The 72089-nt window shown below is 43.9% G+C and overlaps 1 long non-coding RNA gene across 2 annotated transcripts; it reads left to right on the top strand.

The window, feature by feature from the left end:
* Positions 1-25007: 25007 nt before the first annotated feature.
* LOC137561353 (uncharacterized) lies at positions 25008-62165 on the top strand. Of its 2 annotated transcripts, none has more exons than XR_011029978.1 (4): positions 25008-25103; positions 60326-60430; positions 61305-61412; positions 61675-62165. It is a non-coding gene; the product is annotated as an uncharacterized lncRNA (long non-coding RNA). The 2 variants fall into 2 exon arrangements; XR_011029977.1 differs by having other exon boundaries at positions 60326-60446.
* Positions 62166-72089: the final 9924 nt, after the last annotated feature.

The raw sequence follows: 72089 nt of genomic DNA, 5'->3' as shown, positions 1-72089 counted from the left end.
GGCTGTGTCAGTGTGTCAGCCAGGTGAGGTCCAGAGGGTCCAGAGAGTCCAGCCCCGCTGCCGCTGTCCTGTCCGTGTGTCGGTGGCGTGTCTGTGTCAGTGTGACACACAGTGACAGGCAGCGTGACTAGCCCGGCCACCCCGCAGAGAGAGTCTGTCTGTGACGCAGACACTTTTATAACGCGGCGCCGCTATACTACGCGGCGCCGGCGAGTTGCCACCCACCACGACGTTACCCCTGGGGCGGGCCGCGCTCTGCATGACTCACTCAGCTGAGCCTGCGCCCGGCCCGGCCCAGGACAGATGTCGGCCGGCCGGCCGGCCAGCCAGGGTGGGTGGGTCCGTGGGATCGCTGCTGGGGTGGGTGCCAGCCCAAGCTCTTGCCCAGTCGCCCTCCTCCCAGACTTCAGGCAGCCCTCGCTCACTGCAGTGCAGCTGAGCCAGGTCGGGTCGGACACAGCCGGCGGCGGCGGGGGGGCTTTGAGGGGGGCTAATGAGCTGCCAGCTGGGGCTTAAGCCTGGGTAAGCCCCAGCGTGGCGCCGCCACTGCAGCAGAGGCTTTACATCATCCGCCAACTGAAGAAGTTCGGCATGTCACAGAAACTCCTAACGAACTTCTATACCGCAACCGTCGAATCCGTCCTCTGCTCTTCCATTCTTGTCTGGTATGCTGGCTCCACAGAAGGCGACAGACGCAAACTACAGAGGGTCATCAGGTCAGTGGAAAGGATCATTGGGAACACACTCCCTGCCAGTGGTGTACCTAGGGCATTTGACACCCGGTGCTGGGTATTATATGACACCCTCCCCCCCCCCCCCAAAAGTAAAGGGGCAAAAAATGGGTGGCACTATAACATGCGGCAGCAAAAAAATGGGCGTGGCCATGACCGGATGAGGGTGGAGCTAACTGTAATTTAACGTGAACCCGGGTGAGAGTGATATGGAGGCTGCTATATTTATCTCCTTTTAAACAATACTAGTTGCCCTGCTGATCTATTTGGCTGCAGTAGCGAACTGAATCACACCAGAAACAAGCATGCTTGTTCAGGGTCTATGGTTGAAAGAATTAGAGGCAGAGGACCAGCACGGCAGCCAGGCAACTGATATTGCTTAAAAGGAGATAAATATGGCAGCCTCAATATTATTCTCACCTCGGTTTTCCTTTAAAAGTGCAACGCAAAGACAGTGGACCCAAGTTTTGGTGACCCTTTCCCCAGAAAATTCACATACTTGTGCAGGTTTTCTCAAGAAAATAAACGTAATATGTGCAGATTTGCCCAGAGAATATGTTCAATCATGTCGGCAGATTTGCCCAGAGAATAAGTTCAATCATGTCGGCAGATTTGCCCAGAAAATACATGGAATCATGTCGGCAGATTTGCCCAGAAAATACATGCAATCATGTCGGCAGATTTGCCCAGAAAATACATGCAATCATGTCGGTAGATTTGCCCAGAAAATACATGCAATCATGTCGGCAGATTTGCCCAGAAAATACATGGAATCATGTCGGCAGATTTGCCCAGAAAATACATGCAATCATGTCGGCAGATTTGCCCAGAAAATACATGAAATCATGTCGGCAGATTTGACCAGAAAATACATGCAATCATGTAGCAGATTTGACCAGAAAATACATGCAAACGTGTGGCAGACCAGTCCAGAAAACACTTCAGTCGTGTAGCAGACCTGGCCAGAACATAAACGCTACACCTGGCTGCTAATATAAAGTAAAAAAAAAAAAACACATTTACTCACCTGCAGCAGAGCTCCTGTTCCGGCCTCCGTCCGGTGCGCAGCTCCCACGATCCTCTGCAGCCAGCAACTGAAACTCCCAAAGTCTCCAGAGCAGGGCTTCAGACATTTTACTATAGCCCTGCTCTGCCACTGTGGTGAACTGACACGGCATCTATTAGATGCCGAAAGTCAGTTCACGCTGGGGGGTGCTTGGAGAATTTTAGGGGGTGCTTCAGCACCCAAAGCACCCCCCCCCCCCCCCGGTGCCGCCACTGCCCCCAGTATAGGTAGTTAGCAGTTGTCCCCAGTATAGGTAGCTAGTTGCCCCCAGTGAAGGTAGTATAGTTGCCCCAATATAGCTAGTATAGTTGCCCCCAGGATAGGCAGCATAGCTGCTGCCCCTAATGTAGGTAGTGTTGCTGCCCCCAGTGTAGCTAGTATAGTGGCCCCCGTACAGCTGCCCTCCAGTATAGCTAGTATAGTGACCCCCAGGCCCAGTGTAGCTAGTATAGTGGCCCCCCGTTTAGCTTCCCCCAGTATAGTGGCCCCAGTATAGCTAGTATAGTGGCCCCAAGTTTAGGTAGTATAGTGGCCCCCAGTTTAGGTAGTATAGTGGCCCCCAGTTTACGTAGTATAGTGGCCTCCAGTTTAGGTAGTATAGTGGCCCCAGTTTAGGTAGTATAGTGGCCCCCCGTTTAGCTGCCCCCAGTATAGTGGCCCCAGTTTAGGTAGTATAGTGGCCCCCAATATAGTGGCCCCCAGTTTAGGTAGTATAGTGGCCCCCCGTTTAGCTGCCCTCAGTATAGTGGCCCCCGTTTAGGTAGTATAGTGGCCCCCCCATTTAGCTGCCCCCAGTTTAGGTAGTATTAGTATAGTGGCCCACAGTTTAGCTGCCCCCAGTATAGTGGCCCCCAGTTTAGGTAGTATAGTGGCCCCCAGTTTAGCTGCCCCCAGTATAGTGGCCCCCAGTTTAGGTAGTATAGTACCCCCCCCCCGTGTAGCTAGAAGGAGGGGTGACAGCAGGGATAGCGGTGGGGAGGGGGGGACATATCTCCCCCCTCCCTCACCTGGGTCCCCTCCTTCTGCCTCTTCCCCCCCCCCCCAAATGTGGACAGCGGGCAGCAAACAGGGCGAGCAGGCAGGCGCGGAGAATACTCACGTTACTTCCGTGTATCAGCCTGGAACATGCGTCGCCGTCACGTGCCTCTACTGCGCCTCTAATGATTGGAGGCGCAGAAGAGGCACGTGACGGCAACGGAGCGTTCCAGGCTAATACGCGGAAGTAAAGTGAGTATTCTCCGTGCTCGCTGACCACTGCCCCCAGCCCGCATTTTGAGGGGGGAGAAGAGAGGCAGAAGGAGGGGACCCAGGTGAGGGAGAGGGGGGATATGTCCCCCCTCCCCACCGCTATCCCTGCTGTCACACCTCCTCCTAGCGCTGCTCTTCCCCTCCTGAGTCCGGCATCTATGGGGGGTCGTGGCGACACCCCCTGGCTGTCTGGCACCCGGTGCGCCACGCCCCCCTGCGCCCTGTGGTAGAAACGCCACTGCTCCCTGCCCTAGACTTCCTCTATAATGCCAAGCTACGCTCCAGAGCACTGAAGATTGCCAAGGATCCCTCCCACCCTGGCCACCAATTTTTCAATCAGCTCTCCCTGGGGCGGAGGTATCTGAGGTACCGGTCCATCTCCGCAAAGACCAAGAAACACAAAAACAGCTTCTTCCCCTCAGCTGTAACTTCGCTGAACTCTATAAACTCTATCCATACTCTACCCCGTAGGCTGCCCCCCCCCCCCCCCCCCCTCCAATGTTGACTTTCTGCCGGTAAACCACATGGCAGCTGTGGTTGGAAATGTGTTATGTATATGTTTTGTGATGAAGTGATGTCTATGTTCTATGCTCTGTTGCCTCTTATGTTTCTATGTGTATGCCCTGTATTCATGTGCCAAGCCCAATTCCGGGCACGACCCCTGTCGTGCTTGGCGAAATAAAAGCGATTCAGATTCCGATTCCGATATGGTTCCATTACTGATGATCTGCATTGGATTCATTTGAAATTAATAGTCAGGTTTTGAAGCAATACACTTCCTTATGAGAATTCACTCATACTGATATTTAATGGATAATAACTAATGTTATAATATATGCTGATTGTTACCTTTATAGCAATTAGGCATAACATTTATTCCATTTTTCAGAACGAATACTATATATCTACTGTATATCATTTTAATGTGACAATGATTAGCATTATAGAAATTAAATTATTGTCATTCTGGCTATACTCCTCCTTGAGACCTGGTTAGTGTTTAAGAAAGTAGTAAACATTGCTTCATTGAAACTTCACTTTTATCCAGCTTGCCCTGCACATAGCAAACTTGGTAAACATTTGGTTTACATGCGCAAACACTAGCTATTCAACCCAAAATTTCAAGTATTTGTACTGAGTCTTCTTTTTTTTTTTTTTTTCAAACTCAGCACACAGACCCAAATTCATGAGTAATCAGTTACATGTGGCATTAGCAATATTATTTTATTGCCGTACCCCTGAACTGAATTGTGTGATCATCATGGTTTGGTAGAAGCTACATACACGCATTTTCGGTCTTTTTCACACCCTACCTCATTAGACGACTGTTGCTAAGCCTGGTATTTGGCTATCTTTCTCAAAAACACAACCTTCACCCATGCAACCACACCCTCTTACACATGCCCTTTTCTCCCATGCCCTTCTCCCCTCCCCAGCCACTCCCCTTCAGATGACCTAACTAAGGTTAGATGTGAGGCTTCTCCACACTTCTTCACATCTGGCTGCATGTCCCCGCCCCTCATTCATACATAATTCATCCATCCCAACAAACCATTCCCTTGTATCCAAAGTGGCCAGATTTTTCCAATTATTAACAATAATGCTTTTAGCCACTATTGTGCCATATTCTTTGATCAGTAGGCATCCGGGGCTTTCTTTTTTTTTTCCATATCTGTATAACTAAAGATTGCTTCTTTTGGTGTAAGCTCAAATTTTTCTTTTAGCAGTCTCCCAGCCAGGAGGCAAACATCATCCCAGAATTTTTTGACAATCGGGCACCCCCACCACATGTGCAGAGTATCTCCATCCCTCTGTCCACATCTCCAGCACATCACCCTGCGCCTTGCAAACTTGCTAACACATAGTGGTGTCATATACCATCTACCAATTGTTTTAAATTGTATCAATTGTAACCTTGAGTCCTGAGTTTTAAAATTATTTGCCCATATTTGTGGCCAAGATCCTTCCAGACTGACCCCCAGCTCTCTTTCCCATTTCTTACAGTATGCCGGGAGGTCCCGGCCATAATCTGCAGCACAGATATCTGAGTATAAACTAGAAATTGATTTGTTCATTTTTTTCCCCAGATAAAGATGTTTCTCAAACTTATTCAGTTCCACCCTCTGGACAAACCGTGAAATCCATTTTTGAGTAAAACTGTGTATCTGAGAAGAACCCCATAAGCTAACCTCATTATTACTTTCAAAAATCGACTTAATTCCCAGAACACGGCTACCTCTAACATCAATGAAGCGAGTTTCCCGACTTATATTATGTTTGCCAAACCAAGCTGGGTCAAGACCTGGGGGAAAGTCTGGGTTATCTCGTAAAGTTGTCAAGGGAGAGAGCCCCGTTTTCTCCTGCCATTTTTTAATTATCCCGAGCAATGATTTTAGGGTTGGTTTGATCAATGGATGGGACGATAAATTGTAAACCCTATTAATATTTTTAGGAATCCAAGTAAAAACAAGGTCCAAATCGGATTCCTCCTCCTCCAGCCGTGGCCATATCTTGTCATTTATATCTGTGGTGGTCTCTATTTTCCAATCTAGGATTCTTGTCAGGTGTACACTTTTATAATAGTTATATAAATTTGGGGCGGCCAGTCCGCCCTGATCTTTTCTTTTCATGGTCAGTTTGTACTTAATTCTACGCTTAGTATTGCTCCAAATAAAATTCTGAAATATCTTGTGCCAGTTCTGGAACCATGCAGTAGGGATGGCTATCGGTAAACTCTGAAACAAAAAAATAAGTTTGGGGAGGATCAGCATTTTAATGATGCCGATCCTGCCGATTAAATTGAAACACGGGCGGTCCCAAGCTCTCAGTTTTTTTTTGCATTCGTCCATTATTTTTAAAAAATTACTTTTAAAGAGTAAATCCAGGTTATTGGTGAGATTAATGCCTAAATATTTAATCGAATGGTTATTACATCTAAATTCACTAGTTTGTTTTATCTCTTCTATGAGTTTCATAGAGCAACCTATATTTAAGATCTCATTTTTTTCTTTATTCAATTTAAAATTTGAATATTTTGCAAAAAGATTAAACCTATCTCGACATTTTATAGTCGAGCAAAGTGGATCCGTCAAGGTCAAGAGTAGATCATCGGCATAGGCCAATATCTTCACTTCGCCTTGATTCGTTTTTATACCTCTAATTTCACTATCTTGTTGGATGGTTTGAATAAATGTTTCAATGCCAAGATTAAATAATATTGGGGACAGGGGACATCCCTGTCTAACCCCATTGGAGATAGAAAATGTATGGTCGGTCTGATTATTTACTTTAACACCTGCACTTTGATTTCTATATAACTTTCTTATATTCCCGATAAATATTGGTCCCAGTCCAAACTCTGCCAGGACTGCAAAGATAAAACCCCTTGAAATGCGATCGAATGCCTTTTCGGCATCCACTGCAATCACCACTGCACCTTTCCCTCTTACTCTACACTTTTGAATCAAATCAATTGCAGTATATATATTATCCTTGGTTTGTTTGTTTTTAATGAAGCCTGATTGTTGATTCCCCAGGAGATTACCAATTATTTTGTTTAATCTATTTGATAATATTTTTAGCGTATATTTTTACATCACAGTTTATAAGGGAGATAGGCCTAAATTGCGCACAGCTTGAATTCTGTTTGTCCCCTTTCAGGATCCCCTTTCGGGATTAATATGATAGTTGCTCGATTTGATTCATTGGAAAAAACTGTAGAATTTTCATTGTTATTTACAAGCTTACAAAATAGAGGAGCTAAGATGTCCGTGAATGATTGATAGAACTCGGCGCTGAAGCCATCAGGGCCTGGACATTTTTTTGGAGGTAATTCCCTTACAGTCCCGCAGAATTCGGCCAGGGAAATCGGGGATTCCAATTCTATTCTATCTTTCAAGCTTACCTTTGGGAGTTTTATTTTGTCTAGAAAGTCTTTGGGATTTAACAGCTTTGACTCATCCATGTTATATAGTTCGTTGTAGAAACTAGAAAATTCTCTTAAAATCTGTTTGGTGTCATGAATTATTGTGCCATTTTTATCAATTATGTGGTGGATAAAATTAGATCTTCCTTTATCTTTCAGGAGGTCAGCTAAAACTTTCCCCGATTTATTTTTCCCCAGCACATATTGTTTTTTTAGTTTTTTGTGTTCTAATGAACATTTGCTGTCCAAAAGGCCATTAAGTTCTGTTCTAATTTCGATCACTGTTGATAAAGTTTTAAGGGTTGCACATTTTTTATGTTCACTTGCACACTGTGTACTGAGTCTTCTAATCTGGTTAGTACACAGGACTAGTGTTGGGCGAACAGTGTTCGCCACTGTTCGGGTTCTGCAGAACATCACCCTGTTCGGGTGATGTTCGAGTTCGGCCGAACACCTGACGGTGCTCGGCCAAACCGTTCGGCCACATGGCCGAACTAAGAGCGCATGGCCGAACGTTCCCCGAACGTTCGGCTAGCGCTGTGATTGGCCGAACGGGTCACGTGGTTCGGGCCCGAACGCGCTCTGATTGGCCGAACGGTCACGTGGTTCGGGTAAATAAATACCCGAACCACGTCATATCTCCGCCATTTGTCTGTGGGTTTAGCTTTGGGTAGGCAGGCAGGGTAGTTCGCTCTCCAGCCACGCTAGCCAGGGTCCCCCCCAGTCATTGTGTGTCGCTGCTGGGAACAGTAGTACACCGCTCGCTCAGCCACACTATATATAGCATTGTTTACTGCCACTGTGTACCTCGCTCAGCCACGCTATATATATAGCATTGTGTTTTCTGACACTCTGTGTACACGGCTTAGCCTGACTAATATAGCATTGTGTGTACTGCCACTGTGCACCTCGCTCAGCCACGCTATATATAGCATTGTGTGTACTGCCACTGTGCACCTCGCTCAGCCACGCTATATATAGCATTGTGTGTACTGCCACTGTGCACCTCGCTCAGCCACGCTATATATATAGCATTGTGTTTTCTGACACTCTGTGTACACGGCTTAGCCTGACTAATATAGCATTGTGTGTACTGCCACTGTGCACCTCGCTCAGCCACGCTATATATAGCATTGTGTGTACTGCCACTGTGCACCTCGCTCAGCCACGCTATATATAGCATTGTGTGTACTGCCACTGTGCACCTCGCTCAGCCACGCTATATATAGCATTGTGTGTACTGCCACTGTGCACCTCGCTCAGCCACGCTATATATATAGCATTGTGTTTTCTGACACTCTGTGTACACGGCTTAGCCTGACTAATATAGCATTGTGTGTACTGCCACTGTGCACCTCGCTCAGCCACGCTATATATAGCATTGTGTGTACTGCCACTGTGCACCTCGCTCAGCCACGCTATATATAGCATTGTGTGTACTGCCACTGTGCACCTCGCTCAGCCACGCTATATATATAGCATTGTGTGTACTGCCACTGTGCACCTCGCTCAGCCACGCTATATATATAGCATTGTGTTTTCTGACACTCTGTGTACACGGCTTAGCCTGACTAATATAGCATTGTGTGTACTGCCACTGTGCACCTCGCTCAGCCACGCTATATATAGCATTGTGTGTACTGCCACTGTGCACCTCGCTCAGCCACGCTGTATATAGCATTGTGTGTACTGCCACTGTGCACCTCGCTCAGCCACGCTATATATAGCATTGTGTTTTCTGACACTCTGTGTACACGGCTTAGCCTGACTAATATAGCATTGTGTGTACTGCCACTGTGCACCTCGCTCAGCCACGCTATATATAGCATTGTGTTTACTGCCACTCTGTGTACACCGCTCAGCCAGACTATATACCGTTGTTTACTGACACTCTGTGTACACCGCTCAGCCAGACTATATACCATTGTTTACTGACACTCTGTGTACACGGCTCAGCCTGACTATAAAGCATTGTGTGTACTGCCACTGTGCACCTCGCTCAGCCACGCTATATATAGCATTGTGTTTTCTGACACTCTGTGTACACGGCTTAGCCTGACTATATAGCATTGTGTGTACTGCCACTGTGCACCTCGCTCAGCCACGCTATATATAGCATTGTGTTTACTGCCACTCTGTGTACACCGCTCAGCCAGACTATATACCGTTGTTTACTGACACTCTGTGTACACCGCTCAGCCAGACTATATACCATTGTTTACTGACACTCTGTGTACACGGCTCAGCCTGACTATAAAGCATTGTGTGTACTGCCACTGTGCACCTCGCTCAGCCACGCTATATATAGCATTGTGTTTTCTGACACTCTGTGTACACGGCTTAGCCTGACTATATAGCATTGTGTGTACTGCCACTGTGCACCTCGCTCAGCCACGCTATATGTAGCATTGTGCTTTCTGACACTCTGTGTACACGGCTTAGCCTGACTAATATAGCATTGTGTGTACTGCCACTGTGCACCTCGCTCAGCCACGCTATATATAGCATTGTGTTTTCTGACACTCTGTGTACACGGCTTAGCCAGACTATATAGCATTGTGTGTACTGCCACTCTGTGTACACCGCTCAGCCAGACTATATAGCATTGTGTTTACTTCCACTCTGTGTCTGCTGGGCCTGGGAACAGTAGTACACCGCTCACCCGCCACTGTATAGCATTGTGCTCTGTGTCGCTGCTGGGAATAGTGGTACTGTATAGCATTTCTGTACTGCCACTGTACTGCTGCCAGTCAGCGTGTACTGTAAGGATAAGTGAAATGAGGAAGAAATCCGGTGAAAGAGGAAGGGGCAAGGGAAGAGGTGTTTCCCCTGACGGTTCACGTACAGGCCACAGGGGAGCACCCAAGAAAACCCACTCAATACCGCCCATGTTGTCCAGGACAACAACCCTCACAAATCCAAAAGAACAGGACCAGATAATTACTTGGATGACCTCTCAAGCGTCCAGCAGTGGGTTAAGCAGCACCAGCACATCACGCACGAGGTCCGAGTCCTCAGCCAGTTACAAGGAGCCAGTGGGCACAAAGCTGACACAACCGGCAGCGACACCACGCACACAACTGCCAGATAACCAGTCCTATGAATTACCTCAGGACACAATGGAGTATTCGCAGGAGCTATTCCCAGCCCAACAAACTTCCACCTATGAAAGGTCAATGGAGGAACAGCCAGAAATGTTGTGCCCGGATTCACAACCATTAACTGTGGGAAATGCACCGCGCACTGAAATACAAGGCGAGTCCGAGGAGGACTCGGAAACCCAAATCCCAGAGCAAGTTGGGCAGGAGGGGTTGCAATTGCAGGAGGTCGGCCGACAAGATCTGGAAGACGACGTTGGAGTGAGCTGCGCAGAGGTTGTTCTGGGGAGCTCTACTCCACGGCGGCGGCCCCCCACAATGACATATGACGAGTTTGAGGAGATGGAAGAGGAGGGTATGGACAATGTGGACAGAGACCCAGATTTTATTTGTGAACGAGAACATCGCCGTCGTAGCAGCAGCACAGATGAGTCTGTTGAAGAACCCACTGCTGCACGAGTTCGCCTTGTGCCACAAGGTAGGCGGCGCGCAATTTCAGGCACCACAAGCGTGGAAGTTAGAGTGAGAGGCAAAAGAGGAGGAAACAGAAATCGCCAGCAAGGAGGCAGGTGCTCCAAAGTCTGGGCTTTCTTTGAAGACTGCACTGAGGATGTTACCATGGCGATTTGCAAGGTGTGCAAGACTCGCCTGAGCAGGGGGAAAAGTATTAACAACCTCTCCACCACCAGCATGAGCCGCCACATGCTATCCAAACATCCCACTCTGTGGGCAAACGCGGCAGGACAGGGTACCAGCAACACTGCCTCCCTTGGGTTCACCAGACTCACCACCAGACCCGCCTCAGCAGCAGCAGTAGCCCAGCCATTGCGTGGTTCACAACATTCACAAACATCAGACGACGCTGACACTGTCACTTTCCGGAGTAGTGCTCTTGAGGTCTCCCAGTGTTCATCAAACACAACAACCAACAGCCCTTCCGTGTGCAGCGCTACGGTTCAGTTGTCTGTGTCGGAGATGTTTGAGCGCAAGAGGAAATTGCCAGCAAATGACCCCCGGGCCGTGGCAGTAACAGCCAGCATAGCCAAGCTTCTGGCCTGCGAAATGCTGCCATATCGAGTGGTGGAGACAAACAGCTTCAAGGGCATGATGTCAGTGGCCATCCCACGTTACGTGGTTCCCAGCCGCTACCACCTTGCGCGCTCTGCAGTGCCTGAGTTGCATGAGCACGTGGTCAGCAAAATAACCCGAAGCTTGAAGAATGCCGTTGCCTGCAAGGTTCACCTCACCACTGACACCTGGACGAGTGCGTTCGGCCAGGGTCGATACATCTCCCTTACCGCGCACTGGGTGAACCTTGTGGAGCCTGGCAGCGATTCCTCACCTGCTACGGCGCGGGTGTTGCCCACGCCGCAAACAGCTGCACCGCCGTCCCTCCCACTGGATAACAACAGCAGCACCTACCTCTCTGACTCCTTCTCCTCCAACGCATCTCAAAGCTGTACCTCTTTCGGAAACGCTAACCCAGCAGCAGTAGGATCGTGGAAGCAGTGCAGCACAGCTGTTGGCATGCGTCAGCAAGCGTTGCTGAAGCTGATCTGCCTTGGGGATAAGCAGCACACAGGGGAGGAAATTTGGAGGGGAATAAAGGAACAGACGGATTTGTGGCTGGCACCGCTGGACCTGAAACCGGGCATGGTTGTGTGTGATAATGGGAGTAATCTCATTCGCGCTTTAAGGTTGGCTAAGCTGACACACATCCCTTGCCTGGCGCACGTGATGAACCTAGTAGTTCAGCGGTTCCTGAGGACATACCCAGGCGTGGCCGATCTTCTGTTGAAGGTGCGTCGAGTGGCCAAACATTGTAGAAATTCCAGTACTGCTTCGGGGGCACTCGCCAAGATGCAGGAGCGCTTCAATCTCCCCCACCATCGCTTGCTGTGTGATGTCCCTACGCGCTGGAATTCTACGCTGCACATGCTAGCACGCTTTTGTGAGCAGAAGAGTGCAGTGGTCCAGTACATGACGGCGCAGTACCGAGGCGCATCCGGACAGCTGCCAAGCTTCTGTGGATCCGATTGGGCCAACATGTTGGACCTCTGCCAAGTCCTCCAAAATTTTGAGCAATCCACGTTGCTTGTGAGCAGTGACAACTCTTCAGTCAGCATTACCATACCACTGCTGTGTTTACTGAAGAGGTCGATGTTAAAAATCAAGGAAACAGCTGTCATGATGCAACTGGGGGAATCTGAAGGAGAAAACGATCAGCGTGATGGTACCAACATCAGGCCATCCGCCTCAGGGAACGCTGGCCCCAGCAGCTATGACGAAGAAGAGGAGGAGGAACAGCTGGAGTTGGAGCAGGAATTTCATGCCACCACTGACGAGGGCCAGAGCGGTGCACGTTGGACTTCCACAATTCAATGCGAATGGTCAGCAGAAGCAGACCAGGAGGAAGGTGACGACTATGATGCATCACAACAACTATCACAACGCTCACAAGAGGATGATGAGGATTCTGGTAGGACTCTGGCACACATGGCTCAATTCATGCTAGACTGCATTGAACGTGACCCACGCATTGTGCGCATTCTGGACAACACCAATTACTGGGTTTATACCCTTCTGGATCCACGGTACAAACACAATGTTCCAAAACTGCTTGAAGAAAGAGTCAGACAGGTCAAAATGGAAGAATACCAGCAGGCCCTTGTGGAGACTTTAGAGAGGAGATTGACATCCTCCCCCTCCTCTAGCCAGTTGTACGCAGACAGACTGACTTCCGCAAACCCAGGACGACCAGGAGGGCAGCAAACAACGCAAGCCGCAGCTAGTACCCAAAAGGGAACGGTATCGGCAGTGTCCTTGGAGTGGGAAAATTTTCTGACACCCATGCAGCAGCAGCCCACTGAACAGCAAGCGTGCAGATCCACCTCCAACACCGATCGCCTGGAGAAGATGGTCAAGGACTACATGTCAGATGACGTAGCTGTGTCGAACAATCCATCTGCACCCTTCAACTATTGGGTATCAAAGCTAGACACCTGGCACGAACTGGCAATGTACGCAATAGAGGTGCTGGCTTGCCCGGCAGCCAGCGTTATGTCGGAACGCTGTTTCAGTGCTGCCGGAGGCATCGTCACAGATCGGCGTATCCGCCTCTCTACAGAAAATGCAGACCGTCTGACTCAAATTAAAATGAATCAATCCTGGATTGGAAATGACTACGCAACACTCCAGGACCCCAACCAAGTAACATGACCAATGAACATCTGGGATGGTGTAGCGTTTCCGGTCCCTGTTTATTGAACCTCTCATCTGTATTACATTTATGACTGCATGGCGGCAAAAAGCATTGCTGCTATATCCGCACGCTTTTTGTCCTCATGCAAGGCCTGGGTTGTTGTGTCTCAAAAACCGTGGCCTTCTCCTCCTGCGCCTGCTCCTGTTCCATCACGTCTGCTGCTGCTGGGTTAGCGTTGCCGCGTGGTCCCTGTTTATTGAACCACTTATCTTTATTACATTTATGACTGCATGGCGGTACAAAGCATGCTATCCGCACGCTTCTTGCCCTCATGCAAGGCCTGGGTTGTTGTGTCTCACAAAGCGTGGCCTTCTCCTCCTGCGCCTCCTCCTGTTCCATCACGTCTGCTGCTGCTGGGTTAGCGTTGCCGCGTGGTCCCTGTTTATTGAACCACTTATCTTTATTACATTTATGACTGCATGGCGGTACAAAGCATGCTATCCGCACGCTTCTTGCCCTCATGCAAGGCCTGGGTTGTTGTGTCTCACAAAGCGTGGCCTTCTCCTCCTGCGCCTCCTCCTGTTCCATCACGTCTGCTGCTGCTGGGTTAGCGTTGCCGCGTGGTCCCTGTTTATTGAACCACTTATCTTTATTACATTTATGACTGCATGGCGGTACAAAGCATGCTATCCGCACGCTTCTTGCCCTCATGCAAGGCCTGGGTTGTTGTGTCTCACAAAGCGTGGCCTTCTCCTCCTGCGCCTCCTCCTGTTCCATCACGTCTGCTGCTGCTGGGTTAGCGTTGCCGCGTGGTCCCTGTTTATTGAACCACTTATCTTTATTACATTTATGACTGCATGGCGGTACAAAGCATGCTATCCGCACGCTTCTTGCCCTCATGCAAGGCCTGGGTTGTTGTGTCTCACAAAGCGTGGCCTTCTCCTCCTGCGCCTCCTCCTGTTCCATCACGTCTGCTGCTGCTGGGTTAGCGTTGCCGCGTGGTCCCTGTTTATTGAACCACTTATCTTTATTACATTTATGACTGCATGGCGGTACAAAGCATGCTATCCGCACGCTTCTTGCCCTCATGCAAGGCCTGGGTTGTTGTGTCTCACAAAGCGTGGCCTTCTCCTCCTGCGCCTCCTCCTGTTCCATCACGTCTGCTGCTGCTGGGTTAGCGTTGCCGCGTGGTCCCTGTTTATTGAACCACTTATCTTTATTACATTTATGACTGCATGGCGGTACAAAGCATGCTATCCGCACGCTTCTTGCCCTCATGCAAGGCCTGGGTTGTTGTGTCTCACAAAGCGTGGCCTTCTCCTCCTGCGCCTCCTCCTGTTCCATCACGTCTGCTGCTGCTGGGTTAGCGTTGCCGCGTGGTCCCTGTTTATTGAACCACTTATCTTTATTACATTTATGACTGCATGGCGGTAAAAAGCATGCTATCCGCACGCTTTTTGTCCTCATGCAAGGCCTGGGTTGTTGTGTCTCACAAAGCGTGGCCTTCTCCTCCTGCGCCTCCTCCTGTTCCATCACGTGTGCTGCTGCTGCTGCTGCTGGGTTAGCGTTGCCGGTCCTTGTTTATGGAACCTCTTATCTTTATTACATTTATGACTGCATGGCGGTACAAAGCATGCTATCCGCACGCTTCTTGCCCTCATGCAAGGCCGGGGTTGTTGTGTCTCACAAAGCGTGGCCTTCTCCTCCTGCGCCTCCTCCTGTTCCATCACGTGTGCTGCTGCTGGGTTAGCGTTACCGATCCCTTTTCCTGGAACCTCTTATATGTATTACATTTATGACTGCATGCCGACAAAAAACATGTTACCTGTGCAAAGAAAACAGACATTTCCCGCATTTAAAAGACAGTTTTCCCTTTGAAACTTTAAAATCGATTTTCTCAAAAACTATAAGCTCTTTTTGCTAAATTTTTTTTCCTCTTGTACCCACTCCCAAGGTGCACATACCCTGTAAATTTGGGGTATGTAGCATGTAAGGAGGCTTTACAAACCACAAAAGTTCGGGTCCCCATTGACTTCCATTATGTTCGGAGTTCGGGTCGAACACCCGAACATCGCGGCCATGTTCGGCCTGTTCGGCCCGAACCCGAACATCTAGATGTTCGCCCAACACTACACAGGACCAGGCTGACTGTTTGGCCTTCATCTTGCCTAAGCAAATTGTCTGTCCAGCGTCTAGGCTGAAAACATCTTATTCTGCTATAATGGGTATTTTAATACCTATAATTAATATACTTCTATTAAACCATAAATCATATATTTGGATCATCGTCTTCTGTACCTAAGGGAAGGAAAGATTTATGCTTATCTTTAATCAATTATATAAACAATTCAATTAATCGATAAATCGATAATTCGCCATATTGGAAATCCCGACAATGTTCCAGTATCATTTGGGTGAAAGCCAAGCTTTACCACATAACAACAAAAATATTCTTAAAAATCCAGTTCAGATTTGCTGCATAATTTATTATGATTCCATCAATAATGTTTGGAAAGCATTTGTACCTTAGCAAATCAGGCCGAAGGGCTTATACATAAGGCAGCACTAACGAGCAACAAAAGAGAACGTTTAGAGCTTATTTAAGCAGAACAGCAGGTATGATGACCTCCTTCTCAGGAATTCATGGTAAGACATTTCTTTCAAATAAAGGCCTTTGCACAAGTAGTTTAGCTTCAGTACCAGACATTAAAACATGCTTTATGACAGAAATTGTTTGTGAAAATTTCACAAGAAAAATATATTAGCCAAATTGCCACAACTTTCACCTTTGGTAAACACGTTGGAAGAGACGTCGTTGCTCGTTGGCTGAGTAGTAGCCTTTAAAACACACATTTTGACAGGTAGAATTGTTTGAAATTTGTATTATAAAAAAGTTTTCAAAAGAACACATTTCCAGATTATTTTGCATAACAGCCATTTTCCAGGACACTTATATGAAGGAATTACCTTCAAATGACAGTCTTGACATGCAGACTAGGTGAAGTAACACATTAAAACATGGCTCTTGACAGGAAATTTTGTCAAAATGTAAAACACAGAAATGTTTTTACGAAGAAATGTATCATAAATTGCATCTGTCTTTTCAGGCAATCGTTCTGTAGGAATTGCCTTTAGAAGACAAGTTTAAAGGAAGCACTGCAGGATGAAAATCATCCAAGCAAGCCATGCTTTCATATAACCCTTTTATGGCCCTTGCATCACAGTACAACACCACAGAAATACCACAGTCCAGTAGCCTACTAAAATATATCTTTATTAAAAAAACTAGTAGAACTAAGCCCGTTTAAAAACGGGCTCTAGGTCTCTCTCACCGCTGCCTCTGCCGCATGTAAGCGCGTGCACCCGCCACGCACGCACCTGTCCGCCCGGGTCTTCTGGCCCCATCCTCCTCCGGTTCCAATGGCTACAAATGCGCAGTAACCAAAACACACAGGGCACAGGGACAGGATGATGACACAGGGACAGTCAGGGTTTTATTATATAGGATTGTGGTCTAGAAAATTATGTATGCATAACCTCCCTCTCTCCCTCATCTGTCTCTTCTGCCCCCACCAGCTGCTCCTTCACTCCCGAGTCCCAGGCGCTTGTGTGACGTAGCTTCAAGGGTCAAACACTAGGGGCACTGCGGCATGTGCCTTCTGTGACCACTAAAGGCCTTTAGTATTTGGCCTCTAGGATTTGTGACATCATACAGGTGTCCGGAGACACAGGAGAGAAAAGAGAAACCAGCAGGGAGAGAAGAGACCAGGACCGCGCTTTGGCCAGGTGATGTCTTTGATGGTCATTGAACTGAATGTGCTCCTAATCTGTCGCTGATCAACCAAAAAGTTCTGCCCTGCATGATTGACCAATTTGACTGATCGATCAGGAATCATTTGCAACAACGATTTTTAGTGGATTTATTTAACCTCCTGAGCGGTATGGACGAGCTCAGCTCGTCCATCACCGCCGGAGGCTGCCGCTCAGGCCCTGCTGGGCCGATTTTCCTCAAATAAAAAGCAGCACACGCAGCCGGCACTTTGCCAGCCGCGTGTGCTGCCTGATCGCCGCCGCTCTGCGGCGATCCGCCGCGAGCAGCGGCGAAAGAGGGTCCCCCCAGCCGCCCGAGCCCTGCGCAGCCGGACCAATCAGTTCCGGCCAGCGCTAAGGGCTGGATCGGAGGCGGCTGACGTCAGGACGTCAGCTGACGTCCATGACGTCACTCCGCTCGTCGCCATGATGACGAGGAAAGCCAAACAAGGAAGGCTGCTCATTGCAGCCTTCCTTGTTACTTATGCTTGCTGGAGGCGATCAGAAGAACGCCTCCGGAGCGCCCTCTAGTGGGCTTTCATGCAGCCAACTTTCAGTTGGCTGCATGAAATAGATTTTTTTTTATTAAAAAAAAACCCTCCCGCAGCCTCCCTGGCGATCTCAATAGAACACCGGGGAGGTTAAATGATCAGATTGGCCGGATATCAATGAACAAAATCGATAAGTGTATAGTCACCTTTAGCCATATTCATTCATGAGATGCACAGTAAAGAGGCATCATTTACCCAGAAAGACAGAGTATAGTGCTTACTCTCCTTACCTTGCCTACATCCTTTGTATCAAGAGACTTCATAAGTGTCTGAAATATGTATAAATTCCTGCACTGCATAAGTGTGCATAGCCGAAATACTTAGTGATAATAAAAATGCAATCCTGGAGGACATCATGGAAATATACATTACCACTCTGTCCTTGTGATACTCAATTTTAAATATAACCTTTATAAAATTCTTACAGTTTATTTATGAAGCCCTAAGCCTGCCATTTATCATTAGAATAGAGATCTTGTTATGCTAATATTTTCATTCCTCCGACATTTTATACTGTCCAATACAACTCGCAGTTCTTGGTTATGATAACCTGTAATTCATTTTGCATGCTGCATTTTAGGCTCAGAAGAGAAGTGGAATTAGTACTTTTTATCCACTTAACAGGGACTTTTTAAGTTTGTGCATATGGTAAATGCATAGTGTTCTGCTGTTTCATGTTTGTTTATTATGAACTGTAGAAGTACTTCAAGACAAATCACCAGAAAATAAAGGTACCGAACAGTACAATTTTTTTGTGACCAGACAGATCACATTGTATGAAAACAGAGAAACAAGTGGGCCCAACTGATCATGCGCAGTGGGGATCTTGCGCCGGGGCTGCGGTGAGGGCACAGAACGGCTAGCAGGGGCTGGAGGAAGCCCCTGGTAAGTGGATTTTTTTATTTTCCTTGTGCCCGGATGTGTCCTTTAAAGAAATAGTCGATCTGCATGCCGGTTTTTACAGATAATATTGCACCTGGTCTAGAGAAGACTAGCAGATTGGTGCCCCGTTGGGCACAGGAATTCAAAGGAGAAAGTTTGTAAACACATTGAAAAAGAGTAGTAGTAGTAGTAGTAGTAGTAGAGAAAATGTGCGTGGGTGTGTGTGTGTGTCAGTGTGTATGTACTGTATATGTAAATATATGTGTGAAAGTATACAGTATCTATAGTAAATACCACTTTTAAGGTGCGTATACACCTCTTGACTTTGTGTCGCACATTCTGTTGCTATGTGGGGATGGCAGAGGGATGACGGAGTGTCACATGTGTGACGACAGGAGTAGAAGCAGTGCAGACTATGCAAAAGGCCATTGCAGGTGTGAGTTGATCCACCGCGCAGATCGCTCGCAGGTTGGGGGTCGGCGGCCACTGTACACATGCCTGACTGTCAGCTCAGGTGGTCGTTATCAGCAAGGAGGTGGATCTTGAATGTCAGAATCATGTGGTTCTGTTGTACATAGGGAGTGCTGGGAGTTGCAGTTTTACCTTGCTACCTAGCTAAAGGAAGACCTACGGCTTATGTTTTGTTGCTGAACTGGAAATCCCAGCATTCCTCCAGGCACTAGAGAAGCTGAAAAGATGTCTTCTGTTTTTTTGTTTTTTTTTTATTATTTACTATTGCGCAGGTGTGCATTGTTGTCATAATTGTGTGCACCAGCATGGCGGCAGATTTGTAGAAAGGAAATATGGCGGCAGGATGATCATGATTGTTTGTGGCCATGGGCATGTGACTTACAACATGTATGCATGTACAATGAGGGCTGAGCCCCACTGCTGAGTGCTTTGCGATCCATCCATGCTGCTGGGCTTTGAAAAAAGCACTCCCATTGAATTGCATTAAAATCACATAACAAAATGTGGAAAAATCGCAGCAATTTTGAAAAATTATGGCAAAAGTTGACCGCTGTGATTTTTCAAAATGCATTGTGGACAGATTGCAAAATAATAAGTAGTTAGGCTCAGCCAAAAGAAATGGTGGCATTTATTGGATGCTGCAGACGGATGGGTATTTAGATTAGGTGTCATAACGTAAGTAATGCTTTCCTATGGACTTTGAACTCCCTTTTCAGATGGGCAGTGGATAGGCGGTGAAGTCACCACCTGTTAGCTGCTCTCCTGCACCGACCAAATGCTTGCTAGCGCTCGGTACCCACACTGTACAGGCAGACAGTCATTATAAATGTTGCAAAATTTTGCTTTGTGAAATGTATTAATTATTAGGGGTTGTATTGCTGTCTGTTTAACTGCAAAGCTATGTTGCATACAGGGCTTCTTTCATGAAGCAAGGTGAAACATTTGCATCAGGCGCACAGATTTCAGGGGCAGCATTTTTGTACTTTGTGTACCTTTCTGATGAGGAATGGAGTTGCTGAGAGTGAACAGTTTGTCACAGACTCAAAGCCAGCCAGTGTGCTATTGTGTTGAGCTGCAGCATGTCATGTGAGAACATTAAATTAAGCAGAGTAAATTGTCAGGTGCTGTGCAATCACTCCAAATCGGGGGGTGGGGGTGCATCCTCACAAGTTTGCCTCAGGTAGCAAAAAAACTCTATAACCAGCCTTGGTTGCATACTTGTACTGGCCTTGTGATGTAATGCATCAGTTGTCATGTGAGTGTCTCATCGGGTGAAGCAAAAGTGTGCAAGTAGCCAGAACTGTTAGTGATGTTTTATTGCTGTCTGTGCCACTGCAAAGCTATGTTGCATACCTGTACTGGCCTTGTGATGTAATGCATCAGTTATCATTACCTCCTAGGAGAAAACTTAGGAGAAAATGTGAATTGGATCAGACCTTATGTGCCTACAGAGTCTTGTGATATAAATCCAGACCTGTTTGTGAAAGGGTTCCCTACTGTAAACTACCGCACATTCTGTAACTGTTATTATGTAATGCATTACCTACAGGAGCAAAACATTGGCTAAGATCAGTGTTATGCTGGGAATACACGGTATGTTTTTTGCTAAGAATCGTTCCGATAGATGCCTTCGATTATAAAATTCTGACATGTCCGATGTTCCGCTCGATTTATTTCTGCTCGATTTCTCATAGAAGTGAATGGAAAAAAGATGAGCAAAACAAGTGGACGATAATAGAATCGAGCAGAAAATCGAATGGCTAATAGATCGCATGTCGAATAGAACGCGAAAAACGTACCGGGTATTCCTAGCATTATTCACTGCATCAGCCTTCAGATCATACAGAATATTATATATCTCCAACATTGCTATAATATACAGTAACAGAGAGGGGACCAGTAGCTTACTGCCCCAATCTCCAACCAACACCATCACACTGAATGCTAATATTCTATCAAAGTTATACACTTCTGTGCTTTATTAGCTCATGTGACATAGGCAAGGGGAGGGATTTGTACCGCTCATCAATGCTATTTGATCTAACAATGTACAGCCTTGGAATATTTACCTGTGTTTGTAGTGATGTGGCACCAGTCTACCTCCTCCTGATGTACTGACAGCAACATAAAAATTATTATATATCACCATTTAGTTTTTTACGCATCTTGCAGAGGCAGAAATATAGGTGTCAGGATCTCTCCTGTAGCATGTTCTGTCGGTTGCAGTGGAACTGCAACCAGGCACTTCTGACTTATCTGCTTGCATTCGGTTGCGCATTCGCAATAAGTCTCATTGTCATTTGCAATCACTCTGCAGTTCAGAGCAGCTCATGATTCCTCCTATGTCATGATTCCTCCTATTGCTTGCTGCAGTTGAACTGCAGCCAGATAGCCCTGGATTCCTACATGCATGTTCTTGCATAATATTGTGTGTATTTGGGAGAGTCATTTTGCACAGTCAGCTAGCAGCTTGTAATCAAGCTAGCTCAGGATTAAGTAATTTCCCATTCAGCTGTGTGGGAATTTGCATGCCTGCATCCATTGGCTGATGTCCACATAAAAGTCTGCCTCCCATTTCAGACATAGCGTACACCTACTATTGTTGTCGTTGGGTCCATGCTGTGAAAGTTGTTATTGTAAAATTGTATATTGCCTTGCTCTGTATTTTCCTGCCTGCTGGATGTTTGCTGCACCCGCGGGGGTCAGTGAAGTCCACTATCCTGATAGCTTGGATTCTGCCATCACCACATTGGTGACTGGTAGTATTCCTGCTAGTCTTGTTTGTGGGGACATAACTATAGGCTGCGGTTGCTATTAGTTATGCTCCTTCCTGTTTGTCATGTTCGTGCCAGTGTGGATGCTTGCTGGGGCAGCGATTAGTCTTGCAGGCATTCTGTCTGTCTTTCTGTTGTCTGTCTTGTTACTTAGCCAGAGGCTCAGGCGGCAGAAGCCCTGGGCAACAGTCAGTCAGCCTGTCTGTCTGTTGTTTGTCTTGTTACTCAGATCATAGGCAGTGTGGTACCACACTGCGCAACCATTGTGTGTTATTTGTGGTGGTATCGGAAGCCAAGAGCTGCAGTTGCTCTGGGCAATCTTGTTCCCTTGTTCATTACTCCCGTGGCAACCTATGTAGCCTCTTCCATTACCCAGCTACATAGTCTTGTTGATCTTGGTTGTAGGTCTGATTTCAGCTTGTATGCTTGCTCGCCTAAAGGTAGCCATACACTGGTCGATTTGCCATCAGATCCGACCAACAGATAGATCCCTCTCTGATCGAATCTGATCAGAGAGGGATAGTATGGCTGCCTTCACTGCAAACAGATTGTGAATCGATTTCAGCATGAAACCGATCACAATCTGTGAAGCTGCCACTGCCAACCTCCCCCCCACCCCCGCGCAAATTACCTGCTCGGGTCTCCGCTGTCTTCTCCTCCGTGCTCGGCTCTTCCAGCTTCACTGAACTTCCTGCCGGGCAAGTTTAAACAGTAGAGGGCACTCTACTGTTTAAACGTCCTGCCGGGACAGGAAGTTCAGTGAAGCTGGAGGAGCCGAGCAAGGAGAAGTGACCGCAGAGAGAGCGGGGACACACGCCGGTGGAGCAGGTAATGTATTGCAGCTAGCATCGGTCGTCGGGCATTCGAACGCTGCTATCGATGCACTCCCGACCAGCTGGCGATCGAGCGAAATCTTCCGCACGGACGGATCGACAGGAATCGACGGGAACAATTGATTTCGGACAGAAATTGATCATTCTGGCAGCGTTTGTGCAACGATTTTATATCGGTGGGAAAATCGTTAGGTGTATGGGCCCCTAAGTCCTATTAAGGCCCGCTAGTGGTGTGCCAGGCAGGGTCAGCAGCAGGTGAAGAGCGAGCCCTCCAGTCTTGAGCATACATGCCGACTCAGAGAGTATACCACCCAAGCATTACAATAGGCCAGGGGTGCCCACACTTTTTCGGCTCCCGAGCTACTTTAAAATTTGCCAAGTCCAGGAGATCTACCAACATTTAAAGTGTTGCAGACCCCCCCCCCCCCCGTCACGAATATCCCCCAGGTACAAGTGCCTCCAGTATAGGTAGCTAAGTATAGGTTCCTTCAGCAAAGGTAGCTGGGTACAGGTGCCTTTAGCATAGATAGGTGGGGATAGGTACCTTCAGCATAGGTAGGTGGGGATAGGTACCTTCAGCATAGGTAGGTGGGGATAGGTCCCTTTAGCATAGGTAGGTAGGGATAGGTGCCTTTAGCATAGGTAGGTAGGGATAGGTGCCTTTAGCATAGGTAGGTAGGGATAGGTGCCTTTAGCATAGGTAGGTAGGTAGGGATGGGTCCCTTTAGCATAGGTAGGTGGGGATGGGTCCCTTTAGCATAGGTAGGTGGGGATGGGTCCCTTTAGCATAGGTAGGTGGGGGTGAGTCCCTTTAGCATAGGTAGGTGGGGATGGGTGCCATTAGCATAGGTAGGTGGGGATGGGTCCCTTTAGTATAGGTAGGTGGGGGATGGGTCCCTTTAGTATAGGTAAGTAGGTGGGGGTGGGTCCCTTTAGCATAGGTGGGGGTGGATCCCTTTGGCGTAGGTAGGTAGGTGGGGATAGGTGCCTCTAGCGTAGGTAGGTAGGGATAGGTGCCATTAGCGTAGGTACGATGGGTGCTCAATCACTTACCTCTCTCCAGCTGCGATGTCTGGTCTCCCCTCTCGGACTCGGAGCGCTCCGGTGTAGTGTCAGCTACTGCAGCCCCTCACGTTGTGCAGCCCCGCATGCGCAGTAGGAGCCTGCGTCCTGTGCAGCCACGTAAACCGTCCAGCGTGTGCGCGTGTGCCCGGCGCCACCGCCAGCCAACCATGACGTCGCGTCATGGCCTCTTCAGCCGCGCCTCCTCTCTCTTCCCCGCTTCCTATTGGCCTGCGGCTGGCAGCAAAATATGATGGGAAACCTGCCGGCCGCAAATTGTGATGGGACGCGGCCAAGAGGCCGCGATCTACCAAATAGGCGGTCGCGATCTACCGGTAGATCGCGATCGACCTATTGGGCACCCCCGCAATAGGCGAAAGGACAACTGAAGTGAGAAGAATATGGAAGCTGCCATTTTTATTTCCTTTTAAACAATACCAGTTGCCTGGCAGCCCGCTGATCTGGCTGCAGTAGTAATCTTGTCAGATCTGACAATAATGTCAGAAACACCTGATCTGCTGCATTCTTATTACGGGTCTATGGCTAAAAGTATTCAAGGCAGAGGATCAGCAAGATAGCCAAGCAACTGGTATTGATTAAAAGGAAGTAAATATGGCAACCTCCATATCCCTCTCATTACAGTTGTCCTTTAACTTTAATTTGTAACTCGACTTATCCTTGATTCAGGTATTTACATTTACTGTAATTGTTATTTGAAAAAGCATGTGACTTTCAGTTCAAGAAAACAAATAAAAAGCATGGAAAAAGAAAGCAGTCAAATAATACAGAGGTTCATTTTGGGAGCGTGCAGCAATTCCTGATCTATTTTTACGCCCCCTTAAGTCTAGCTCCTCTGACTTTTACAAATTAAATCTCATATAAATTTATACAAGAGTCCCTCATAAAGTATTGCATTCATCACATTTACTGCTATTCCCGGCTGCAGCATTTGGAAGAGTTTAAGGCAAGGATTGAAACAGAGCAGCATCAGCAGAATACTCTTGAGACATTAGCTTAAGACAGACTCGCTAAGAGCAGAGCAGTGATTTACATTAATATCATGCCTTAATTTAAAAAAATGGACTTTCACTTTTCTATTTAGCCAACAAATCTCCAAATCCATAAACTTCTTTCACATACATTTCTCCTGACAGTAAGTGTTATCGTTTATGTTATGCCCTCACCAAGTTTTTCTGTTTTTTTTTTTTTTTGCAAAACGCCTTGTCAGGAAATGTAAATCATTGCATCAATCATCATGTTTTTGTTGGGAGGGAAATGGAATGTACAATGTTGGCAAATGGCAATTTGTCATAGTGTTGGATTGATGGCGAACCTTCATTCCTTTTACAGGCAAATAAAGAAAGCACCTCTGCTCATGTTGTTTCCCATTTAAATCCATCATAAAGATAAAGCAGGAAGTATACACCAGAAAAACTCTCAGCTACAAAAGGTTTGCATAGCATTGTGGATTTTAACCTGTCCTTATGTACCAGCTTATGTTCTGCACTAGCATGTATTCTACATAAAACCTGTTTTAGTTGTAAAGCCTTTTGTAATATTATAGACTATGTTATGCCAGTAGCGTGATGACACCCTAGTTGTTATTGGCTGATGAAGCGGGATCAAACCTGCGAAACGCGTTGCATATTTGAAGTTCATAAATAAAATATATTGACTGTCTTTACTACAGTCGTTGTGTGTCTACTTGGAGGAGGTAAGTCCACCACTACCTCCTCTATTTACCAAGAATTTGGTTTTCAAGCTCATTTAGCTTCCTATTATCCTTTTGGCGCCTCTGTTCTCCTGCATAATATTGAGTCCACCCTGGGAGGAGGGTTGAACCCCCTTTTTCTCATCTACAGAGAGCGACTTCTTATCCCTGAGTGGGGTCAGGAAAATCTCCCCACCTGCCTTTACAGTGGTTGCCTAATGGTAACCCTGGTTTGTGAGTATTAATATTTACTCTATCTAGTAACCATTTACCAGTACATATTACACTATTGGGGCTCTTGGTGTTCCTTGTTTTTAATATGACCATGGTGTTTATATGTCCAGATTGTACTTTAGTGTGCTCTAGGTATTCCTTCGTCCACAGCCCCAAACATACTGGTAGCAAAACTGAGGTCCAATCAAACTCTGCAGTATGTTAGATTGTGAGCCCCTTGTGGACAGGTATGGGTGGGGTTTTTGAACCACAACTACATTTAAAAAAAAAATCACTCTGACTGCACTATAAACTCTGAGAGACTGAGATAGCACTGACAGAAACCAGCGTAGCACTATGACAGCTTAGGTGGAGATGCTCCCGAAGACACCCCTGCACCTGCTTTCCAATATTATTTTTTCTGCTTATCTTCCTCTGTTTCTTATTTGTGTTTGTTAGTTAGTTAGTTTGTTAGTAAGTTAGTTAGTTATGTATGATATATATGAGTGTTTGTGATGGGAAGACGTAGCATTTAGAGGTTGTGAATAGGTAGCAGCAGAGAGAGCTGTGAACAAATGGGAAGAATTAGAGAAATTTACAGTTTGTCATGTTTCGTAACTGTGTACCTTGTCTTTAAATTAAATTTAAATTTTGTTGTGTTTTGCTTTCCCCATCTCCATTGTAATTTTTTTTTTTTTGAGAAAACATTTTTGTTCAAACAAAACAGAAAAATTAACCATTTCAATCATCACTTGTTGGAGCTATAAAAGTATAGGGAACAAATTGTACTGTTGTTATCCCTTGCATTGGGGTGCCCATTAGGTAGATTGTGATCTACCGGTAGACCCCAAAGGACATCATGGTAGATCCCGACCCCACTACAGTTTCCATTCTGTATACATAAATGTGCTCCTAAAATTGTACAAGGGTAGATCATTTGGACTTGCACATTTTTTTAAGTAGCTCACAAGCTGAAAAAGTGTGGGCACCTCCAGAGGCATAGCTATGGTTTTCAGCCCCCATGGACAAACACAGTTTTTGCACTCATCTCTGGACAAAATGGGTGTGACCACACATCAGAATGTAGGTGTGGTGATGGATGGAGTCAAACATTGTTTAGATAAACAGATGTACTCCCTTACCCCAAATAGATAACCAGATGTGCCCCCTTCCCCCAGTTTAGATATCCACAAGTGCCCCCTATAGATAGCTAGATGTGCCCCCATATAGATTGCAAGATGTGCTCCACTTTTTTCTGTTGCTGTTAACGCTTCTGCACTCCTCTGCAGAGGGAGGGAGAAACGCCTCTCATGCACATGGCGGTGCAGCGGTCGTGATGAGCGCCCTCACAGTTCTATGCCCGGGGACATATGTCTTGCCCACCCCTAGCTACGCCTCTGGGCACCTCTGCCTTACATTACATCAATATATATATATATATATATATATATATATATATATATATATATATATATATATATATATATATTACAATGCAAGAGTGTTTGAAAGTGAAACATGATACACATAAAAATATGCAATGAAATCAAGAAATTATAAATTTGCAAAACACAGTAAGACTGATATATTATAACCAATGCAACAAAAAACCTGGAGCTTAAATGGAGCAGTTATCCACACAAACCAATATTTGTACCATTTAAGAACTGAAATCTGATTGGCTGCAGTAATTAATTGCTCTACTTTTAGCACTTGTTTTCTTCACACTGTTCTTGATGAATCAATTCCATTGAGCGCTGGATGACCATAAATAGAAAAACAGCACAGACCTTTAAAAATTACACGGTAAGCCTTATCAATTGCTTCTTGTGTCGTAGAGAAATGCTGTTGGGGCCTCGAATTGTGTTTTATATTTTGTGGTAGGACCTTAATCTCCTCAACAATAATCTTCAAAATAACAATCCGTTTTCCAAACACTGTGGAAGCAGAAAGGATCAGAGCTTCTGTGTTATAGCTTTTCATTATTGTGTAATTGATCACAGGAGTTAATATACCATGAGCCGCTCAGTTGTGTAATACAATATATTACAGCATGATTATTTACTGATGCCTTTGGGGATAAATCCAAATATATACCAAGAAACAAACTAATACAGTTATATGTATGTGATAATGGAATGTGGCTCCAATCACACTTAGTATAAACAATGGATAATATTTCTAGAATGGCGAATGCCTCTCAGTGTAATTGCTTACAGCTACGTTCCTGTGAAATGATTCAGAACACAGATGGGGTTTTATGATGAAAACAAAGACAAATGCATTGGTTCTATGCAATATGTATGTAAATATTGCATCCTTAATCAAAGTGTACAGTTAAATAATGATATTGACGTATGCCTTCTGCAGGTGAAACAGAATTATAAGGAAAGCATGCTGTTTCCACATACAAAGGATGGAGGATGATGTATGGTTTGGCACATCAATATATCAATATAATATTACGTATTTTCAAGTCTGTGCTATTGGTTTCAACCATCCAAGTTAGACTTGTGTATATATATATATATATATATATATATAGAGAGAGAGAGAGAGAGAGAGAGAGAGAGCGAAAGAGAGAGAGAGAGAGAGAGAAGGAGAGAGAGAAAGGGGGGGGGGGGAGAGAGAGAGAATGCGGTTAGTCTCCATATTTCAGCACAACAATATTTAGAGCAAAGCAGTCACAGCAGAAGTTCAGCCGATGGCTTTCTTTACATACCATATATCATAATGTAGGATTAGTGAGAGACTAGACTCTGAGTGAAGACCGTCTATTAGGGGTCTATTTATAAAGAATTGTCAGATTGTTTCTTTTAAACAAAAAAAATTGCCCCTTTAAAGAGAATCGGTACTCTATAATTCTTACAATAAAAACCATACCATTCTATTCATTATGTTCTCCTGGGCCCCTCTATGCTGTTTCTGCCACCCCCTGCTGCAATCCTGGCTTGTAATTGCAATTTTTATGCAGTGTTTACAAACAAAAGACATAGCAAGTGATAGGCTGAGAGGAGCTCAGTGTGTGAGTCATACAGAGTGTGCAGGGGGCCTGGAGAGGGTGTGTATAGCTTCTATCCAATCACAAGCAGACCAGCACATTCCTGCCTGACTGCCTCGGCCCGACAGAGCCGACAGAGGAGAGAAGATTAGATCATATAACAGAGATAACACAGCCACTGTGCAAGTAGGAAAGGCTGCAGTTAGACAGAGCACATTAGAACAGATATAGTAACTTATAGGATAAAAGAAATAAGGATGAAAATTTTGTTACAGAGTCTCTTTAAGATCACCATATAAGATCACAACATTTAAAATACTTCTGATCAAGGTTAGTTCTAGTTAAGTAGAAAGGGTTGAGTGTGCTGTGATGGTGGAAGGAACCTTTTACTTGGTGGAGAGAAAACGTAGCACCTATTCACACATTTCTGAGTGCATCTAGTGCTGCTTCACTTAGATCTTGTGAATGTGTCTTACCGGCAAACCTCACTCTAAAGGTGCCCATACACGGTACAATAAAAACGTTAAATTTTCCCATTTATCTGACTAAAACGATCAAATCAAATGAAAGTAAAAAATGATCTTGTTTTTTCGATCAAGAAAAACGATCGATTATCCTGTTTTTTCTATAAAAACTCGATCGGACATGTTTGAAAAATCTTTATATTCAATCTAATGGAATAATCGAACGAAATTATCTAATTGAAAAAAATGAAAAAATTGTATGGGCACCATTAGGAGGATGTAATGAGGCAATTGGCTATAAAGGATTCGCTTTGTACATGTGTGTGTGACACGAGGCATCTTAGATTCTTAGTAGACTGACTATTCTGAACTCCAGATATAGAGAGTAAAGCACGTTGGTCGTGTTTATTCTATGCGCCCCCACAATACACGGCTGTGAGTTAAGGTTATCTGTTTTATTGACCTGAGAAAGCGAGTTGAGTCCTGTGAAATGCGTTGTCTACAGTATAACCGTTTTCTCTTTTAATAAACACTCCTTTTTTCCACCTTCTTCTTTGGAGGTAAGAGACCTCCTTCTGTTACTAATATAAGAGCGTCACACCAATATATTTTTGGGCGCCTCCACCAATGTGCTTTACTTTCGTGTACCCCACACCTCCCTGAGGTGCTATCCCTACCACTGGGCAGCTTTGTCCACCAGTGGACAGGACCATAGGAGGAGAGCGACCACCCAGTTCCAGAGGGTTCCGGGACACTGAGCAGAAACGGTTCTTTTCTGCATGCACTTGCGGTGGTTGCAGAATTACAACCCATCTTTGTGAGCATACACTACCCACATTAATGTTTTTCATAATATACTGCACCATAAGGGCTCCCGATCTCACCTTCTCTATAGGCTAAGGACGGTCTTCTCCCTTGTGAAGGGATCACATGTGACCTGCACAAACACACTATCCAGATGTAGAGTGCTATCTAATATCTGCATCTTTGTTCGTGGCAATTAAAAGTGGACAAATTTCAGGAAAGTAAAAATAAAGTGATAGCTTAAACAATTGAATTTATAAAATTACTCCTAAATAGGAATTTTCTGGATTATCATATTCTTATTCTGATCTTAAGGTGTAAAAATTTTAGACTGAAGTTATAACTGTCTTATTGCTATATTAAGCTGTTCTGTATGCTTATTCACACTTATGAGGATCTGTTGAAATTCTGATCTTATTTCTAGTGTCAGGAATGTTGTCCCTGCCAGGCACATGGTTTATGATATCTAGTTATCATAGGTAACTGTGCATCTGAGTGCAGAGAGACTGTGATTCATCATTGCACCATCACTGTAAAAATGGGAAATAAAGGCAAGTTCTAAGTAGGACTGGTTCTACTGTGAGACACTGCACAACATTGTATTTATGATTTGCTTTTTATCATATGCGAATCAATGTGCTATTTCATATTTTAAAAAGCAACTTCAGTGAAAATAATGTAATAAAAAAGTGCTTAATGTTTACAATAATTGTGTATAAATGATTTAGTCAGTATTTGCCCATTGTAAAATCTTTCCTCTCCCTGATTTACATTCTGACATTTATCGCATGGTGACATTTTTACTACTGGCAGGTGATGTCAGTGGAAGGAGATGCTGCTTGCTTTTTTGGCAGTTGGAAACAGCTGATATTTCCCACAATGCAACAAGGCTCCCACAGTGTGATGTCAGAACCATGGCCCTGACATCACACTGTGGGAGGGGTTTCATCACAATACCAGCCATACAGAGCCCTCTGATGATCCATTTCTGAACAGGAAAAGATTTCTCATGGGAAAGGGGATATCAGCTACTGATTGGGATGAAGTTCAATTCTTGGTTACGGTTTCTCTGTAACTGGTTGTTCTCCCACCCACAACAAAACTCCCAAATGTCTCTCTTTGAAGCAATTATCTCTATCTTGGAAGCAAATTTACTTTACCTCACTCTCCTCCTTCTTCACGTATCACTGTTTGAAGACTGATACACACATCTGTACATATTTATTAAAATGCTGCTTATATTGTTTTTATCATTTTATTTAACCTCTAAATTACTTTAATTGTGATCTTGCATCGTTTCACAGAATCAAATTAAGTTAGAGTTGTGATGAGAAGTACCTATGTAACATGCAAAATGCTAAATTCTTCATAGACATTTTCATTCTAGCTAAAAGATGTGCCACTTATTTAAGAAAAAGAGTAGGTAAGATCCTCGGTCTTAAGCTGGTCACTAATGATACAATCTTTTTCATCCAATCTTACCATTTCTATGTAATGTAACTCCCTAAATTATCCATTCAATATTTTAACTCAACTTACCCTTCTACTACATAGATTTGATAGTATTGGATGAAAAAGATTGTATCATTAGTGGCCACCTTTAAGCTGAGTACTCACCACCCGACAAGTCCAGCGTCATCCCCTTGACGACAAGCATTCAGAGATTCCTCTCCCTGCACGTGATGCCACGTGACCTTACACGGCGAGCGTGAATGAAGAGGGAAGCAATCACAGTACTTTGCACTGAGTCATAGGAGATCTTTAAGATCTGATCCGTTATGAAGGTCATTATCGACACACATCGCTAAACGTTGTTTAGCCATTGGAAAAATGGTCTGGAAAATAGTGTGGTGGGTACGGCCTTTACTGATTTAGAGCTAGTGCTTGATAATTTAGCCCCTGTATTATAGCCCCTGCATAGCCCCCTCTGCAGTATTAGCTGCACTATTGCACCACACACTCTCCATTAGTAATGTGTTCATTGTTCTCCCTGCTGATCTATCAACCATTTTTGCTTTATTTTGGCACAATGTACATTTATTTGCTTCTTTATACTGCTGGGAAATACTGCCACAAGAAACTAGACATTCTATGAAGTCATATACAATGGGTAGTCAACTGTACCTTTTCACATTAGCTGCTTTGACTGACAGCCTTGCACTGACTGTTTTACTGTACACTCACAGCACAAACACATTTTAGTTTTGACCATTAAACCAACTAAGACTGTTCAAGATAAAAAAAATAACCTGAGGTTCTAGCTGATCCAAATTTGATTTGAAAATTAAAATAAAAGGCTTAGATTTAAAAAATACTTAATATGTCCAAATTGGTCTTTCTTCCATGCATCTTCTTATTGCAACAGTTATTGAAGCTACTGTGTATCCAGGAGTTGTGTCCCCTAGCATTCTCCTTCTCACCAATGACGTTGCAGACCACGCATTCCTCCAACTCAACCCAGTGACCTACTTTCTTTTTCTTTTTTTTTTCCTGTCAGATTTCTTCTTTTTTTTTTTTTTTCAAAAGAATTTTATTAGCAAAAATTAGGAAACAGTACAAATGATGCATTTCAGATAGAAGTTAACAGGTAAGTTTCCAAGTTCTCATAAAAACAACATAGTTATGAAAAAGGCAACTTCTGGCATACTGAACAAGAATGTCTAGTCATGCACTTTTTATAATATCACATATATTTTGCGTTTTACTAAAGCTATTGTAATACAATCTATGTTTATTTGTCATTATTGCGCACGTTGCCACAAAAAGACGCCTTATCTAAAGCTAGAAAGGCAATTCTATTTATCAGGTCATCAGCATTCAGATATCACATGTATCACACTCCTCCCGTACCTCCCCCCCACCCCCACCCCCACCCCTCTATCCGGATATCCCAAAGGACTAGGCTTTCTGGGAATGGAACTCAAAAAAGGTTTCACCTGTGCACCCTATTCAGGTACCACGTTTCTTCCTGTGTGCATGGGCCTTTCTAGATTTGGCATAAAGTACACTCCTCTATCTTATATCTCTTGGTTGCCACTTTAACTTCCTGTCATCACGGTTTTGTACTCGTTAGTATCTTTAAAGTCTATGTGCCCATGTTATATAGAATTTATGGGATCTATCCAATTTCACCGCTCTGAGGTCTTCCATATTATAGATGTAGTCTACCTTCTGGAACCATTCTTTTAAAGATGGCACCCTAGCCGACTTCCAGTGTCTTGGGACTAGCATCTTGGCTGCATTGAGGAGATGTATCAGCAAGGAGTTTTTGTATGTTTTAATTGATAAGTCATTATGATGGAGGAGCAAAGCGAGCTTGTTGAATGGGATGTGAAGTGAGGAGATTTTAATGGACCATTTATGCACCAGCTTCCAGTATGGAGCAATACGGGGACAGTCCCACCATATGTAATTGTATGTCGCGAGAGTGTTGTTACATCGCCAACAGTTTGTCGGGTAGTCAGGAAATATTTTGTGTAGGGACTCTGGGGTTTTATGCCATCTAGTTAATATCTTGTAGTTTGCTTCCTGGATAGAGGAGTTTACTGAGCTTTTATGGGTAAGTATAAAGATATCTTCCCAGTCCACTTCAACACCCTCCTGGTCTAGTGATTTTTCCCAGCTATCAGTGAATGGTAGATCAGTTTCATGTTTCAAATTTTCCAGGCATTTGTACATTAAAGACACCGGGTGTGGTACCTGCTCTCCTCTTTGACACATCTCCTCAAAGCCTGTCAATGCTCTGCCTAAATCTAGCTTATGGGCTGTGTTGGAAAGGTATGAACGGATCTGTCTGTATGGCCATGGAGGTATCTTCTCTCCCATATAGGAGTCCACCCATCTATTCCCATGTCGAAATTGATATGCCTTAAATTCTGCATTGGGCATGGTTACATTGAAGAAGAGGCCCTTTACACCCGGGCCAAAGTCGTTGTTAAAAATTAGGCTGGTCAGAGGGCTCAGAGTAGATGACATTTTAAAGGTTTTACATGCTCTTTGGAATGTCTGCAGCACATTCTGCATCAGGGTAAATTCCCGTGTAATGTGTTTCGCAACTGGATTAGGGATCCATGGAATGCTCCTAACAGGTTGGCCTAGGATCTGTTCGTCTATACTAGTCCACATTTTGTCTTTTCCATGGCAAGACCAGTCCACAATTCTGGTAAGTATACAAGCCAAGTGGTATCTCTCCAAATCAGGTAGAGCTGCACCTCCTTTTTGTTTAGGTAATGAGAGAATATGTTTATTGATTCTAGGGACTGCATTATTCCAGATAAATTGCCCTATCTTACTTTGCAAACTTCGAAGGTATTGTTTGGGGATGTGGACCGGTATTGCCTGAAACACATACAGAATGCGCGGCAGTACATTCATCTTGATTATTGCAATGCGACCAAACCATGACATGGTTAACCCCTCCCACCTTTTCAAATCTGCAAGAATTGTATTTTGTATAGGTGTAAAGTTTAATCCAAAGAGTAGTCCAATGTCTCTAGAGAGTTTTACCCCCAAGTAGGTTATCACGCCATCACTCCATTTGAATGGTAAGGTTTGTTTTAGCTCTGTAACTAACTCTATAGGTAGAGTAATATTGAGAATTTCCGATTTTGTTAAATTCATTTTAAAATTCGAGAGACATCCGAAGTCATCAAAAGCCTCTATTATGGCAGTCATTGAGATTCTTGGGTTAGAGATAAAAAGCAGGATATCATCAGCAAAAGCTGCGATTTTTACATGAATGTTCCCTACCTGAATCCCGTGAATGTCCTTATGCATGTTAATTAATCTGATAAAAGGTTCCAGCGTCAAGATGAATATCAAGGGTGACAATGGGCAGCCTTGGCAAGTGCCGTTACAGACAGGGCCGGATTTGTACCTTTTACCGCCCAAGGCCTACTGTCACCAGCCGCCCCCCCCCCCCTTTACAACATCTCCACAGCCCCAAACTTATACTTTCTGCCAAGCAAAAAGTCTTAGTCTCAACCTGGCACAAAATACATAAAATACTTGACAGATTACCCCGGTGCCCACTGTTCCTGCCCTGGGACCCTCTGAACATATTCAGACCCCTCACTGCTGCCTGGGACCCTCATCTACGCTGTGGCTGCAACACTCCCATCTGTGTGCAACCATACTGGATCTGCACAATAATGGTCCGCACATGCCCAGTAGCTCAAAGCCTTTCGTGCATGTCTGTTTCCTCTGTGCACAAGTGACTTTGTGCTAATTAGAATGTGAGTGTCATACTCATGCATGCCCAGTATAGTTGCACTTGTACATGGGAGTGCAGCCATGAAAAAAAATAGGGTCCTGTGCAGCAAATTGGGGCTGAATATGTTCATGACCCCCAGTATAGGTAGCCAGATTCTGTCCACCCCCTTAGTATAGGTCAGGGGTCTGCAACCTTTAAGACATAAAGAGCCACTTGGACCCATTTCCGAAAAGAGAAAGAAACTGGCAACCGCAAAACCATTATAAAGCAAATCTAACACTGCATATATTGTTTCTTACCTTAAAGCGAACCTTAAGTCAAGTAAAAAAAATGAGATTTACTCACCTGGGGCTTCCCTCATCCCCCAGCAGCCGATCGGTGCCCTCGCAGCTCCGCTCCGATATCCCAGGACCCACCTCCTGGTCGCAATAGCAGCATAGGGGGCGATATACAGGCTGAGAATGCGAACAATCACTCGCGTTCCCATGCCTGTCGGCCGGTGACGGCCAAACCGGAAGTGCTCGCCGGCGGGTCCTGGGACATCGGAGCGGAGCTGCGAGGGCACCGATCGGCTGCTGGGGGCTGAGGGAAGCCCCAGGTGAGTAAATCTCATTTTTTTTACTTGACTTAAGGTTCGCTTTAATGCTAAATACAGGATCAGATATGACCCCAATATGCACAAATTGTTATTATTATTATTTAGTATTTATATAGCGCTGACATATTACACAGCGCTGTACAGTATATATATATATATATATATATATATATATATATATATATATATATATATATATATATATATATATCTCTTGTCACTAACTGTCCCTCAAAGGAGCTCACAATCTAATCCCTACCATTGCCATATGTCTATATTATGCAGTGTAGGTACTGTAGTCTAGGGACAATTTTTTTAGGGAGAGCCAAATAACTTATCCGTATGTTTTTTTTTTTGGAATGTGGGAGGAAACTGGAGTGCCCGGAGGAAACCAACGCAGACACGGAGAGAACATATAAACTCTTTGCAGATAGTGCCCTGGCTGGGATTCGAACCAGGGACCCAGCGCTGCAAGGCGGGAGAGCTAACCACTACGCCACCGTGCTGTTAGCAGATATGACCCCAATATGCACAAATTGTTAGCAGATATGACCCTAATATGCACAAATTGTTAGCAGATATGACCCCAATATGCACAAATTGTTAGCAGATATGACCCCAATATGCACAAATTGTTAGCAGATATGACCCCAATATGCACAAATTGTTAGCAGATATGACCCCAATATGCACAAATCCTAAGCAGATATGACCCCAATATGCACAAATCGTTAGCAGATATGACCCCAATATGCACAAATCATTAGCAGATATGACCCCAATATGCACAAATCGTTAGCAGATATGACCCCAATATGCACAAATCGTTAGCAGATATGACCCCAATATGCACAAATCGTTAGCAGATGTGACCCCAATATGCACAAATCGTTAGCAGATATGACCCCAATATGCACAAATCCTTTAGCAGCTATGACCCCAATATGCACAATCCTTCAGCAGATTTGACCCCAATATGCACAATCCTTCAGCAGATCTGACCCCAATATGCACAATCATTCAGCAGATCTGACCCCAATATGCACAAATCCTTTAGCAGCTATGACCCCAATATGCACAATCCTTCAGCAGATACGAAAAGAAAAACCCATTTACTCACCTAGTCAGAAGACCTCCTGTCCCGACCTCCTTGTGGTGCGCAACTCCCACGATCCTCTTCCTTCCCGACGTCACGTCCTGCTTGCATTACACTGCAGGGCTACGGGAAAATGGCCGCCCGAAGCCCTGCACTGCACCGGTCCGGCGGCCTCACTGATAGGCTGCCGAACAGCAGCAGCACACGTCACACGCGCGCCGCAGCCACTGACACACGCTACCGGAGCCACGGCCTAGGAGCCGCGGCAAAGGTGAAAAAGAGCCGCATGCGGCTCTGGAGCCGCGGGTTGCAGACCCCTGGTATAGGTAAACAGATGTCCCCACCCATTTTTTAGTATAGGTGGTCACATGTTTAAACCCCCCCCCTCGCCCTTCATTACTATAGGCAGACAGATGCTGTGTGTCTCCCCCCCTGCCCTTTAGTAAAGGTGGTCCGATGTTGTCCCCCTTTGCCCCTTCACTGTAGGTATCCAGATGTGGTCCCCCCTTTTGTATAGGTAGTCAGAACCTGCCCCCCCCCCCTTTACAGTAATATAGGTAGTCAGAGGCTTCCCCTTCTCAGAATAGGTAGCCAGATGCCATGCCCCCCCCTCCCTTTAGTATAAGTAGTCAGATTCTGTCCCCCTTGCCCCCCAGTATAGGTAGCCAGTAGCCATGTCCCCCCTTTAGTATAGGTAGTCAGATTCTGTCCCCCTTGCCGCCCAGTATAGGTAGCCAGTAGCCATGCCCCCCCCCCCCATTAGTATAGGTAGTCAGATTCTGTCCCCCCTTGCCCCCCAGTATAGGTAGCCAGAAGCCATGCCCCCCCCCTTTAGTATAGGTAGTCAGATTCTGTCCCCCCTTGCCCCCCAGTATAGGTATCCAGCCCCCCCCCCCCCCCAGTATAGTTAGTCAGACGATGCTGCAACTCTCCCCCCCCCCCTCCCAGTATAGTTAGTCAGACGATGCTGCAACTCTTCCCGAACCCCCAACCCCCCCCCCCCCCCCCCGCGAGATTGGCCACCAGATGCTATCCTCTGCCAACTCTCTCCCCCCCCCCCCTACCCCCCGCAGGCGCCTATGCGGATGTCTTCTCCCTCCCCAAACCCTGAGAAAGAGCGGAAGCAGCAGTGTAACATAAACATACCTCTCCAGACTTCCAGCGCTGCCACCAAAGTTTCCTCTGTCAGCCGCCGCCTTGCATCTCTCCTGCTAGCGTCTCCTGTCATGTGACTCACCGGTAACTTGCCAGCGAGTCACATGTGAGAGACGCCAGCAGGAGAGGGAGAGATGCACAGCGGCCGGCGGCTGACAGAGGAAACTTCGGTAGCAGCGCTGGAAGTCTGGAGAGGTATGTTACTCTGCTGCTCCCGCTCTCTCTCGGGGTTTGGGGAGGGAGAAGACATCCGCATAGGCTCCTGCTGGGGTGGGGGGGGGAGTTAGAAGGGGATAGCATCTGGCGGCCAATCTCGCGGAGGGAGATGCGGGCTGCGGCTGAGCTGAGTGACCCTGCTGCCACTCCAAGCCGCGTTTGTAAAGGGGCGGGCGGCTGCTGACTTGCGGAGCGGTTCTAATTGCTGGTGACAAGTGCAGTCAGCCTGTCACCACCTGCCGCCCTTTGGAATCTCGTGGATTCTGGCGCCCTAGGCACGGGCTTTGGGTGCCTTTCCCTAAATCCGGCCCTGGTTACAGAGGGGGAAAGAGCTGGAGAGGCAGCCATTAATTTTTATCTGGGCTGTTGGGTGATCGTAGAGAGCTAGAATTTTATATAGCATAATTGGCCCCACATTAATATATTTCAGCACCTCCCTCATGTAGTCCCATGCTACTCTGTCGAAGGCCTTCTCCACATCAACTGAGAGGAGAAGGCCCTCGACATTTCGCTTTGTCATGTATTCAATCAAAGTTATAGCTTTAGTGGTGTTGTCCCTGGCCTCTCTGCCAGGCACAAAACCGACCTGGTCACCCCCTATAAGGGAGGGGATTACTTGCATCAATCTGTTGGCGATCACCTTGCTAAAGAGCTTTGTGTCCACATTAAGCAAAGAAATGGGTCTATAGTTAGCGCATAGCGTGTCATCTTTTCCTTTCTTAGGTATAATTGTTATGTGGGCTAGTTGCATTTCTGTTTGTAGAGGGTGATCGGCAGAAACTTCATTGAACAGAGAGGTGATATGTGGGACTAGTATGCTTTTAAAGGCCTTGTAATATGCGCCCGAGAAACCATCCGGTCCTGGGCTCTTATTTGGTTTAACTGATTTGATTGCGGCCAGGATCTCATCTTCATGGAAGTCTTCCCCCCATTCCTCCAAGGTTTGTGGGTTAATTCTGGGCATACCTGACTTAGTCAGGAAGTCCTGAATTTTTTGGGTGCGTGAGGAGATATGCTCCTCTGTGTCTGGGGTGGTTTTGAGGGCGTACAGTTCAGAGTAAAATTCCCTGAACCTTTGCGCAATCTCGGAAGTTTTCTGCACGACTACCCCATATCTGTTTCTGATTGCTTAGATATCTCCCCCAATCTGCCTCTCCCTCAGCGCCCTAGCCAGGTATTTGCCCGGTTTGTTGCCGGATTCGAAAAAGATTCCGGGCTTAAGCATAAATTCCCACTGGAATCTTCTATCTAAGGCTTTGTTGATTTGACTTCGGATATCTCTCAATCTGTCTACCTGATTTTGCAAGGTATTGTTTTTATTGAGTATTTCTAGATGGCGTAATTCTTCCATAAGGGTATCTACTCTGACCCTCTTTTCTTTCCGTAGCCTGGCTTGTTCCCCGAGCAAGATTCCCCTGATTGTACATTTGTGTGCCAGCCAGACAGAGGACCCACTGACATCTGGGGTTTTATTGGTCGCGAAGAAGGCTTCCAAATTTTCTTTTAATTTGAGTTGAACCCCTGGTTCCGTTAGGATTTGGGCTGGGAACCTCCAGATAAAGTCCCTCTCATGTTTTTCCCCAATAGCTAGGGTCAGTGTTATGGGCGCATGGTCTGATCTTGTGCGTATGTCTATTTTGGCGCTGACAAATTTAGATAGATCATGTTGGGAGAGGAAGAAGTAGTCAATTCTGGTTGATTTATCATGCATCGCTGACCAGAACGTAAAGTCTTGTTCAGCAGGGTGGCTGATTCTCCAGGTGTCAGACGCAATAATGCCAAGTTATGCTTAATTTTATTCAGTACTTTGTAACGTGTAGATGATCTGCCATCTGAGGTGTCTAGAAGTGGATTCAGAGCAATATTGAAGTCTCCCCCTAGAATCAGTACACCCTGAGCAAATGTCAGTAGGTGGTCCGTTATGGCTGCCACAAACGTTGCCTGACCTGTGTTAGGTGCATACACATTTCCGATCGTCACAGGCACATTATTCAAAGTCCCTTTAAGAAATATGAATCTACCATCATCATCTATCATGCTGTCTTTTAGAACCCAGGGTACTTTCCTTGAGATAAGGATTGATACCCCTTTTATTTTCCCAGTTGGAGCTGTAGCATTATAAATAAACAGATATCTCCTGTCATAGAAAGTAGGTATATTATTCCTGGGAAAATGGGATTCTTGAATCAGTAAAATATCACATTTGAGTCTGTTTGCTTCTGTAAATATCCATTTCCTTTTATATGGTGTGTTTAGGCCCTGTGCGTTCAGGGAAAGGAGGTTGACTTTCTCCATGTTTGCCCTTACAGGTATGCCAGCCATAGCTCTTTATTCAATGGGAGAAGGGGGTGTTTAAGATTAGGCGTGGCATGAAGCTCAGTGGCACAAGGTGCCTCTGGTCCCGAAGGGTCCAAGAGGAGGGTGTGGGTTGGAGAGCGAGGGAGCGTGTTCTGAATTTAGAAACAGAGTAGGAGATTATATTGTCTCCTACGTAGGTACTGTATTCGGCGACACTCACACAAATGTGAGTTGTCTTGGGTAGGAGGTAATGAAGGGTAAGTACGAAGCAGCCAAAACACGCTTGCTTCTAAAGTAGAAAAAGCACGTATTTGTGGTATACGAGGTAACATTATAAGGGAGACTGGCGCTAACCAACACTAAATAAAGCTTCTAACCCTCAGTGAGGTAGCATAGCTTTAAGAGGCATTGCTGGCTAAGTATGTTTCACTTTTGTCCATGGTACTAAGGGATATATATATACCATCGCGCTATACATCTTATGTGGAGGTGTGGATCAAGGGAGGCGCAGATTCTATGTCGGGGTGCACTATCGGGTAAAGCAAACAGAGTTAAATGTATGCTAATCAGTTCCAATTTTAATTTGTAAATTAGAGTCTTCTGATATTCCCCTTGAGTAGTCTATAAGTTTAGTATGGGTATCTGTCCCTCCCCCCTCCCCCCCCCCCCCCCCTGTTTGTCTATGTTACTGCTCCACACGTTTTATATCCTATATGCATCAAAGCCAAGGTACTCTTTCCCTATACATCATAATGCAATCTAGTGAAAGTCATACGTGTCATCAGATGTGGTAATACATAAGAACATTTCAAGAGAGGGATATGCCCCAACAGTTAAACTCAGCAGTGGGTAAGTGTGTAAGGAGAGAAACATCTCTAACAAAGCTGTGATGGCTAAATGTTCTGTAGTTCACAGCGTACTATATCTAGGAATAATAGCAAGGTAAATGAGCATCATGAAAGTCAAAAGCATATACCGCGGACTACGTCCGTTCCTGTATCAAAGAATGGTAAATTATACTCAGCCCTCTTCTTGGGACATCGCGTCCGCACTGGAGTCTTCCGAGGATCGACGGTTCTCGTTGGCTCTTTGAGGTAAAGCTTTGGTGTTGCCTCCTCGGCGACCTTGTCTAGCTCTAGCTCTTTGCGGCTTTGAGGAGTCAGCTTTGTCCCAGGGGGATGTTAGGCCGAATTCCGCCTTCCATTCTTCCAGTTTCGGAACTGACAGTTCTAAGTCTGCACAGAAGTCTTCCAGCTCTTCGGGTGTTTGGAGTGTATATGTGGATCCTTGATGTGTTACACTGAGTCCGAAGGGGAATCGCCACTTGTAGATCATGCTCTTTTCCCTCAATAGCTGCAGCAAGGGTTTAAGAGCTCTCCTCTGGCACAGCGTAATAGGAGACAGGTCCTGGAAGATCAATATTTTTGTGTCATTAAAAAAGATCTTTTCCCTATCTCTTGCTGCTTTTGCAATGTCCTCTTTTAAAGTAAAGGAGCTGAGACAACATATTAAGTCCCTGGGCAGGTCTGAATCCCCATTACGGGCCCTGAGTGCTCTGTGTGCGCGCACAAATTCACTGGTGGTGTCGGTGTCTCTCTCCAGAAGATTATTAAACAGAGATTGGAGTGCTTCCGTTATCTGGGCTGAAGTAACCATTTCAGGCATCCCCCGTACCCTCAGGTTGTTCCTTCTCCCATGGTTGTCCAGGTCTTCGATAATGCGGAAGGCATGTTGAAGCTGGCGGTCTTGCTTAGTATTACGGATTTTCAGGCCCTGGATCTCCTTTTCCTGTTGTTTGGCTGAGTTAGATATGGCCTCCACCTTCGATGTGAGGCCTTGGATGTCCCCTCTGAGTGAGGCTACGGCAGACTGGAAGACGTTTTTTAGGTCTCCGGCTACTGCATTTAAATCGGCCAGGGTTAGTACCTTCGCCGCGGGTTGGGTTGGTCTTTGCTCTGCCTGCGTAGCATCTCCTAGGCCTTGTGACGCCATGAGTTGGGTCCCGCTCTCCGCCGCCATCTTGCTTCTTGTCCCCACACCCGCGGTGGTTTTCTGGGCCTTGAAGATTTCCGGGATTCCTCGCTGTGTTGGGACCGGAGAAGCGTCTCTTTGTCGTCTGGGTTGTTTCGCATGCCTCTCCTTTTCTTTCACTATCTCATAGGGTGTAGAAGCAGCCTAAAAATAAGCTTTTAGCAGCCGTCTCCCTGGAGCTCCTCGCTTAGGCGTGTGACTGCATCGGCTTCCGGACACGCCCCCCCGTGACCTACTTTCTGATTAGTGCAGAGGGCAGGTAGAAGTACTGGAACAGCCTGGCATGCCAGAACCTTCCTATTCATGCATGTGCTAGCGCCTGCACAGAGTAAGGAAACAAGCAAACTACAGAAGAAAGCTATTGATGCACAGATACAGCCTTAAAGGATAAACGAGATGAGCAGGGACTTGTATCTTTACTTATCTGGGGCTTATTCCAACCCCTAGGAGTCTTCTGGTTCCCTTGGCACAGCTCCAGCGTCCTCCGCTGTTCCACTGAATGCCAATTAGGCTGGCCAACCCGTCGGCGGGTCGGCACTTCAGCTCATGCACGGACACTGCTTGCAAAAACGCTCACGTCATACGGGTGCATGCTGCGCCTGTGCATACTACTGTGCAGATGCTGTACAAGCCCGGTGACATGGGTGCTTTTGAGAGCGGGCGTGCACACATGCACTGAAGCTTCAACCCACCAACGGGTCGGCCCGCCTTACGGGTGGCCAACTGGACAGCGGGGAGCTCCACAGTTGCAGTGAGGGACCCAGAAGTCTCCTAGGGGCTAGAAGAAGCCCCAGGTGAGTAAAGATTCATGTACCTGCTCACCTCGTTTGCCCTTTAAGCCTCCAACACACATCGAAAGACTGTTGCCAGGCAGGGATCAGGATTTAAACCCCGTGACAACAATCCAGGCTGAGGCTGTACAGATGCTAGCCTCAAGGCTAGTGACATGTTCTGTTGCTATGCAAGGGGGAGGAGGGCCAACAGATCGGTGCATGATGGAGTTCACAAAGTGGATGGGGTGAGTTGGGATGCCCTTGGTCAGTGCTTGGTCAAGTCGATCCACTAGGCTAATCGCTGCCCAAGGCACCAAGGGAGGTTGGGGGCTGCTATACACATAAAAGATTCTTGGCAGAGGAGGCCCCTACCTTGGCCAATTACCATCTAACATGGGTAGAAGGCTTTACATTCCCTGCAAGTTTCCCTGTCATGCTAACAAGTCCACTTTAAAGGGCACCTAAAGCGAAAGTGATATAAAGTATCCCATATTTATTTTCTTTTAAACAAAGCATATTGTCTGACTATCCTGCTGATCCGCTGCCTCTAATACTTTTAGCCCTAGACCCTGAACAAGCATGCAGATCAGATGTATTTCTGACTGAAGTCGGACTGGATTAGCTGCATGCTTGTTGTGTGATTCAGACACTAATGCAGCCAAAGAGATCAGCAGGAAAGCCAGGCAACTGGTATTGCTTAAAAGGAATTAAATATGGAAGCCTTGCTATAGGTTCCCTCTAAGTCTTCTAACATAGAAAATACTGAACCATGCAGTAATGTGGAACAGTGTAACTCTGTTTTGGTTTGCACCACAAAGTTGCACTAATCTACTAACACATTTTGAAATCTATTTATTTTAGGAGTTTAAATAACTTCTTAAATTCAGTCTTTGCTATGCACCTGTTTTTGTTAATCATGTTTAAAAAGAGTGTCTAATTGCCCTGAAGAACATGAATACAGATGAAACATGGCAACACACCAAAGAAGTAAATTCAATTTGTGTTGTAGCAGAAGTGAGCAATTTAATTACCGCACATTCAGCAAAGCTTACAAGATATTATTTCCTGGTGTACTTCATATTCAGCATATCAGCTTTTTCTGCCTTTTCTCAAAAAAAGAAGCAGAAAGGGATATTACAAATGTGTTTTTCTATGAACAACAAGCTCACACCAGTGAAATACAAAAGGATTTATCTCTGCCAGCTCCTGCTTATTCTGTCAGCACAATAGTAACGTCTGATAGCTTCCGCATTACAATTTCCGCGTGTCCATATACTGGTTGTTTATAAGTAAGAAGAATCACACTGCTTTAAAGATAACCTCACTAAACATGTATAAATTAATATCCCTAATCTGATCCAGGGAATAAAGATTACACAAAATGCGCCAAACGTTTAGGTCACCACGTTTCGCTTTATTTGATATCATTTAAATTCACGTCAGTGAGCTGAAACAGGGAGAGGTACAAAGACTAGACAAATAATGATCAGTAATCAGCATGGCTTTATGAACGTACAGTCATGTCAGATAAATCTGATTAGCTTCAGTGAAGAATCAAGATGAAAACAGGTATTGGCAATGCAGTAAATGTAACCCATTAGGATTCTGGGTAACCTGTGGATCTTTTTTTTCTGTATAATAAAGTGATATATAATGCTACAACACAAGGCCTGACAGAACTGGTGGAAATATAATCTCTCATCCCTTTTTGTACATGGTACATTGCATTGCATTACAAGTAAATTAAAGAAATGAATTCAGCGCTACAGTTCTCTGTATCCCACAGAAGTAAAACCATCTATGGACTTTTATTTGATATGAAAAAAAAATCCTTTAAAGAGGAACTCCAGTGAAAATAATGTAATAAAAAAAAGTGCTTCATTTTTACAATAATTATGTATAAATGATTTATTCAGTGTTTGCCCTTGTCAAATCTTTCCTCTCCCTGATTGCTAGCAGGTGATATCAGTGGAAGGAGATGCTGCTTGCTTTTTTGCAGTAGAAAACAGCTATTTCCCACAATGCAATGAGGTTCACAGACAGGAAACTGTCAGGACCATGGTCCTGACATTACACTGTGGGAGGGGTTTCAACATAATATTAGCCATACAGACCCCTCTGATGAAAAGGAAAAGATTTCTACTGGGAAAGGGGGTATCAGCTACTGATGAAGATGAAGTTCAATTCTTGGTTACGGTTTCTCTTTAAGTTTAGCACTATGCTTGCAAGGATTAAAGGCAAACATTATCTCAGTTCACTTTTCTCTCCTTTAATAGATACACAGTCATTTCACAGAGTCTCTAACAGAACCTACTGACTTGCTAGAAGGGTGTGTCACACCCTACTGCCAATCTTTAGATCAAATAGGTGAATGAAAATGAGTAATTGAAAAGAGTATCTGGATCCTAATGAGGCCTCCCTCATTGTCCTCTGGTTCCCCGCTGTCGCTTGTGGACCCTCCAGTTGATCGGCGCTACGCTCCTCTTCTGGCACTAGCGCCTTCGTGCTGCAGTCATGCGAGTATGGTTGCACATGCACAGTAAGGTGGAACCGGTCCTGCACAAGCGGTTCTGGCTTACTGATGCAGTATGGCAGTGCTTGTCCCTGGAGAGGGGCGTGGCTCCAATCAGATTATCGACAAGCCCTTTTTGATAAACTTTGAAGGGTCCGCGGGCAGCAACGGGGGACCAGTGGACAGGGAGGGAAACCTTATTAGGATCCAGAGGCTTCCCTCTCCTTTGGTAAGTACATGATTTTTGTAGTTACTTATGCCTTAGGTACTCTTTAAAGAGGAACTGTAGTAACATAATGAATAAAATTGCTTATTTTTTTACAATATTAATTTATAGTTTATTTAGTCAGTGTTTGCCCATTGTAAAATCTTAGCTCTCCCTGATTTACATTCTGAAATCTATCCCTGATGGTGACATCTTTAGGTCTGCCAGGTGATCTGTATGGAATGTTTGTTTACTGAGAATTCTATGCACAGAGGGAGATATTACTTGCTTGGCAGTTGGAAAAAGCTGTTATTTCCCACCATGGAAGGAGGTTCACAGACAACAAACTATCAGGACCTTGCTCATGACATCACACTGTGGGAGGGGTTTCACCACAATATAAGCCATACAGACTCAACCCCCGATGATCTATTCAAGAAAATGTTAAAGTGGATCCGAGATGAATTTTTACTCATTGCATAATTGTGTTGTTTTCATATGGTTTATAGGGCATTCCTCAAGCCAAATACTTTTTTGTTTTTGTTTTAATACTTTAATTCCCTATAAACTAAAAAAGCCACGTCCACAGTTTTTAGAGAGCCTTGGCAGTAGCAAGGGCTCATGGGATCTCAGTCTGAGCAGGAGGAGGGAGAGGTATTACTAGCCAGAGATTTCAGAGGCAGAGGGGAGGAGGAGGGGGGATTAGGTTTTTTTTCACAGTCTGAGTGCTGATGGTGCAGATAAGCTTGGCTGTGTGTAATGTTTACAAACAACATGGCTGCTATCATTGTATCAAAGGAAGAAATAATCATATTCTATTAACCATCTTAGCGGTATGGACGAGCTCAGCTCGTCCATGACCGCTAGATGGCGCCGCTCAGGCCCTGCTGGGCCGATTTTAACATTTTTTTTTTAAACACGCAGCTAGAACTTTGCTAGCTGCGTGTGGGGGACGATCGCCACCGCTCGCCGCCGATGCGCCGCTACCCGTCGCATAAGGCCCCCCCCCTCCCGAGACCCCTGCGCAGCCTGGCCAATCAGTGCCATGTCATCACTATGGTTACCATGACGGGGGAAGCCCTCCGAGGAATCCCGTTCAGAACGGGATTTCTGGATGGGCTAATGCGCCGGAAGCGATCGGAAAGGTGAGTAAGACGCCGCCGGGAGGGGGGAATCATGTAGCTAGACCTAGGCTAGCTACATGGTTTTAAAAAAAATTTAAAAAAACACTGCTGTGCCGCCACCCTGGTGATCTTAATAGAACGCCAGGGTGGTTAAAGCTGTTTGCAGACAGATTTGCTGTTTAAACCATCTAAACTGTACATAAGATATATAGAAAAGTTACTTGTTATAGTTAGTTTTTCATCTCGGATCCGCTTTAAGATTTCTAGTGGGAAAGGGTATCAGCTACTGATTAGAATGAAGTTCAATCCTTGGTTACAGTTCCTCCTTGAGGACCTAGGGCTTTACCCCCCTTAAGGACCGGCCACTTTTTTTCCATTCAGACCACCGCAGCTTTCACGGTTTATTGCTCACTCATACAACCTACCACCTAAATGAATTTTGGCTCCTTTTCTTGTCACTAATAAAGCTGTCTTTTGATGCTATTTGATTTGATTGCTGATGCGATTTTTACTTTTTATTATATTCATCAAAAAAGACATGAATTTTGGCAAAAAAAATTTTTTTAACTTTTTGTGCTGACATTTTTCAAATAAAGTAAAATTTCTGTATACATGCAGTGCGAAAAATGTGGACAATCATGTTTTTGATAAAAAAAACCATTCAGCCTATATTTATTGGTTTGGGTAAAAGTTATAGCGTTTACAAACTATGGTGCGAAAAGTGAATTTTCCCATTTTCCAGCATCTCTGCCTTTTCTGACCACCTGTCATGTTTCATGAGGGGCTAGAATTCCAGGATAGTATAAATACCCCCCAAATGACCCCATTTTGGAAAGAAGACATCCCAAAGTATTCACTGAGAGGCATAGTGAGTTCATAGAAGATATTATTTTTTGTCACAAGTAAGCGGAAAATGACACTTTGTGACAAAAAAAAAAAGTTTCCATTTCTTCTAACTTGCGACAAAAAAAAATGAAACCTGCCACGGACTCACTATGCTCCTCTCTAAATACCTTGAAGGGTCTACTTTCCAAAATGGGGTCATTTGTGGGGTGTGTTTACTGTCCTGACATTTTGGGGGGTGCTAAATTGTAAGCACCCCTGTAAAGCCTAAAGGTGCTCATTGGACTTTGGGCCCCTTAGCGCAGTTAGGCTGCAAAAAAGTGCCACACATGTGGTATTGCCGTACTCAGGAGAAGTAGTATAATGTGTTTTGGGGTGTATTTTTACACATACCCATGCTGGGTGGGAGAAATATCTCTGTAAATGACAATTGTTTGATTTTTTTTACACACAATTGTCCATTTACAGAGAGATTTCTCCCACCCAGCATGGGTATGTGTAAAAATACACCCCAAAACACATTATACTACTTCTCCTGAGTACGGCGATACCACATGTGTGGCACTTTTTTGCACCCTAACTGCGCTAAGGGGCCCAAAGTCCAATGAGTACCTTTAGGATTTCACAGGTCATTTTGAGAAATTTCGTTTCAAGACTACTCCTCACGGTTTAGGGCCCCTAAAATGCCAGGACAGTATAGGAACCCCACAAATGCCCCTATTTTAGAAGGAAGACACCCCAAGGTATTCCGTTAGGAGTATGGTGAGTTCATAGAAGATTTTATTTTTTGTCACAAGTTAGCGGAAAATGACACTTTGTGAAAAAAAACAATAAAAATCAATTTCCGCTAACTTGTGACAAAAAATAAAATCTTCTATGAACTCACCGTACTACTAACAGAATACCTTGGGGTGTCTTCTTTCTAAAATGGAGTCATTTGTGGGGTTCCTATACTGTCCTGGCATTTTAGGGGACCTAAACCGTGAGGAGTAGTCTTGAAACGAAATTTCTCAAAATGACCTGTGAAATCCTAAAGGTACTCATTGGACTTTGGGCCCCTTAGCGCAGTTAGGCTGCAAAAAAAGTGCCACACATGTGGTATCGCCGTACTCGGGAGAAGTAGTACAATGTGTTTTGGGGTGTATTTTTACACATACCCATGCTGGGTGGGAGAAATAACTCTGTAAATGGACAATTGTGTGTAAAAAAAATCAAAAGATTGTCATTTACAGAGGTATTTCTCCCACCCAGCATGGGTATGTGTAAAAATACACCCCAAAACACATTATACTACTTCTCCTGAGTACGGCGATACCACATGTGTGGCACTTTTTTGCACCCTAACTGCGCTAAGGGGCCCAAAGTCCAATGAGTACCTTTAGGATTTCACAGGTCATTTTTGTTTCAAGACTACTCCTCACGGTTTAGGGCCCCTAAAATGCCAGGGCAGTATAGGAACCCCACTAATGACCTCATTTTAGAAAGAAGACATCCCAAGGTATTCCGTTAGGAGTATGGTGAGTTCATAGAAGTTTTTATTTTTTTGTCACAAGTTAGCGGAAATTGATTTTAATTGTTTTTTTCACAAAGTGTAATTTTCCGCTAACTTGTGACAAAAAAACAAAATCTTCTATGAACTCACCATACTCCTAACGGAATACCTTTGGGTGTCTTCTTTCTAGAATGGGGTCATTTGTGGGGTTCCTATACTGCCCTGGCATTTTAGGGGCCAGGGGCGTAGCAATAGGGGTTGCAGAGGTTGCGACCGCATCGGGGCCCTTGGGCCAGAGGGGCCCCGAAGGGCCCTCCCTCAACTACAGCATTACCTCTCTATTGGTCCTGTGCTCATAATACTCACTTCTATAGGTACTTTGAATAGTGGTAATTATTAACAAATTGTTCCCCATCCCCTTCTTGCACCTCAGACACTGTAGTTGCCATTGGCAGGTTTTGGTGCGCCGTATCAATTGTTATGTATAGAGTGCTTGGGGGGCCCCATTGTAAGACTTGCATCGGGGCCCACAGCTCCTTAGCTACGCCACTGTTAGGGGCCCTAAACCGTGAGGAGTAGTCTTGAAACCAAATGTCGCAAAACGACCTGTGAAATTCTAAAGGTACTCATTGGACTTTGGGCCCCTTAGCGTACTTAGGGTGTAAAAAAGTGCCACACATGTGGTACCGCCGTACTCAGGAGAAGTAGCTTAATGTGTTTTGGAGTGTATTTCTACACATACCCATGCTGGGTGGGAGAAATATCTCTGTAAATGACAATTGTTTGATTTTTTTTTACACACAATTGTCCATTTACAGAGATATTTCTCCCACCCAGCATGGGTATGTGTAAAAATACACCCCAAAACACATTATACTACTTCTCCTGAGTACGGCAGTACCACATGTGTGACACTTTTTTGCAGCCTAGGTGCGCTAAGGGGCCCAACGTCCTATTCACAGGTCATTTTGAGGCATTTGTTTTCTAGACTACTCCTCACGGTTTAGGGCCCCTAAAATGCCAGGGCAGTATAGGAACCCCACAAGTGACCCCATTTTAGAAAGAAGACACCCCAAGGTATTCCGTTAGGTGTATGGCGAGTTCATAGAAGATTTTATTTTTTGTCACAAGTTAGTGAAAAATGACACTTTGTGAAAAAAAACAATAAAAATCAATTTCCGCTAACTTTTGACAAAAAATAAAATCTATGAACTCGTCATACACCTAACATAATACCTTGGGGTGTCTTTTTTCTAAAATGGGGTCACTTGTGGGGTTCCTATACCGCCCTGGCATTTTACGGGCCTAAAACCGTGAGTAGTCTGGAAACCAAATGTCTCAAAATGACTGTTCAGGGGTATAAGCATCTGCAAATTTTGATGACAGGTGGTCTATGAGGGGGCGAATTTTGTGGAACCGGTCATAAGCAGGGTGGCCTTTTAGATGACAGGTTGTATTGGGCCTGATCTGATGGATAGGAGTGCTAGGGGGGTGACAGGAGGTGATTGAGGGTGTCTCAGGGGGTGGTTAGAGGGGAAAATAGATGCAATCAATGCACTGGGGAGGTGATCGGAAGGGGGTCTGAGGGGGATCTGAGGGTTTGGCCGAGTGATCAGGAGCCCACACGGGGCAAATTAGGGCCTGATCTGATGGGTAGGTGTGCTAGGGGGTGACAGGAGGTGATTGATGGGTGTCTCAAGGTGTGATTAGAGGGGGGATTAGATGCAAGCAATGCACTAGCGAAGTGATCAGGGCTGGGGTCTGAGGGTGTTCTAAGGGTGTGGGCGGGTGATTGTGTGCCCTAGGGGCAGATAGGGGTCTAATCTGATAGGTAGCAGTGACAGGGGGTGATTGATGGGTAATTAGTGGGTGTTTAGGGTAGAGAACAGATGTAAACACTGCACTTGGGAGGTGATCGGACGTCGGATCTGCGGGTGATCTATTGGTGTGGGTGGGTGATCAGATTGCCCGCTAGGGGCAGGTTAGGGGCTGATTGATGGGTGGCAGTGACAGGGGGTGATTGATGGGTGGCAGTGACAGGGGGTGATTGATGGGTGATTGATAGGTGATTGACAGGTAATCAGTGGGTTATTACAGGGAAGAAGAGATGTAAATATTGCACTGGCGAATTGATAAGGGGGGTCTGAGGGCAATCTGAGCGTGTAGGCGGGTGATTGGGTGCCCGCAAGGGGCAGATTAGGGTCTGATCTGATGGGTAACAGTGACAGGTGGTGATAGCCAGGGGGTGATTGATGGGTAATTAGTGGGTGTTTAGAGGAGAGAATAGATGTAAACACTGCGCTTGGGTGGTGATCTGATGTCGGATCTGCGGGCGATCTATTGGTGTGGGTGGGTGATCAGATTGCCCGCAAGGGGCAGGTTAGGGGCTGATTGATGGGTGGCAGTGACAGGAGGTGATTGATGGGTGGCAGTGACAGGGGGTGATTGATGGGTGATTGACAGGTGATTGACAGGTGATCAGTGGGTTATTACAGGGAAGGACAGATGCAAACAAGTGGTTCGACCCAGCACTCTCAATGGAGACAAGCGTGCTATAGCTGATCAGAACTTGTTGCTCATCAAGTTCAAAAATAGCGAAAAAAGAGATATCAGCATCAGATCTCGACATTCAGTGTCACAACTTAGGATACAGGTCATAGATAGTGTACCTAGGACATTACGTGGTGGGGATAGATTGAAAGCATTATTGAAATGTGAAGCAGGATGGATTAGACGTTTAGGAACTGTAGGTCGAGGAGGTTTAAATAGGGAGTACGATTTATCGTTTTGTATATAAGAAGATTCGGATCTGGGTGGCAATCAGGACCAGTGACATAGGTTTGGGTTTTTTTCGGCAATTTTTGGAATAATTTATGAGATGTATCTAGTATTTATATTCTGAGATAACATTTTTCTTAAGGTTATTCCTGTACTTTTCTATATGGTATGTGATTAAGGGTCTTTATATTTATGCATGAGCGGTGACCAATCAGAGCATATCATTATTTGTACATTTTTGCATATGTATATTTTACTGGTTTTTGTATTTTTTACATATAGTGTTATGCACAGTTTACTTTAACTACTTGCGTATGTTGATACGCCACTCCCATTTTTTTACGCGTACGCTTTGTTAGCATTTATTCAGAGGTTTTTACGCGTTATTTTTCCACGCGTCCCTAGACTTTTGCGTATATTTTTACGCTTTTTACGCGTCTTCTCTTATTGGCATTCATTACGGATGCCTTTAGCTTACTGTTTTCATGCGTTTTCGCGTTCGGGGTTTATGCGTACGCTCCCACGCCGCCATCCTCCGCTTCCTGGATCCGCCGGTACCAGGTCCCGACACTTCCGGCAGACGCGGCCAATTGGCCGCATCACAGGGGCTCCCAGCATACCCTTACGCATGCGGCTGCGCAGTATGCAGCCACACGCGTACTGGTATGCTGCCCCCTGTGATGCAGACAATTGGCCGCGTGCTGCCGCCGACTGGCCGACTGGCCACAACTACGGGACCCGGAACTGGCTGATACAGGAAGCGGAGGACGGCGGCGTGGGAGCGATCCGTGCGTATGGGGCTGGAGGAAGCCCCAGGTATGTATAATATCTTTTTCCTGGCGTCTCTGGTTCCCTTTAAATAGCTGTTTATGGTTATTCTGCTGAACTCACAATGTCTACACTAACTGCGTTTTGCATTGTGTTTCTTCTGGTAACACTAAAAGTTGAAAACAGGACATTACCAGTCACAGCTACCATATGTCACTGCAGATTCCAGCCAGTGTAACATTTGTACGTTACTGCTTTTTATCAGGTTAATCCAGTTACCAGTTTATATCTGATACTTAAATATCAATATAATTTTTATTGTTATTCTAGTGTCTTTGCTTTCATCCTAACCCTGTTTCAGTAAATATGACTGGATGCAGGGCTGTCCCTCTGGAGCATAGAGCCTTCTTTCATTATTTGCCAAGCCAACAGATGTTAGAGCAAAGGCAATATTTGTATTGTAAAACTAGCGACGATCATAAAAGACTTGAATTTTATGGCTCTAAGCAAAACATATGCACTCTTGACTAAGTTAGTCAATTAGATTGTAGCAGGTGTTATGAAACAATATTACCAGGAAAAAAGCAATAATGTGTGTATAATGCACAGTTCAGTATGTTCCAGCCTAAATGTACGATGATTCAGGAAAGAAAAATAAGCAAATCTTTTTTTAAACAAATATAATAACTGTGTTACAAAAAGCTTACGTGTACTAAAACCATGTACCCAAAAGGGCTATGTTGGAGATATTTTTGACACTTTTTCTTAGAATCTCCATGGCTAATTACTATAAACTTTATTAATCCCAGGGACATTGAATAAAAAATGTGTTAAGACAAAACGAAGACTGCTAAAAAATTAATTTTTAAAAACTTTTGCCACAATATCCAAATATTTTAATAATGTAATATCTGTAGGGCCTTTTTTTCAAGTAACAGTATTGTAAGTGCTAGTGTTACACATCCACAGATGCACTTCACACATTGCTGTGTATTTAGTGGCCATTTATTTTTACACCAAAAAATGGTGTTCTAAAATATTTATAATATAGTAATTCAACAATCCCAGAAGTGACCCACAGTGCGTACCTGTGTCAACAGTATGATGAGAACCTGTTAAGCAGTAAATCGAAGGATTGGCATCCCTCCCAAGTAACTCTGGGTGTTTCAAGTCCTACCCCATCTCAGCACATGTGTGTAGAAGCTCTATACTGCTCTGTAATCTGACCTGTTGCTCAGCTATTAGAAAAACAATAATCTTATAACCAGCACAACATCTTTCTTTTGTTTATCTATACTAAACATGTTATGTCCTGGTCTGCATAGCCAGTGAATTAGCTGATAACAGAGGAATTCAGCACTGTGACTGAAAAAAGAATGCAATTCATTTGGGCAATTTAGCATGGTATTCCTTAACCACTTCAGCCTACAGCTTCGAAAATCTTATGCATCCGAGCAATGTTCACCTCCCATTCATTCGCTAATAACTTTATCGCTACTTATCAAAATTAATTGATCTATATCTCGTTTTTTCCGCCACTAATTAGGCTTTCTTTAGGTAGTACATTTTGCTAAGAGCCACTTTACTGTAAATACATTTTAACAGGAAGATTAAGATAGAAATGGAAAAAAATCATTATTTCTCAGTTTTTGGCCATTATAGTTTAAAATTAATACATGCTACAGTAATTAAAACCCATGCATTTTATGTGCCCATTTGTCCCGCTTATTACACCATTTAAATTACATCCCTATCACAATTTATGGCGCCGATATTTTATTTAGAAATAAAGGTGCATTTTTTCAATTTGCGTCCATCACTATTTACAAGCTTATAATTTTAAAAAATTTAATAAGATACTCTCTTGACATGTATATTTAAAAAGTTCAGACCCTTAGGTAACTATTTATGTAGTTTTTTTTTTTTTTTAATTGTAATTTTTTTTATTTTTTTTTTAATACAAAAATGTATTTGGGTAATTTTAGTTTGGGAGGTAAATAGCCAAATTTAGATGTAATGTAATGTATTTTTTTATTCAATACAGGTATGTCGGTGCAGTTTACTATTTGGCCACAAGATGGCCACATTCAAAAAATTCCTAGATGCGAACGATGTCGCATCTTGGAACTAAAAAGAAGAGAAGAAGTTTCCTGGGGGCAGAAATACCACGCTCTCTGATGAGAAAGCGTCGGTATTTCTGCCAGGGACTTAGATCGGTGAATGGGAATTATATTCCCATTCACTGATCGGGGGAGGCAGCGGGAGGCAGCGGGAGCGCGCGCGGGCGCGCGCCCGATCGCGCGCACCACACGGCTGCAGCACCACTGCCTATCTGGACGGATATATGCGTCCAGATATGGCGAAGTGGTTAAAGAGAACCTGTACTGAGTAAAAATATTTAAAATAAACACATGAGGTAACTTCAAATGAACATTACATAATTACCTTGCCATCAGTTCCTCTCAGAAGCTCACCATTTTCTTCTTACAGTGATCCCTTCCAGTTCTGACAACATTTTGTCAGAACTGAAATATATCAGTTGCTGTCAGTTACAGCTGAGAGGAGAACTGATGTGTCCATGTTTCCCTATGGCTCAAGTGGACGATGTCACAGTTTAACAGTGTGCTGACCAGGAAGCTGTTATGGGGTAATGGCCATTTTCAAAATGGAGGACGGAGAATTCCATTGATTACAGTGGACAAACAGGACGCAGGAGAGGAAAAATAGATTGAGGAGTAGACTACACAGGAGGTAAGTATGACTTGTGTATGTTTATTTTGACTTTTAATTTTCAGTTCAGTTTTTCTTTAAAGAGGAACTTAAGCCGAAACAAACACACTGTCATTAACCACTTCCCAACTTAGGGGTTTTACCCCTCCTTGACCACCAGAGCAATTTTCACCTTTCAGTGCTCCTTCCATTCATTCGTCTATAACTTTATTATTACTTATCGCAATTAAATGAACTATATCTTGTTTTTTTCACCACCAATTAGGCTTTCTTTAGGTGGGACATTATGCCAAGAATTATTTTATTCTAAATGTGTTTTAATGGGAAAATAGGAAAAAATGTGGGAAAAATTTATTATTTTTCAGTTTTCGGCCTTTATAGTTTTTAAATAATGCATGCTACTGTAATTAAAACCCATGAAATTGATTTGCCCATTTGTCCCGATTATAAAACCGTTTAAATTATGTCCCTATCACAATGTTTGGCACCAATATTTTATTTGGAAATAAATGTGCATTTTTTTCAGTTTTGCGTCCATCCCTAATTACAAGCCCATAGTTTATAAAGTAAGAGTGTTATACCCTCTTGACATAAATATTTAAAAAGTTCAGTCCCTAAGGTAACTATTTATGTATTTTTTTTATTGTATTTTTTTTTTATTATTACAAAAAAAAAAAAAAAATTGGAGAGTGTGGGAGGTAAGGAGTTAATTTTTGTGTGAAACTAATGTTTTGTGTAAAAAATTGCTTTAGGGTGTAGTTTTACTAGTAGTAACTTTTTGTTTAATGCGACCTGCAAGCGTCCTTCCGGACGCTTGCAGGAAGTACTAGGAGGCTGAGAAAGTTTTTTTTCACAATGATCGCGCTGCTTATCGGAGAAGCAGCGGATCATTGCGGGGCTTAGATCAACTAATGGGAATGGATTTTCCCGTTCATTGATCTCCGGGCGAGCGGGCGGCGGCGTGTTTATGAGCAGGAGTGCGCGCTAGAGCGAGCGTGAGCGCGGGCAGCGGCGGGAGCGCGGATAGTACGGATTTCTCCGTCCCTGGTGGTGAAAGGATGGAAAAAGGGACGGAGAAATCCGTACGCGTGGGGGTAAAGTAGTTAAGTTACATTAGTTATGTTAATTAAAATAGATTGGTAATATAAACTCTTACCCATCCTGTTTTAAAACAGACAAATGTTTGTGATTTCATGAGGGCAGCCATCTTTTTGGTTAAAAGGAGGTGACAGGGAGCATGAGACACAGTTCCAACTGTCCTGTGTCCTGATCATCCCTCCCAGTTGCTAGGTAACGATAACAACAACATCAGAAATCCCATCATGCTTTGCACAGAATCAGGGGAAAAAAGCTCGGGCATTTTTCTTTGATGGGCTGGAGCTTAGCTAAAAAATGCTGCAAAAAATGAGACTTCGGTAAGAAAAACAAAGTTTTGATACTGTGAAACTGTTAAAGACACACCAAGCCTTTTCAGTGCTGCTGAGTAGATTTTTAGTCTGGAGGTTCACTTTAACTCTGTGTCCGCTTTTACTGTTCCATGCACACTCCTGGAGCCTGGAAACAGTTAAATGTATGTTACTCAGCAGTGAGAGAGACAGGCCTCAGTTACTGGGGCCTCTTACAGGGCTACTGGTTGTGATTCCCTGTCCTCGGCTCAGTATCAGACTAAGTAATTTAGCGCCACTCTATCACACATACATTTATTTGGAAGAGTTAAAGTTAAATCCTTTATTAAAAGTAATAGAAAGACCAGCCTATTAAATAAACATTTTAAGAGGATAAAATGCTGTTAACTGAAAACGAGCATTGTTTCCTCCCAGTGTTCTTAGTACTTATAACTGAATTAAATTATAATTATTTTTGTGTGCCTAGAGTTCTGTTTATATTTAATACACTTATAAAATCAAATATCACTGTCTTTAGGTTGAGCTGTATTTCTGCCAAAAATTCTAAGTCACAAAGGGGGATTTATACTTCATCTCTACTTAACAGTGGGAAATGCACCTTGCTTACCAACACTGGTTGACGTGTCCTCTGCTCACAAGTGCTTTGTGGCACTGGCACAGCCTATTATTGCCGTATTAAATACAAAGATCAAGAGAAGCAGTAAGCAGGGAAACCTCCTAAATTGGCAATCTTACATTTCATTAGCCCTAATAAAAGGGAACATTAGTTTTATTAACAGTTGTTATTGGCATCAGATAGCAATTGTATATCCAGCAAAACAGAATAAATATATTTCATTTCATCTAAATGAAAATAAACCTGGGGGAGTCTCGATAAATAAAACCATAGTTCCTTTATTTCATGCTTTATACAATACATATATGCTGTAAGTAAAATAGTGTTTAAAGGAAAAGCTTAATATACCAGGTTCATACTTTTTCTTTGCAAGGTTTATATTTAAAAGCCCTCTGTGTGTTTCTTGTTGTTGTTCTTTGTACCTTATTTTGTCTCTCTTCAATGATTTATGTGCATGGGGAGGGAAAGGACAAGTGCTCAGGCCAAGCAGCACCTGACATATATATGGCTGCAGAAAAGGCTTCTCAGCAAATTAAAAGGAAATCTGTGGGGGGAAAAGTGCCCATTCTGGGTACTTATCTTGGGAGAGGGAAGTCTCTGGATCCTTCAGAGGCTTTTTCCATCCTCCTCCACTGGCCCATTCCAGAGCTGTCCGCACATGAAAACTTTTGACAAGAGCTTGTCAACGGCTCATGCATGCGCAGCAGCACAAACCCAATGGGGCTTCAACAGACAAGGCCGCGCCAGTCAGGTCCGTGCTACTGCGGAGGTGAAGGCACACATAAAAATTACACAGAAATAATACTGATAAAATACAACAGTAATGCAATGCAATTATACTTTAATGGTACGTTCACATTGACCCAGTGGCTTGGCAGTAGTGTTGGTGTTTGAATTCAGCATTGTGAATTCGGAACACCTGAAAACTCCCAGTTGTGGAAGGAGGAAGAATTGCATTCACGTGAAACGCAACATGACACGCAAGTCAGTGAACGTCCCCGACCCTCTCTGCTTGTTTAGTGCTGAACAGTGGTAATCGGGAGTATTTCAGTGTGCAGAGGCTTTGCCTCTGACACAGGGAATCTGGGTTTGAATCTTGGCTCTTCCTGTTCAGCAAGCCAGCACCTATTCAGTAAGGAGTACCTGGGCTAGACTTCCTAACACTGCTACTGAGCGCACCCTAGTGGCTGCAGGTAAAAGCTTTGAGTCTGCAAGTAAAAAAGCGCAATATAAATGTTATTTGTCTTGTTTCAAATGTGCTATGCTGAATTTGAACACCAAGACTAGTTAGTAGTGCAGAGCAACAGATTCCTCCATCATATCGCGATGCATGCAGTGCAGTACCACATAACAGGTGTGTTAATAGTTGCTGTGAAGCATACTTTGTACATGCTGTATGCTTCACTGTATGCACCGCACAGTATGCATAGCGCACAATGCAATTTTCATTTCCATTGTATTGCGATCCGGTTTTCCCAAGATGAGCAACAAAACTCGGCAGTGTTAATGTAGCTTTAGAGATTAAAGGTATTACCTAAAGCAGATTTTGTCAAAAAGTGTATCTTTGGATAGAGATGTCCAGTAGGCATACAGTGATTGGGGCTTGATTCACTAAAGCGTAATAACTACTATCACAGCGTGATCGCGCGCAAACCTTTGTTTATCACGCGGGGTAACCCTTTACGCGTGCAAACCTTCACGTGCGGCAGATTGCACGATAACTGCTGTGATAGCAGTTATCACACTTTAGTACATCAAGCCCTATATGTGAAGGTATTTTTTATCATTGTTTTCGGCACTCACAGCCATGTAAAACATACGGGCCCATATGCAATTCAAGTTTTCTCCTGAGTTTTCTCCTAGGTGATATTTTCACACCTTGACATAAAATACATTTTAAACTACCAGTAAGCAAGAAAATACTCAAAATGATTTTGATAGTGGTTTTTCACCAATATTTGAGTACCTTTTCAATTGTAAAATGCTGAAAAGTTATTTTAAAGAGAAGATGAAAATTATCTCTTAGGAGATAACTTAGGAGAAACAATGTATTGCATATGGGCCACTGTGATTTTAAATAGCACTCCAGGGGCCATATGCAATTCTCTTTTTCATCCGAGTTTTCATCTAGGAGATAATTATTAATCTTCAATTTTAAATAACTTTCAAGCACTTTTCAACTAAAAAAGTACCAAAAAGTAGGTGAAAAGGTAATAACAAAATTATTTTGAATATTTTCTTGCTTTCTGTTGGCTTAAAGGGCATTTTACTGACAAGTTTAAAAATATCACCTAGGAGAAAACACAGGAGAAAAAGTTAATTGCATATGGGCCCAGGTAACAAACACATACTGAAGATTTCAGACGGTTTGCTCTGATGCCTTCAGTAACCAGTAACAGCAGCAGCTCACTAGAACAGGGGGAAGCATTTAAGATACAAATGATACAGATGTGTACATTAGAGATTTATTTAGCATTTTGTCATGAACGTTTTATTACTGGTATTTAAAAAATCACTTGTTTTATGATAAATGTCACATTAGTTTTACAACTACCTATATTACTGCACATTTCAGTAATCTGTATTTCACACAGAGATCTCTGATCTTTTATATGTTTCCTTTCAGACTGCTGTGATATGCAGGAATGAGCTTCACCTACCACTACTGCATGCTAATGAATAAAGAAGGGTTCTCCACTATCAAAACAATAGGTAACCTACTAAGATGCAAGTGAGTACTATGGAAGGTAACTGTCTCTCTCACAACTAGATATACTAATTATGTTAACTATTGATTGTGATCTGTTATATATTGATCAAGTTTACAACACTGCATGTTGGAAATTGTCCACCCTTGTTTGAGGCCACCTCCCAGCTCACCTTGCTTCATAGCAGGTGTGCTATTTAGCATCAACACAAAATAAATCATTTTCACCTCACTTTGGGCTCGATTCACAAAGGCGTGCTAACGTAGTTAGCACGCCTAACAGCTTTGGACGTACAAACTAGGGTGCTAAGTAGTTTGCATGTCTAAAGCTGGTACTGATCACAAACAAAGTTTAGCGCTGCGGGGTGGTCGCCACACGTCGCACCGGTGCGCGCGAGACTTAGCACAGCTCGTGTGCTAAGCACACTTAGCTCACGAACGGTGCGACGTTTCGCACGCTCCGGTGTGAAGTTTCACGCGCAGCGCTAAACTTTTTGCGCGCAAACGCTTGATGTTTGATGTACTCTGTGGAGCACAACCCGTGTCAGCGCTATATGAGTTGATAAGAATTCTGCACCTTCATAACAGCTGCAATACCAATAAAAGTGCAGAATTATCATTTTAAACTTAGTTTACCCCTAGACTGTAGTGTTGATTGTAATGGAAAATCTCACTTTAGTGAATTTTTTTGTAATGTTCACAGTTATGACTCTGATTGGAATTATGATTTTATGGGTAATCTTGATTTTGAATAATTTTCATAAGTTACAAGATAATGTAATATTGCAGTTTCTTTCCCCTTTTTTTGTTATCCTTTTATACTCATACTTTAGTGTTATTGAGTACCTTGCTGCTTAAGTTCTGTATGTCTTCCTTTATGTGCCAAATCCAATTCCAGGTACCTCCCTGACGTACTTGGCGAACAAACCGATTCTGATTCAGATGACACTGTACCTGTGGATAGTTTATAAAGGTTTACCACTGAATGCCTGTGGACAGGTTGGGGGTGAGTTAGGGGATGTTCATGTCTTGTTTTTGTGAGTATGTTTATATTGACTGTACAATACATGTGTTATGTAAGTAGAGCAAGTATTTACCTACTTATACATGTGTGCTTTATCTAAGATAGTATGACTGACAGCTCCTCTTTAAGAAACAGAAAAAAAGAAATTAGTGGCCAGTTCATTGACTTTGGTTTACTTTTTTGGACTCAAAATATTTAGTCACTTTAATAATAATTCTTATTTGTATTTTGTTTTTATCTTCAGGTCTGAGTGACCATTGCATGTGAAAGCAGCCAAAGTGAAAATGACTTTCTTAGGAACCATCTCGGTAATTCCCAGCATCTATGAGAAACCGAAATATCAGGTCTGGATTGACTAACCTTTTCACTAGGAGAGAGTTAAGAGGGAAATGGAAAGGGGTGAACAACTCATGACAGATCTTGAAGCTAAACACATCACAATCCATCTTTTTGGAAAGCATAAGATATGAGAAGATGCAAAAAGACTGGATGTGAATTCCATAACAATCTTGTCAAACAATGCTTTGCTATTCCATAAATCCAGATAAAGTTCATTTTTCTGAGGGCTTCAGCAAAAGGGCAAAGTCTGTTATCTCCAGCTGGCTGCCACATGGATTTTGGCTGTGACAGAATATTTTAACAATAATTTATTCTGAGCTTTGTTTCTGTGCTTGTGTGTCATTCGGTCACCCTACAAATATACTAAAATAAAGCACTGGATGCTTCTGAGAAAAATTACTAGCAACAGCTGAACCATTCTGCTGTAAAAGTGTCGGTTTCTATAATGTTTCCAGTATATACTGTGAAAGCTATGCCAATATAGGCAGCATGGAATTGGACCAGTCAGGTCTTCATATACTGCTTCAGTTACAAGCTTAATAATTTTGAATAAAATTAATATAACATTTGTATCAACTCACTTTTTTGCATCTCGTTGACCACATCTCGAGCAGGGTTGTAATAATGTTCAAAGTCCTTGCATAGATCCCTGTGCAAATACCAGTCAATGTTATATCAATGATCCTGATTTCAGCATCAGAAACAATTCCAGTATCTATATTATTGCTGTATATTGGTATGTAGCCCTGCCCAACCAGTGACGTTTAGCCTCGGCTATGAGGTCATACAACCTTCTCCTCCCAGTTCATTATGGGAGCCAGGGGGCCATATGCAATTCACTTTTTCACCTGACTTTTCTCCCAGGAGATAATTTTTCATCTTCGGGTATAATGACTTTTCAGTACTTTTCAACTAAAAAAGTACCAAAAAGTAGGTGAAAAGGTACTATCAAAATTATTTTGAGCATTTTCTTGTTTTCTGGTGGCTTAAAAGGCATTTTATTGACAAGTTTAAAAATATCACCTAGGAGAAAACTTAGGAGAAAAAGTGAATTGCATATGGCCCATGGGCCCATATGCACTTCAGTTTTTTCTCCTGAGTTTTCTCCTAAATGATATTTTTACACCTTGCCATAAAATGCCTTTTAAACCACCTGCAAGCAAAAAATACTTTAAATAATATTCACTGTACTTTTTTGACAACTTTTGGGTACTTTTTCAATTGTAAAATGCTGAAAAGTTAAGATAAGATGAAAAATATCTCCTTGGCGATAACTCAGGTGAAAAAGTGAATTGCATATGGGCCCAGGGTCCATATGCAATTCACTTTTTCTCCTGAGTTTTCTCCTCAGAGATAATTTTTCATCTTTAATTTAAATTAACTTTTTAGCACATTTTAATGGAAAAAGTACTGACAATTTTATTTTGAGCATTTGTTTGCTTGCTGGTAGTGTAAAAGGCAGTTTATTTACAAGTTGTGAAAATATCACTTAGAAGAAAACTCAGGTGAAAAAGTCAATTGCATATGGCCCCAGGACCCATATGCAATTACATTTTTCTCTCTGAGTTTTCTCCTAGGAGAAAATTTTTAACCTTCGATTTAAAATAACTTTTCAGCACTCTCCAATTGAAAAAGTACCAAATAGTAGGTAAAATGTACCATCAAAATAATGTTGAGTATTTATTTGCTTGCTGGTGGCATTTTATTGATTAGGTATCAAAATATTCCCTGGGAGAAAACTTACAGAAAAAGTGGATTGAATAAGGATTCAGGGACTATATGCAGTTCACTTTTTCACCTAGGTTTTCTCCTATGTGACATTTTCTCAACTAGTAAATAAAATGCCTTTTACACCACTAGCAAGCAAACAAATACTCAAAATAATTTTGACAGTACTTATTAACTTAACCTATTTTTTGGGTACTTTTTCTATTGCAAAGTGCTAAAAAGTTAATGAAAATTGAAGATGAAAAATTATTTTCCCCAGGGCCCATATGCAATTGTTTTTTTTTTCTCCTGAGGTTTCCCCTAGGTGATATTTTCACACCTTGTGAATAAAATGCTTTTTAAACCACCAGCAAGCAAGAAAATATTTTAAAATCAAGATGAACAATTATCTCCTAGGAGAAAACTCGGGAGAAAAGTTAATTGCATATGGGCCCCGTGCCCATATGCAATTCATATTTTCACCTGAGTTATCTCCTAGGTGATAATTTTCATCTTCTCTGTAAACTAAATTTTTAACATTTTGACATTAAAAAGGATCCAAAAGTTTGTGAAAAAAGTATTATCTAATTTATTTCGAATATTTTCTTGCCTACTTGGGACTTAAAAGTCATTTTATGAAAAGTTGTAATAAAAATATCACCTAGGAGAAAACTTAGGAGAAAAAGTGAATTGCATATGGGCCCTGGTGTTGTCTCTGCTCACTTCAGGACACACAAGCAAACATTCCAAAGTGAAGTTGCCACCAGTGATAAATTTAAGATTGTAAAACAGAGTGGGGAAAATGCTTAAAATTGGCAGACATTGACTCAATAAGTTACAAATAAATATTGCAAAATATAGGCAATTTTAATCACTAAGTTACATTCAGTAAATTTCCCCTTTATGTCCTTTGACGTTAATCAGGTACTCTTTTTTCTTGGTAAGTGAGACCTTCCATCCCTCTGATTAATTTAGATACCGATCATTACACCGGTTCGAGAATCTCCATGCCATTCCTATAGTGTGGTGCCTAAAACTTTATCAATTTTCCTGTTTAATTCCCAGTAGATTCAATCACTCTAATGCAGGGGTGTCAAGCTCAAATACAAAGTGGGCCAAAATTGTACACCAGTGACCTAGTCGCGGGCCAATCTTGATGTCTATTGGGCACCATCTTCCCTTATAAAGTTCCCAGGTGGCCCCCTCCCTCCCCTATACAGTTCCCTGGTGTTTAGTGCTTCCCCTCCCCATATGGCTTCCCTGGTGATATATGGCTTCACCTCTAATATAGCTTCGCTGGTGGTCTAGACTGAGCCAAATATAATGCAAAATGGGGAAACCACTTGAGGGCCAAATTGAATGGCTCTGAGGGCCAGATTTGGCTGGAGTTTGACATGTATGCTCTAATCGAATTTGCCTGAAATCTATTGCAACAACATGTCCAATTAAAAAATAACCCTTGACACATAATTACCTTCCCTGCTTTACTATACTCAGGGCTACTTCCATTTCAGTGTAATAATCATTTTTTTAGTTTATTTTTGTTTTTAAAGTTAGTAATAAATGTCAACTTATTTACATTTTATGTTAAAGACATCTTTTGTCAACACTGATTGGCTGTTCCACTGGAAACCCAGTATTATTTACATGTGACTTAAGTGGGCCATAAACTATTCTTCTGGCTTTATGCCATCCTCTCGATGGCTGGGACAGGCAATCAAAATTAAGTTTAAGTGTGCAGGTCCCGTCTGCCAGCGGACACAAATGAACAATTCAGAGTGCAAACTTATTTGCATGTGTGAATCTCCAACACTAGTTAGGGTTCGTAAATATCAGAGGAAACCTTTAAGGCATTTGCCTTGGAATTGGCCCATTTGTGAACATACAGATTCATGCACGGGTCACCTTTTGTTCACCTTTTTCCTGACAAACTGTATGCCCTGCTGTTTTATCAACACTAACCCTAACCTTTCCAAACCTGGAATGGTCAATGAGATTTCAATTATTCCTATTTGATGGAGAATTATGCAAATTGTATTCATCTTAACAATGTACCAATTGGATCCCTCCTCGGCTTCATTCATTTGGTCCATTTCAAGCTGCATTCATTTGAATAAAACAATGGTGAAACTCAAATAACATATCAGTGAATTTCCCTGTTTTGCCACGCTGTACACTGCGAGTCCATAACACAGTCTCTCTCTTTCAGTTAATCCTTATTCTGACCTTGACTTGTTTACTGCAATATTACAATATCTGCAGGCAGTATGCCAGTTCTGTGTTCTTTTGCTCCAGAGCTGCATCTGGTATCTTAAAATTGGAACATATAAAATATCCATAGTACGTTATATTTCCCTGTAACCACCATGCTAATTCAGTCATGGTACCCTTGGGGAATTACCTCCAGCTGTGCTGCAGTCTAGCCCAGTAGAAGAATATTCATAATAGCTGCAATTAAAAGAGGGTGAGATGAGAAAAACTATATTTTCCTCATGAACCTTTTCAGGAAAACCAAGGAGTTTGTTGCAAAGCAAACCAGAAAGCTTTTCTGAAAGACACAAACCCAAATTGTATTCTGACTGGCTAATAGCGCAGACTAATCAGATGATTGTCCTCCAATCAGAGGCTTTCCTCCATAAAAATAGACTTATTACATCAATCATCAGTGCCCATTAGGGCTGTTTCCAAGGTACAGGCTGCTATAATAATTTTGATTGCAGCAATCCCATCTAATCCATCAGGAAGAGGCTGCAGATTAGTCACAGAAAAGTACTTCAGAAAAATCACACTTTTCACTGCAAAATGTTGGAAGATAGTGCCACTAAATCTGATAACAATATTGTACTGTATGATATAGCTTGCTGGCTGACTGGTGTATGAGAGGAAAAGTAAGGTTAAAATCTTCACCCTGAAAGTTCTCACCCAGGCACTCATAGGGCCTGACTCTAAGGCTATTCAGTCTAATTTGTGCTCTGTAGTGACATATACTGAAGTGAGTTAGAGCGGTAAACCAGCTGATCCGGATACAGTGCCTTACAAAAGTATTCACCCCCCCCCCCCCTTTGGCTTTGTACCTGTTTTGTTACATTCCAACATGTAATTTTATTGTTTCTTATTTTATGTGATGGATCTTCACGAAATAGTCTAAGCTGGTGAAGTGAAATGAGAAAACTATATAAAAAATAAATTCACCCCCTTTTCTATGAGGCCCCTAAAAGGTCAGTTAACTTCAAAAGTCAAATAAGTAGTGAAACGGGGTCCATCTGTATGCAATCTAAGTGTTACAAGACCTGTCAGCATAAACACACCTTTTCAGACCCAAGTGGCTTCAACACCACTAAGCAAGAGGCATCACGCCATGAAGACTAACAAGCTCTCAAACAAGTCAGGGTCAAAGTTGTTGAGAAATACAAGTCAGGGTTGGGTTATAAAAAAATATCCAAGGTTTTGAATATCCCACGGAGCACCAACAAATATATCTTCTTCAAATGAAAAGAACATGGTAAAACAACAAACCTGCCAAGAGAGGACTGCCCACTAGAGATGACTCGAACCTCCGATTTTAGGTTTGCGAACCTCAAACGCGAACTTCCGAAAAATTTCGCAAACCTGCAAACTTTTTCGAACCGCAATAGACTTCAATGGGCAGGCGAACTTTCAAAACTTAAAACTTTAATTCTGGCCAGAAAAGTGATGGAAAAGATGTTTCAAGGGGTCTAACACCTGGAGGGGGTCATGGCAGTGTGGGATACATGCCAAAAGTCCCGGGGAAAATTACGGATTTGACGCAGAGCAGGTTTTTAAGGGCGGAAATCACATTGAATGCTAAATTGGAGGCATAAAGTGCTTTAAAACATCTTGCCTGTGTATACATCAATCAGGTAGTGTAATTAGTGTACTGCTTCACACTGACAGACCAAACTCACTGTGTAACGCACTGCAAACAGCTGTTTGTGTAGTGATGGCCATGCTGGACTGGTGGGCACCATGGCGAGAGTGCAGGCTGTGGCGGTTTTCAAGCCCATATGGTCGTTGAGCTGAGGTAGCTCAATGACAGAACAACAGTGACTGTCCAGCTGATCGAATTTTGTCTGTCCACAATGAAGCACACACAGGTACCGTGAACAGGTATGTAGTGACTGGTATATAAAACTGCGTGCTGTCACACAGGTGCAGTGAACAGGTATGCACGGACTGGTATTACAAATGTGCAGCTGTCACACACAGGTGCAGTGAAAAGGTAGGCACTGAATGTGCTGGGCCTGGTACAGAATAGCAATTAGCAAGGGCCAGCTGCAACAGACAGGGCTGTATATGCAAGTGTCAGTGGGCCACACAAAAAAACAAAAAAACACATCACAAGAACATTAGCTCTCAAAAGAGCTATTTTGGGATGCTTTTTAGCAACAAATATCAGAAAGGAGCAAGCTAACAGACCTCCTAACTATCGCTTTCCCTATCTCTCCAATGTCTCTCCCTTCTCTCACTAATACTGCAGCACACAGAGTGAAAACATGACAGACCCTGCTGCCTTATATAAGGGGGGGGGGGGGTTTCCAGGATGGAGTGCAGCCTAATTGGCTACCATGTGTCTGCTGACTGTGATGTAGAGGGTCAAAGTTAAGCCCAATGATGTAGTATAGGGGGCGGGTCGAACTCGCATAAAGTTGGCGTTCAATCGCGAACACGAACCGCCGATGTTCACGCAAATAAGTTTGCATGCAAACCGTTCAGGCCATCACTGCTGCCCACCAAAAGTCACAGACCAGGCAAGCATGGCATTAATCATAGGGGCAGCACAGAAACCAAAGAAGTTGCAGAGTTCCACACTAGAGACTGAAGTATCTGTCCATAAAGCCATAATAAGCTGTACACTTCATAGAGCTGGTCATTATGTAAGAGTGGCCAGAAAAAAGCCATTACTTAGCATTAAAAATAAGAAGGCACATTTTGAGTTTGCCAAAAGGTATGTGTGCAACTCCCCAAATGTATGGAGGAAGGTGCTGTGTCAGATAAGTAGAGCTGGCCCGAACGGTTCACCGGCGAACGGTTCCCAGGAAACTTTTGCGGAAGTTCGATTCGCCCCCATAGTGCATTATTAGGGTCAACTTTGACCCTCTACATCACAGTCAGCAGGCACATTGTAGCCAATCAGGCTACACTCCCTCCTGGAGCCCCCCCTCCCCTTATAAAAGGCAGGCAGTGTCAGGCTTTTCACTTACTCGTGTGCCTGCAGTAATTAGAGAAGGGAGAGCTGTTGTGCAGAGACCTATAGGGAAAGCTTAGTTAGGCTCTTGTAGGCTTGTTAGCTTGCTCCTTGTTGATTCTTATGGCTAAAAAAGCACCCCATAACAGCTCTTTTGAGAGCTAATCTTGTTCTTGTGATCAATTTTTTTTTTGTGTGTGTGACCCACTTGCATTATATACAGCGCTGTCAGTCAGTCGCAGCTGGCCTTTGGCCCCTTGGTGGTAAAATTACTACTGTGCCAGGTGAACATTATAATACCCATCACTGCATATACCTACCTGTTGTTCACTTCAGTACACCCACCTACCTACGTGAGCGCACGTAGTGTCACTGTGCCTGTCCGGTATCTGTCTGTGTGTGACAGGTGCACATTATAATACCCATAACTGCATATACCTACCTGTTGTTCACAGTGCACCCACCTACCTATGTGAGCGCACACAGTGTCACTTTGCCTGTCCGGTACCTGTCTGTGTGTGACAGGTGCACATTGTAATACCCATCACTGCATATACCTACCTGTTGTTCACTTCAGTGCACCCACCTACCTACGTGAGCGCACGCAGTGTCACTGTGCGAGTCCGGTACCTGTCTGTGTGTGACAGGTGCACATTATAATACCATCACTACATATACCTTAGCAAGAACAATCCCTGCGCTGTCTTAGATGGATAGTGGACAGATGCGTGCTGCTCCAGAAGCTGGATGGTGCCAGTGGATCTGACAAGAAAGATAAAGAAAACAAGAGCGCACCGCTGGTGCTGGGAGTCGGAGGCGGTGGGCGGAGCCTGGGCGCGGAGACGGCATCTCCGCGCCCAGGCTCTGCCCACCGCCTCCGACTCCCACGCTGACACCAACGTATCCCGCTGCTCTGGCCAAGCGCGGGACATAGGAGTGGATAGACGGCAGGCCTGACAAGCGCTTTTGAATTCCTAAACATTGTAAGTGCAACTTTTATCAGCGTGATTCATCGAAGTAAAAAAACGTTATTGCATCAGCGGTGCGCTCTTGTTTTCTTTATCCTTCACTGCATATACCTACCTGTTGTGTTCAGTGCATCCACCTACCTATGTGAGTGCACACTGTGTGATTTACCACTCCGTGCATACCTGTTAACTGCACCTGTGTGACTGCACATTGTATTAGTCAAGTCAGTGCATACCTTTCACCAGAGGCAGGCCACCTGGCAGGTCTGTTCGAGGTCCTGCTGTCGTGATTTTGTGCGGCCCTCGACCAAAGTACAGTGTTCAGAAGAAGGCACGTGCCATCAACCCCCAATATTGTCAGGACGTAGTAGACTATTTAACACAGAACAACTCATCTTTCTCAGCTTCCGCACGGAAGCATGACATATCTTCCTCCTCCTGCTCTGATTCTGGCACTCACGCCATGGCTCAGCGGTGTGGAAACTTTTTTATTTTTTTGTTTGTCTGCCTCAGATGAAAGCAATGCCATCTGTACTCTCAGCCACCGAAAATTGAGCCGTGGAAAGACTCGCGTAGGGACAACTACCTTACGAAGGCACATGATTACAAAGCACAAACTGCAATGGGATGACCACCTGAGGAAAAGCAGCACACAAAATCAAAGCCACACACCGCAGTGGAAGATACCAGGCCGCAATTTTTACTCAAAAAGGCGATACCTAAACTGTACTGTGATGTTGAAAGGCAAGTGGTGACATCTCTGGCCAACAGCGTTGGGTCAAGGCTCCATCTGACCACTGATGCCTGGTCTGCAAAGCACGCTCAGGCCTGCCCAAAGACTAAGTCAGTCCCCACACACAGCATCTCTGCTTGCACGCCGTGTGACTGCCTGCCCCAAGACTAAGTCCCTCCCCCCACAGCATCTCTGCCCACAGGCCGGTTGACTGCCTTTTCCGCCACCACCAACAGGGTCCAGGACTCCAGGTGGATCCCTGAATTTTTAAGGCCGCTACTAGCAGCGGCCACTATAACAATTTTTCTGGTGCGTGTACATGCCTGCCTAATTTTTCTGGCTGCACTGCAGCTGCAACAACAAGACAAAAGGCATATACATGTGCCAATTCCCTTTCATGATCATTACCTTGCTGCGGTGAAGGGGCTTGCGTATCACAATGAAGCAATGACCGCCGGCTATATGAGTGTCTCGGGGGGAGGGGGGCACACCCACGATAATAAGGTAGTTGCTTCATTGTGGACAGACCAAATTTGATCAGCTGGACAGTCACTGTTCTGTCATTCAGCTACCTCAGCCTGGCGACCATATGGGCTGGAAAGCCGCCATCACCTGCACTCTCATCATGGTGCGCACCGGTCCAGCACGGCCGTCACTACACAAACAGCTGTTTGCGGTGCGTTACACAGTGAGGTTGGTATGTCAATGTGAAGCAGTACTCTAATTACACTCCCTGATTGATGTATAAACATGCAAGATGTTTTAAAGCACTTTAGGCCTGCAATTTAGCGTTCAATGTGATTTCTGCCCTTAAAACGCTGCTTTGCGTCAAATCCAGATTTTTCCCTGGGACTTTTGGCCTCTATCCCACTCATCCATGCAAAAATTTAGATGTTAGACCCCTTGAAACATCTTTTCCATCACTTTTGTAGCCAGCATAAGTGTTTCTAGTTTTCAAAGTTCGCCTCCCAATTGAAGTCTATTGCGGTTCGCGAAAGTTCGTGAGAACTGAACTTTTGCGGAAGTACGCGTTTGCGGTACACGAACCGGAAATCGGAGGTTCGGGCCATCTCTACAGATGAGACTAAAATTGAACTTTTCAACCCACCAAGCAAAATGCTGTCTGACGCAAACCCAACACAACTCATCACCCCAAGAACACCATCAACACATTGAAACATGGTGGTGGTGGCAGAATCATGCTGTGATGATGTTTTTCAGCAGCAGTTACTGGGAATTTGTCATCAGTATCTAAGAGTGAGGGTCAGAATGGGTGGTAAAAGGATAATGTATTAATGGTCTGGAATTCTTTTGTCTACAGAATTATTTTAATTGAGCCAATTGGATGGCTAATAATGATAAACTTTCTATCTAAGTCCATGCCACAACAGTTCAATATGGTTCAAGTCAAGACTTTAACTAAGCAGCTGAGCTTTAAAGACTTATGCTGGGAATACACGATGCGTTTTTGCGTTCGTTTTTGCCGTCGTTTTCGCTTTCGATTGATTCTACTCTCGATTCACTGCTCGATTCCCCTCTCGATTCCTTATCTTTTCTTATCAATTACATTCACTTGAATGAGGAGAATCGAAACGAAAGTAGAATCGACCAGATCCAACAGGTTGGAATTTATCTATCGAACCCATCTATCTAAAGTAAAAACTTAACGTGTATTCCCAGCATAAGGCAGGGAATACACTTGACTG

Source organism: Hyperolius riggenbachi, chromosome 3, assembly GCF_040937935.1.
Source record: "Hyperolius riggenbachi isolate aHypRig1 chromosome 3, aHypRig1.pri, whole genome shotgun sequence".
NCBI classification, from domain to species: domain Eukaryota; kingdom Metazoa; phylum Chordata; class Amphibia; order Anura; family Hyperoliidae; genus Hyperolius; species Hyperolius riggenbachi.
Note: the sequence above shows the minus strand (reverse complement) of the source record. Positions and strands in the feature narration are given on the sequence as shown.